The 53,541-nt window shown below is 35.0% G+C and overlaps 4 protein-coding genes across 5 annotated transcripts; 2 read left to right on the top strand and 2 right to left on the bottom strand.

Moving 5' to 3' along the window:
- Positions 1 to 7,590: 7,590 nt before the first annotated feature.
- LOC144361151 (uncharacterized) lies at positions 7,591 to 8,884 on the top strand. The gene is made up of 4 exons (XM_085495191.1): positions 7,591 to 7,631; positions 7,729 to 7,848; positions 8,101 to 8,217; positions 8,566 to 8,884. The coding sequence occupies exons 1-4, from the start codon at positions 7,599 to 7,601 to the stop codon at positions 8,638 to 8,640; spliced, it is 345 nt and encodes a 114-aa protein (XP_085351317.1). The 5' UTR covers positions 7,591 to 7,598; the 3' UTR covers positions 8,641 to 8,884.
- LOC100376044 (uncharacterized) lies at positions 8,746 to 14,827 on the bottom strand. Its single transcript, XM_002730455.4, has 5 exons — positions 14,575 to 14,827; positions 13,769 to 14,115; positions 12,642 to 12,757; positions 11,712 to 11,905; positions 8,746 to 10,199 (listed from the first exon to the last, which is right to left on the bottom strand). The coding sequence occupies exons 1-5, from the start codon at positions 14,647 to 14,649 to the stop codon at positions 9,999 to 10,001; spliced, it is 933 nt and encodes a 310-aa protein (XP_002730501.3). The 5' UTR covers positions 14,650 to 14,827; the 3' UTR covers positions 8,746 to 9,998.
- A 3,578-nt stretch (positions 14,828 to 18,405) lies between these two features.
- On the bottom strand, positions 18,406 to 27,559 carry LOC100376195 (uncharacterized). Of its 2 annotated transcripts, none has more exons than XM_085495170.1 (11): positions 27,378 to 27,559; positions 26,604 to 27,054; positions 25,241 to 25,428; positions 24,774 to 24,804; positions 23,149 to 23,235; positions 21,656 to 21,782; positions 20,637 to 20,667; positions 20,115 to 20,223; positions 19,841 to 19,937; positions 19,500 to 19,600; positions 18,406 to 19,316 (listed from the first exon to the last, which is right to left on the bottom strand). In XM_085495170.1, exons 2-11 carry the CDS (start codon positions 27,031 to 27,033, stop codon positions 19,108 to 19,110), a joined length of 1,410 nt encoding a protein of 469 aa, XP_085351296.1. In that variant the 5' UTR covers positions 27,034 to 27,054; positions 27,378 to 27,559; the 3' UTR covers positions 18,406 to 19,107. The 2 variants fall into 2 exon arrangements, with proteins under 2 accessions (XP_085351296.1, XP_085351300.1); XM_085495174.1 differs by having other exon boundaries at positions 21,656 to 21,779.
- A 4,392-nt stretch (positions 27,560 to 31,951) lies between these two features.
- LOC102808261 (uncharacterized) lies at positions 31,952 to 52,062 on the top strand. The gene is made up of 30 exons (XM_085505808.1): positions 31,952 to 32,381; positions 32,543 to 32,662; positions 32,747 to 32,869; positions 34,040 to 34,159; positions 34,968 to 35,081; positions 35,355 to 35,471; positions 35,822 to 35,944; positions 36,540 to 36,620; positions 39,365 to 39,637; positions 41,085 to 41,333; positions 41,499 to 41,747; positions 42,503 to 42,736; positions 42,830 to 42,949; positions 43,161 to 43,286; positions 43,551 to 43,661; positions 44,256 to 44,369; positions 44,545 to 44,814; positions 45,060 to 45,179; positions 47,007 to 47,141; positions 47,322 to 47,469; positions 47,671 to 47,949; positions 48,598 to 48,704; positions 49,107 to 49,270; positions 49,373 to 49,459; positions 49,615 to 49,723; positions 50,366 to 50,438; positions 50,783 to 50,840; positions 51,111 to 51,181; positions 51,278 to 51,353; positions 51,916 to 52,062. Exons 1-30 carry the CDS (start codon positions 31,952 to 31,954, stop codon positions 52,060 to 52,062), a joined length of 4,548 nt encoding a protein of 1,515 aa, XP_085361934.1.
- The last annotated feature ends 1,479 nt before the right edge of the window (positions 52,063 to 53,541 follow it).

Genomic DNA, 53,541 nt, shown 5'->3' with positions numbered 1-53,541 from the left:
TTACTTATTTTGTAAGTGCAAATTTTGCCAGGAATAACAGTACCATTTGTCCTGGTGTCAACACAAGCATGTGTTACTCTTTGCTGGAACTCGTCTAGTGGCGTAGCTGACATATTAAATCGACAGAAACTAGATATGATTCAAACATTGGACCTACTGATTATTGCACACAACACTATCAGTGCTCCGGTCAGTAGATTTTTATACCTTCATGGTCATAGATAATACATGTATTACATTATGAATTGTTTATAACCAAGAAATTAATCATTCAATCAGATACTTTTGACATGCACACTCATGAATAATAGAATTACCCTCAGGTTTAAAGAAAATAGGATTTCTGAACAGATAAATTAAAACACTGACTGTATTTGTGTTTTTAAATGTCAATTCAGCCAAATGCAAACAGGCACTAAATCATTGACAATCAATTGTACATGACTAAATTGCTTTGAACAATCTGGTAACTCTCTATAAAGATTAGAATGTGAACATTGCCATTTTGAGCTCATGCATAGAATGCATTAAACTGCCTGGAACTTTATTTTGTTTGATTTGTAGCAAAGTCGCATTGATTATATGTTGATTTTGCTACATGTACTAGAATCAACTCTGATAGTGAAATAAATTTATGATCAATAAAAATCGCAAGGTACACATCAGTCTTCGATTTGTCATGTTAAAAGTCAGAACATCCCTTTCTACATGGTTCTGAAGTCACTTGCACTTTGCGTTCATGTGACTTCAAAACCATGTAGAATGGGCGCTTCACGTTCTAACCTTCATTTCTATAAATCCATAATTTCATTGTACTGAATAGAGAAAGTACTGCTGATCACTTACTTTTTGTAATGTCTATAACCTAATCCAATAAACAATGGTATAATAATAAGGGCAGCCACACCTCCTCCACCTATTAGCTTCAGATCCAATTTTCCTGATACTGGTTATATAGGAACAAAAAAAATAATTGGAATGATAATGAGAAACATGTTACTTTTCCTTTTCACCACCAGACTTTCTTGTCCAAATTTTTCTGCACTTTTTTCTTATATTCTTCAATAATTCTGGAAATGAACCCTAATTTTGGAGCCAATCAACAGTTTTCACTCAAAGTTTTTTTTGTCCCAATCTTATGAAAGTGCATACTATAAACAGGACTATTTTGTGAATTTGGAATAAAAAGAGGGAACTGGTGGTGAAAAGGTTAAGAAAAATGTCATTTTATTCATATATTTTCCCAAAAAAAGTACATTACTTCAAAATAATCTTACATGTCAAAAAGATATACAAAAAGATAATAAACAACATAAAATGAAGAAATATTAGAAAAGAGAAGGGGGAAAAGTGGGGGGGAAAAATGGTTGGGGGGGACGCTGTTGTTAGTGTGTGTATGTGGGAGGGGTTCATTTCTTTTTTTTTATAAAATGTTGAATGTCATTAATTTACAATGACTACATGGTAAGTAAACTTATAAAATTAACTTACAAATATCCTTCAATCACTTGCAGTACTTTGCTCCATTTCGTTTCAAACTTTTTTCAGTTAAAACATATTTTTCAATGTTAATTTGGTTACATGCACATGGTCATTAGATTTCAAAAGATTTTTCCATTTTGAATTGAAAAATGTCATTAGTTAACTCACAAATACAGACTGTTCCAACAAAGTGAGGTCGTTGCCATGGCACTGATATTGAATGATGTCAAATACACACAAAGTGAATATGAAACTTACTTCCCTTGCAACTGATTTAAAACTAAATATCATGTTGCGTTTTACAGTTATGATTATTACTCAGTAGTGATTATAATACTGTACAAAAAATAAATTAATTGAATTGTTATGAAATGCAAGTAAAATTCAACTTAGTTTTATCGTAACACTTGATGTGATACGATATTCGCCATGTTTTTTCCTGACCTAAAATGGTGTTCTTTGACCAATCAAAATGCTGGATGATGCCAACGTGTTAAATTACCATAGCTCATTCAAATACTGTATGTTAATGTTGTAGCACAATTCTGGGAAAACGGCATGATTTTTTTATTTTCAAAGGTTAAACTGAGCATTTGAGCAATAAGTTAACATTGTTTACAGTGATAACAGCTCATTTGAAACGAAACATTTTCACATAGTTTTAATTTCTCGTTATTGGACTAACCACAAAATTAAAACCACACGAATATTTTCTACTTCTACAGTAGGCAACAGAGACATGTTTCAAGAGAATTTAGACCAATTTCTTAAAATTTGTTAGAAACAAAACTAAATTTTTTGCATAAAAGCTCATCGTACAGTGGTAGTGAGGGACTTCCGTAATCACGTCTAATGCTACCTCAGACTTTTACTAGTCTGAGATGCTACTAACTGGTAACCAGTAATCAATATGCCGGCGCCTAATTCGCGATCATTATGTGCCAAAATTTCTGTTTGTCGCCTAATTGGGATGTAAAATACGACGTTTCCGTGGCACTGGCGCTCAATTGAAGATTAATACGGTGGGTGTGCATATAATTCCAAAGCAGATATGTGGCCAAATTTTATTGCAATCTGACAAATTGTTCTGTATTTAGTGGTGGAACAGACTTGATTGCAGAATAAACTTCAAAACTCCTAACAAACAAATTTGTGTACTTACTTTGAAAATGCCATACTGTATCAGAAGCAATAGCTCCATTGATTGTTAAAGTGCATTTAAAAGAGCCCTGGTCGTGTATAGATATTTTCTTGATGATTAGATTACCCATCCTGTCTGGATATAATTTTCCTCGTTGAAAGGTGACCATATCCCATGTATTCATTGCTGTATTGTATTTGAACCATGATGCCTGCCCATCACCTATCTCAAACTGAGTGCATGGCATTGAAATGTCGGAATTTTCTTTAAATATCTTGGTTGTTCCTGAAATGCAGAAAGAGAAAACGACAACTTTGTAATTACAAATTTATCTTACTGACAATATTAGATCAGTATAACCAAAATGTACACATGTGGACTATCTCGTACACAAATAGAAGATCATATTCTCGTGGAATATTCATCATAAAATCACATATTATGCATTGTTAAAAACGGTACATACCCTTCCCTCTTCACCTTTGAGCAATTGATGTTAGTCCCAAATGTTTGTTTTTTTATTTTATTATAAATGTGAACATCCAAGTTTTTTTAAAGTTTTTTTGTCATGAAAGACCATGTTGTTTTACTACAATAAAGATTATTTTGATATATTTGAACTGTCCTTGGATGGAATGTTTTATGCTAACACAGAGAAAAGGGTTGGTGTGCCGAAATCATAAATAATATATGCAATAAATTCACAATATTGGCAATATTGAATGTGGTGCTGGCAGTCCCTCGGAATGCATGAAGAGTACTGACAACGTATTACAGCACATCGAATTATACAAGAAGACCAAGCCAAGTATATATTTGAAAAAGATTAGAAGGAAGTTGATTGCCAAAAATGTGTGTACTATTGAGCTGAAAGAAATTAACCAGCGTTGCTGCCGTGTCTTAAGACATAACATAACAAAAGTGTCACCAATTAGGATATTCAACAACTTCATTGGTTTGATGAATCATCAGACATTTAAACAACTGGTAATCGTGTGTATGGTCACGCAGTTCAACATGCATGTATGTGAACACTGTTTTCATTATTTAAAGGTGTGTCTGAAAGATAACGAGGAGTACATGTACAATTTCACTGAACCTGCCATTGCAGATGCTCTGGTTAACATTGGACTGGTGCATGCCGGCAATTTATTTTCGCCTGTGACTATATCTAAACTGCGGATGTCATTTTTAACTATTGCTTGTCTCTAAGACACAAATCAAACAACCCTTTTCAAGGCCACAACATTCTTCAAAAGAGAACTACCATACCAAATGTGTGTGAATATATCTGTGTATTAATGTGCATGTATTCAATACTGTACCACAGTCACTCTGGAGACAAAACGAAACGCAAACAAAATATTGGGTGAACCGCATGTTTATGCATTTCTTTTGCCCTTCAGGAAAATGGAAAATAACTGTCATGTAAGTATGACATTCCCAAGTATTTTAGCCAGTTTTATTCCTAATTATAAATAAATAAAATCACTCAAATAAAAATAAATAACTCAAAATGATCATCTAAAAGTTTTCACTACTAATAATAACTGAATGTGTTGTCGGCTGCTCCGAAGTTAGCGACATGAAGTGTGGATGTCAACCTTTATTGTACATGTAGTACATTCAGAGTAATCCTGTACATTATTAGCAATGTTAATAACTTACTGTAGGGTATCAACCTTTACATCAACATTATCATTCAAATAATGATTGAAACGATAGTAATGATTGTCTGTGTACATTTTTCACATTTTCGTTGACTTCTTGAAAAGTACCTCAGGTGGACCTTTCTCAGATTTGTTTATTTGGTGATGATATATTTAATTTCGGTAAAAAGCACTATTTTCAGCTTGAATTGTTTGCCCAAGTACTATTAAATATCTAATACTAGGCACCTTGGATGGGCCGCCGCCAAATTTTTTGATGGTACTTACCACACGTAGGTGCCATACATGCTTCCTTTTCTACACAAATAGTCAGAGGGCATGGTTGATATGATCTGGTTCTATAAACACCACTACCACATGTTGCTGAACAACCAGACCATGGTTGATATACACTATTAATGTTCCCTGAATGAATTACAAAAAGAAGAAATAACATCACAGATTTGTTGTACATTGCATATTATTAGTCCCCTTCAGGCTTAGGGGTCAGCCATTTGAAATCAATGGGTGGTCGCATGACTGGAAGATTTGTTAAAAAAATAATGGCAAGCTAAACACTGAGAAATTTATTGCATAGAAGTTGTTATAGGAACGAAGTGATGGCACATTCAATAAAAATTAAAATGCACTGCTGACACTTTCATTCATCCCCCCCCAATGATTTCAAATGTTCGACCCCTTATAGTTTCAACTCCCATCATCCACACATGTATATTAGACATGTCTGGGCTGATTACATTCAGGGTTACCAGGGTTGCTTCTCTGCTATGCCTTGCCCGATCACATTAGACAAAAATAAACACAAAAACAGATGCAAATAAACTGGGTCCAAGTTTGTATTATGTCTATCGTTTGAGTGTCGGTTATAATAGATGATAAAGACATGAATGTCTTATATCTGCTCACATATGTGACCAGCAAAATGTGTAAGACCACTCTATAAATGCAATCTACTATCGTACTAAACCATGAAATCTTCAATTGACAGATTTCAATCTTTATAAACGCTTGACTTCCCCAGAGGAAGAGAAATTAGAAGGAACAGAACATTGAAAGAAATTACTAAACAGAGACAAAACTGTAAAAATACAAGAGGATTTGCTGTCTTGTTTCCCATCTACTACATATAAAAAAAGATTTAGAAAAGATACGAGAATTTACATATACGGTATATTTTGAACGTCCTTAGATATTCTAAACCACACTATGTTTCATTTTTATCCAACCTGTACAATGTGTAAATAAATTTCTCTTACAGTCTAATCTAGTATCTTGTTTGATTTGTATTGCCTCATAATGTCATCGATTGGGTGAAGTCGGTTCGAATGATGCAGTGGAACCTATAACCAAGGTAAATAACAACGTTTCGCCAGTTGACATGTAAAAATACGTTACCTGCAATGTGATGCGCCAACGATGCTATCAGCAGCACGGTTATGCTATGTTTTGAAAATCCTGAAATTATTGACAGGCTGAAATGTGGCATATCTGGTTGATTTATATCAAATCACCCACGGCGAGTACTGAAAGTTCTCAACGGCGTTCGCTTGAGTGCACGTGCTAATGTTTGCGGAAGTAACTAAATTCATTTTCTGCGCATCGTGATTGCGCAGCAGACGCCAACTTACAGCTTGTGGTCAGGGAAATTCGTGCGTTTGTGTAGAGTTTTGTGCAACATGGAATATAAAGTTGGTGAAATAATGCCACAAAATTCAAGATTATAGTGTCGCGTTGCATTTTGCACGAATGTCAGGTTAGGTCAACACATTAATTGTGGGGATTTTTAAGGCAGTGCAGCAGACGACAATTTGTCGAGTTTGCATAAACTGCGGGCCGGGAAACCACTGTCAGGGAAACCCACAGTCGCAATTAATCGAGAAATGGAACATATGCCGAAAATGTATATATGTCACCCCAAGGTTAGGATTGTGGGGAAACCACAAGGGTTTGTAGCGTCCACAGAACAACGGTTAACATTTTTATTTTTAGGTAATAGATGGGCTAAATATGTAGTCAGTGTGCAACTTGCTATGGAATATATCAAGGACTGCCATAGCAAGTTAAAAATATCATCATATACATGATTTACTATCAGGTAGGGGTAAATAAAACGTGGTAATTCCATGATTTGTTTTTTATATAATTCGTTTTTATTTCCTGGTGTCATGTGCCATTTTATATTAATGTAATGTAAACATGACATTACATTTACAAAATACAGAGCAAGACAAACCAAGTGGTAACTTCTCTGAAAGAAAACAACGTTTATTGGAGAAGGCAATACCAAGAATTAGCAATGCTATTAGTGTAATGCTAAGCCACAGTACACACAACGAATTCCGAAAGGAATGCTTCGAAAAGATGAAGGTTTGTTGATAATAGTTTTCTCTTTCCAACTTTCCAACTCCAGTGGAGTCTTGGTGGTTAAACTGTCTGTGTATATGTCTGTTTCACCATTATCTTAAAAAACTAATAACATTTCAAACTTGGTACATAGATGCTCTGGGACAACTTAATCCATGCATAATTACCTAATTTGCACATTTCCACTGATATCTCAAGAACCAATCATTGCATTTCAATGAAACTTACTACATAGGTGCCCAGGAACAACGCACAGACCTTATTAGTTTAAGATCAAAATCCATGCACAATAATATTAACCAATTTTCAGCTTTTCCATTGATATCTCGAGAACAAACTACTAGTACAAAATATATTTTATTACAATAAAACTTGAAACATAAGTGCTTTTGGATATTGCACAAGCCAGTTCAGTTTACACTGTGCCTTTCAAAAAACAAACTTGTATAGTTGCCTGGTCTTAAATTAAAAACTAATTTTAAATATTCTCAGTTTTTACTTCATATGCGTCTAATGCTCATTGCACATGGGAGGTCTTTCTATGCTATCTTTGATTTCAACATTATCAAACTCAGAAGAGGGATTTAAACTTTAATATATTAGACCTATCTAAATTTAACATTTATTTTGAGATTTTTTCTTATACAGGAAAAAAACATAATTGCATATTGTTGAAATCTGAAGATTCAAAATGACGAATATTTTGTATTTACCGGTAACAAGTTTTAATCCCACCCAATTTTCACTGTTTTTTCTTTCAAATGATATTATCAGCATGCAATTATTGTTAGACATTATATTTTTCAAGAACAAATAAAATGTTTGCTATCTCTCTGGTACATTGAAAACAATTATTTTATGTTGATATTTTTCAGGTTAGTGGGGTTCCTGATTTATCAGATACAGTAACCTCCAAATTATGGCGAATAGCTAGCAAGAAAATGAATGTATTAATGCCAGAATTGCACTCAATGGTATGTTGTTCATTCACAGTTTCAACTACTTACTTATATTTTCTCTTCAAATGAAAAATGTTTAGAGAGATGTTTTGTCTATTGTTCTTTCCTGCAGGTCGTTAACAGTAATAGTACAGTTGATTCTCAGTCAGAGTCAGAAAATCTTGTAGTAGCTACTGATACAAGCAGTTGTACAGACACTTTGACTCAAATTGGAGAAGAATTCCCTTCTGAGGTAAGCAATCTATTTTGGAGAGCCAGACAATGGAATAATTGTGATTTTATGTTTTTAGCTTAATTGCACACTTTTTTAAAAATAGGTTTTCATATATTTGATTTCATATTTGATTTCAGTTGGTTTCATATAATATTAGATAATGAATATTATATTTACCCTCAGTCAGTATGAATTCAAAATAAAACTGCTTAATGATTTGCCAAATTATTTTTTTTTTGCTGTATACAATAATTTGCATGTTGTTGCCAGGTTACACCAGATGATGAATCAATGGTATTCACACAAGAGGACTTTAAAGAAATGGAAAACATACTACACCGGGCATCACCATCAGACATTTGTCAAATAAATACATCAGAACAGAAGGTATATACCGTAGTATACATCATAACCTAGTGCACATACAAAAACTACCACACTCATAGAACAACCACGCACATTTAACCTAAGAACAAGAAACATTTTAGTGACTGGGAACTAAAAAGTCGCTAACCAAATTTGAGATATAAAATTTGAGTAAAATCATGGATTCTGGATGCACGCAAGGATGGGGCTCAATATCAGACTTCATCTGAACACAGAGTGACTAGCAATTGTCTTTGTGATTAACTAGCAGTTGTCATGACTAACTAGTAATTGCCACTGTAACTACAACTAGCAATTGTCATGACTAACTAGGAATTGTCTTTGTAACTGATTGTCTTCTTTTTACAGCAGACAAAATACAATAGCGAGGATGAATGGTTTGCCAATGTATTAGAGGACTGTGATTGGTCAGTTTCAGAGTAGAAGTCAAGTGCAGACCTTACACCATACAATGATTTATAGATATGTAACAAAGGTTTGGGTCATAGCTATTTCATACAATAAAGCCTCTGCCAAAGAAAAGCACAATGATTTTTTCAGCATTTTAATTTTACACAACCGTGTTAAATGGGAATATTGAAAAGTCGTGAGTTTACATACTTCCACAGAATTAAGAAATGCAGCAGAACTGTACATAGCAAATAAATGTTCTGTGTAATAATTTCAACACTTGAATTAATGTTTATTCACCTTAACAAAACATTCTGATGCTGTATGCTATTTAAAATACATTTACAAATTTAAAAAATATGCAAGATAAAAAAATGTGAAAAATATAAAAATGACTACTTGATTCATATTGCACCATAATCCATGAGGTATGTGACCTTGCATCACAACATGCAATAACCAACCCAAAACATCATTTATGTAGCAACAAGGGAAAACAAGTTAAAAACTGATCTGTGGCTCAGATATTTTCCAAGTATGTTACTATAACAACCTACACATCTGAATGCTTAGATGTAGGCAAATATGATAGGGCATATGGCGTACAATGATTAGAAACTTTTAAAGATTTTGTATTGATCATCTGATAGTAAATTACACAAATGCATACTATCCATGTATAAATATTACTTTAACTTAATATTGGCTTTCTCAATTCAAGATCACAATATACAGTTACCAAGTAGTAGTAGATGATACTATTTATACAATCTAATATCAATATAATAATGGCAATTTATTTATTTATTTAAATTTTTACTGCTTTGAACATATTGCTTTTTTACATTTATTTGATAAGACTTACAATAACTAATATTGCACTGTAGTTACGATAGATATAAATAGAGTTAAATATGTGCAGTGTTTCTTTCCATTTTACAGTAAGTACATATTGCTAGGAAATGATACCATATAAGTAAACAAGTAGCTAATCAATTAATTAGGAGTGATTTACAATATCTACCCTCCAAACAAATTGCCTTATCAATTACTGAATGTAATCATATTTAAAGTTGTACACAGTCTCAGACTAACTCAAAGCATAATTGGGACTATTATGTGAACATTTTTGATAGCCTGAATTTGCATGAATTGAAGAAATAAGAACATCCTAATGCTGGCAATCATTTCAGCTTCCCATTGGATGGTTTATTCAAATTTCATTTGATTTAAAAAGAATTCACTTCTGTTATTACTAGTTATTACTGTTAATATAAGGGTTAATCCGGGCAATCCACAAAAGCATATTCATGCAATTACATATTTCATATAATAGTCCCAATAAAGCCAATGATCTTGAAGTGCAACTTTAATTTATCTGCTAAGCAGAGTTAATAATTTGGTGATATTCCAGCAGCTTGACATGCCAACCCAATGATCCCTCCAATAAAACAACCCCACAACACAACCCAACCAAGATGCTGTTTGATAACATGCCGTGTAATGTCAGTAAGTTTCTTCTCAGTTAGGACTTCCATTCTGCTTTCAATGATGTCTGTCATCATGTGCTGCAGCTGACCAATGTTAGACTCCTATACAAAGACAGGTAAACAATGTTAAACCAAAGACACATGAGTTATTGGTGTTACACATACATTGTTTACACTAATAGAAACAATAATAGCATGCATATATAATGTTAGCAGTGGCTACTCCACTAAATTAATAAGCTACTTATATTTTTCATGTCTTATGTTATGACCATAAAAACAAATCTGCACATCCAAGATCCCTCAATCAAAGTTCATAGAACTATTTTAAAGATACACTAGCTGTAACGACCTAGTTTTTTGTATTGCAAACGTGTTCTACTTGAATTATTTCCGTTCTATTAGCTGAAACTAGTTCAAGTATTTGGTACCGGGCCCTTCTGTATGCTTTATAAGCTCGCTAAAAGCACTGAATCAACATCGTGAAGTGTTTATTGTAGGTACCCTAAGCTCAGTTTGTTAAACCATCATACGTCATTACTGATTGTTTGCCCGTGCGCAATTGCAAGTACTTCGTTGTGTCGTCACCGGAAGCGCTGTCCCAGCACAAACCTGTGTCATATGACGCCTTACTAGCCGATTTTGGCTAATATTCCGCTCCGCCGCCTCTTTACAACAGTGTTTATACGCGGAACTTGATATTGCTTTTACAATTTGGGTTGCCTTTGAATCACATATTTTAGTGAAATATTGTTTATAGAGTGAAACATTATTGTCGTACATAATTCAATCTTTGAAACAACAGAAACTAACACATAATAACGATAATCAAATTTGTGTTTGAAGTTCGAAAGTAGTTGCGTTATTTCCGGTTTCAACTAGTTCGAAAATAGAACGTCCTTGAGCGCAATAAAATCACGCGTAGAACTCCATCCGAACCAGCGTAAACTTATTGCAATTTGCGCGATTTGGGCCCAGTTTGTTCTTACAAGCTTTCTAAGTTTCATTTATCATTATTTAGTAAACAGGTCTCTAAAACGATTTAATATATCCGTAAATTACGTGGCAATCGACAACTAACTTCGAAATGTTCAAAATTTCGAACAAACTCCCGGCACACCAAGCGCGATATGCGTCAGATCGGTGTAGAAGACGCCGAACTGCAGCGTCAATGATTGTTGGAGTTCTTCATCTCGTGATCAGTCAGACCACCTAGAAATACGGCGTTGAGTTCGATCGTGAGCATTTTCTCTGCATTCGTATCCGCACAGAGATCGATGTAAATTTTATTATAACAGGAGATAAGCAATTTCAAAGATAAATGCAACAAGTTTTCAACCCAAAATAGTTATTTAGAACGCCGTTAGAGACGTTTTCATTACAGCTACTGGGCCTTTAAAAGGAATGCACCTTAACATAAACTAACATGAATATACATCAAACAACTGGTTCCTTCCTATGTTAAATAATTGTCTAATTTGCTGATCAAATGCACAGAATGGCCTAAGGATTCATGTTGTATGCATAGAGAACAAACGAACACACTTATCAGGAATGTATTGCATGTATTCAAAACATTTATAAACAAGACCAGTTTCACTGCATTATATTTACCTTTGATATTTCCGGATATGATAATTTGATATTGGTTATCATTTCATCTCTACATCCATAAATTAACATTTTCAGTAACAATTTGGTGGTTGGTTTGTCCAATCCAGCAGTATTTAGCCATTTATCATATTTCTCATCCAATTCTAATAATTTTTCATCCAACATGGCATTTGTCTTCTCTAATTCAGTAGATCCTATGATATACGGTATAAAGATATACATGCATCTCCTATTATTCTCAGCTGAAAAGTGCTTACATTAATGCCAAATGTGTTTCTTTGGACAAAACAAGTTATATTTCAATAATCCAGTTTAAATTAAATAAAAATTGGTTTATATGCAATTCTATTGGAGATATGCTTCTAATCAAGCCAATACAGGTTTTTGGGGTGGCAATAGACAAGTGTGCCCACCATATGACCTCTTTTTAGAACACTGGTCAATTGACTTAAATTTCACAGGAATTATGATCAAAATACATCCTGAAAATGCCTTTAGAGTTAAACTGGTTTAAGCAAATGACTGAGATATTCTGTAAACTGAACAATTTTTCTTTACTTTTGCGATATGATTTTATGGCATTCTTGAAGGCAGCCAATATTTTCATTGCTACAAAATTTCACAATTTTATCTGACTTCCGAAATTCATGAAAACTTGTCTCACAAAATTAAAGTGGTTCAACCTTTTGACCACCAGACTTTCTCCCCAAATTTGTTGGCACTTTTTTCTTATATTTTTCAATATTTCTGGAAATAAACCCTAATTTTGGAGACAATAGACAAAATTTATTTTACTCAAAAGATTTGAAGATATTTCAGTTCCAGTCTTCTGAAAAAGAAAGGAAAGTGTACTACAGTACTATTTTGTGATGTAAAGCGGGAACTGGTGGTGAAAAGGTTGAGGTAGTTTGAAATTAAAAGAATTATTACCTGAGAAGCCTTGCACTACATCAGCAAGACTAATAAGAACAGATTCACTTGCAAATGCATCCATCAATAATTTCTTAATTTGATACTTTGTTTCTTTATACTGGCTTGGAATCACCCTGTCAAGTATAAAAGTTTATTACTGTATTTTACTTTTACCACTGTTATTCTAACTCAACCCATGGATGTGACGAATATTCAAATAATATTTACAAGCTAAAATTGCAGTTGAAAACCGTTCCACCTATCCCAGATTTTGATCCCTGGTGCTGGTGAATGTAATTTTGAAATAACCTTAGCATCGTCTATTCAGCAATCATACATAGAGGGCGGTACAATAGAGAGTCATTAAAAATTGTAATCTACTTTTATAAATAATTATAAAAATTTACAATTAAGGTAAATCATACATGGGGTAATCTAAAATGAGTGTACTGATATGCACTCTGACTGCAATTCCTGTTTCAAATAAAACTAACGAGATTTGGCAGTTCTATGTTTGTACATGAATCAATACATTACCTAACAACCAATGGTTTGTTCCACTGTACATATAAGCTGAATGCCTGCTCTCAGGGACTTGTACTAGTATTATGTATAATAATGTTATTACAAGGATACTGCTAAGTATGCACTCAGACAGGACGTGGTCACATCAACCTCTGCTGCATGTCAAGTCGATACTCTCGCTGTACTGTCTTCATGAATACTTAGCAGCATCCTCATAATAACCTCATAGTATTATACATTTGAACAATAGAACTCATCCTCTAAAAGCCTGTACAGACGTGTTCTGAAGTGTTACAGATGCATTTAAATGTCTTCTTTATTTGGAAAATGTGCATTATATTTCTGCCACATTCCAACACTTTCTTTTGTTAGCATCAGACACAGAAGCACTGTAGCGTGTTGTGGAAATAGAATTCTGTCAGTAAACATTTGCATAGCGTGAAACATTGTTTTCTGCTATTTTGGGCCGTTATCTCTCATTAAACTATTATCACAAGCAGGAAAAAGGTGTATACCGGTAATAATAAAGTTATCACAAGAATACTGCAAAGTATGCACAAAGACACAATTGCCATACTGCCTTCTTGCATACTTCAAGATATTCTCATAGTATTACTCACCCACTACCATACAGGAAAGGTATTTTTATAAATAACATCTGAATGGCCAGAGAGTTTGTAAATCCAGCAGAAAATCCAAATATACCACATGATAGAAAGAACTTGCCAGCCTCTCTTAATGCACCATCAGATGGTATGACAATTATAATCCCAATAACCAGAATTGATAGGGTTGTTAAGAGGCTAAAGTTGCCTTTATCAGTGAAAAGTTGCGAGAGCAAGATCTTCAATTTCACCCATATTGATTGGTGTTCCTGCACAGGTTGTGAAGTAGTGACATGATGTTTGGATGTATTGATGTAGTCTATGCGATGATTACTGTAGACAAAATCTGATGTACCCATATTCTGAAAATAATAAACAGAGAAGCTTATAAATTCACTTACACTTTTACAACTGTTGTATAGTAAAACATAATCATACTGGTATACTCTCATTCCCAACAGGGAACACAAGATTATTTTTAGAGTGAAACTTGAGAAACAAAAATGAAATGAAATCAAATTTTGGCATCATTATATTGAACACCCTGTGACCTTGAATGGCTGCAGTTTGTTCAAAATTAATAATATTATATTTCGTAAGCAGTTTTGTGAGCTAATTTGCTGTACTGGTGTCTTAATACCTGTCTCAGCTGTAACTGTTAATACTATCCACACCCAGCTTCAGGCTATGAATACTACACAAACTATATCATTTTTTTACAACAGAGGGTTTTTATCAAAAAAAATGGTCAATATTCCCGTATTTTGCGACTCGGGACATAATGGCACGCAAATGAGCAATATAAAGTTCATTTACTTTACCTTTAACTGACTCATCTTAGTCGTACAGTATACAATACATTTGTGTTTTTTAGCTAGAACGTCGTCGTTCGTCATATGATGCAGTTGCGAATTTGTCAAGGCACATTCATCTTAAAATAACGTTCCAGGCTGTAAAATATTCCCCAGCCGTAATCATCACTTTTAGACAGACCCAGCCTACATAATAATCCCAAACGAAAACGGACAACCTTATTCCCAATCACGAAAATGAAATTCTGGTTCATTCGAGGTCAAAGCCTGTCCCAATTAAACCGCTGAGGGCGTAATCACGGTGAAAGTGGTTTTCCAACAATGTGGAGTCTTTTACACGTATCACTAGTAAAATTTCTTGGCTCAACAAAGGATTAGGTATGAAGCATAAATTTCTTATTCTCAATGATATTACATGAGACTTAGAGAAAGTTTTTCTTATACACTATAACCCATTTAATCGCAAATTTACAGAAGCTCATTACATCATTGATAAATATGAATAAACCAAAATATAAACTCGTATCACCGAGGTACTAACCGAGTCACTGAACTTGCAATAATACAATACAAGATACGAACTCATACTGTGAGACACAAAATCGCAATAACGAGACACGAACTCTGAATAACTCGCAATAACAAGATGCTAACCGTGTATCACCGAGTCGTATTACAACGAGTTACTAACGAAAATATTAATAAAGATGTGAACAGGGGTGTGCATTAAGCCCAACATTGTTTAACTTGTATATTAATGATCTAATTACGTTGTTAGATTCTAGAAAAGAAGCACTAAATCAACCGTTTTAGACAATCAATCAATTAATTCTTTACTATATTGTCTAAAACGGAAGTGGAACTATTGCAATAAAAACATTAATTGTGTTACAAGCTACACCTTTCTTGGAATAGTGATGACATCGTCATGAAATGTTACAACAGCAAAACAGACACTATCCGAATAAAAGCATTTAAAGCTCTGTTTGCACTCAACAGAGCACTATCAGATATCACCATCTTTATCAAGTTATTTAGTTCCAATATCAAACCAATATTGTTATACGGTGCAGAAATTTGGGGATCGGAGATTATTGATTTTACATAAATCTTAAATACCGTGAAATATGCTAGTAATGTGTCTTATAGAAGTGGGACTGATTTGTAGTTATCCATTACATATACAAATTTATATTCTGTAATCTGTGACATCATATAATATAAAGCAATGAATGACACTCCGGTTGACACAAACAAGTTTCGACTCAACGACTCTAACATTACATTACATTGCGTTACGTTACATTACGTTACATTACATTCAACTAGTTTTCATTCCATTCGGACGGGTGCAAACAGTTAGCATAACATACTGTGAACTGTTTAATTCTCATTGCTAAAGTTTTCGCCATTTTAGCGTTCGTGAAATCAAAATTTCACACAAGTCACTGATACTGCATATCGCAAAACTCCAGATGAATCTTTTTTTGCGATTTTTCCCGACTTTTACGTCATGATAACCTCTTAGCCCTTGCTAAGGAGCCATGCATGAACGTTACTTACTAGTATATGGCCAATAGGAGACCCACTGAATCCCAGACTTCAAGTTGCAGGCAAGGCTATTGAAAACAGACAGAAATCAAATATTTGATTAGCAATAACGATGCCAATGGTAAATATGTTTAAAGATTAAATGCTTAACACTATTTACAGGAACAACATAATTACACTGTACATAGGAATACAGGCTACAACCTTAGCTGGTGTACATGGCAAATCAGATATGTCACACAAGTAAACATGAGCATGACTCAAATAAGGCTTATTGTAATTGAAGAAACGAAACGAAACAAAACAGGATAACACACATAATGAAAATTCAGGGATTTTTTTAAACTAGGGAACAAGGGTGCAGCGCCCTCATGTCATGGTCATGTACCCCCCTCACCCAGGGGAGCAGATCCTCCGACAACCGTAACATTCTTTTGGCCCCATAAAAGCCATAGAATGCTCCATTTTAACTTAGAATTATCAAAAACTCTGGTAGGGAGAGCCTTATCCTACCCTACTTGGTGGTGCCACTGAATTGCAGTGCTCCCTCTTGCATTTTTTTCTAGAAAAAAACCCGAAAATTAAACTGTGATCAGTGAGAGTGGGGGTTTTATACGCACAATATTTACAAAATATTTACCGAAAATAACAATATTTAATACATATATGGTTTGTTTCGCTAATTACAGATAATCAAACATCTGTAATCAGCGAAACAAGGGTCTTACATGTACAATATTCACAGCTGTCGGTCAAAACTTGACCAGTATATTCACCTTTCAGTCATGTATATAACTAGATAAAACATTTGCCAAAAATATCGAGACTTTAGTATGGTATATGGTTCATTTCGCTAATTACAGATAATCAAAATTCTGTAATCAGTGAAACAAGGGTCAAATACTGTGCGTATAAAACCAATTTTCACTGATTGCAGTTTAATTTTCACTATGCGTGTTATCCAGTTTTGTTTTGTTTCTTCGATTACAATAAGCCCACCACCAGGATCTCCACCTCCAGGTTTCCTTCTGAGAGAAGGTGACCATATCCCTCTCTCCTTGTTGAGGTAGGTGATGCTATGGAATTTAGCTTTAACACTTAACTGCCTAAAATTGATGAACCGCCTTTTTCAAATTCATGTGCTGTCCCAGAGTCCCTGTGTTTGTAGATCCATTATTTGTCATTTTCCATTCCTAGGTAAACCAGACGCTTGGGTTATCTCCAAATGAGACTTTTATGACAATGCACAAGAGACAGAGTTACCTCACCTGAAAACTGAGCAGACACAGTGCTGATAAACAGCTCAAAAGGAAACAAGTCATTGTCAAAGATATAGTCCCTGTCATGTTTTTAGTGACTTTGTCAAACAATGAAAAGCATAGTCAAATTACGTTTAAATATTGGGATAGTATTTAGCATATTACCTACAAATATGCATGAAACGGGTATAAAGACTAAGTTTGAATAATTGGTAATAAATTGGTCAAGGCATGCCCCAGAAACTGTTGATCACATGTCCAAATGTTGATTTTTGGGGCTATTAATGGCTGTCAGTTGAAGGTCAACAAAATAAAACAAAGTAATATTCACATGTATCATGACTTGTGAATCGCACAAGAAATGACAAACAGAAGGATGCAAAACTGATTTGCAGCAGTCACGCATCAGATGTGATGTTCATATGCTCAGTAGATGAGCTCGAACTGTTTGGAAGACAAAATTGGTTAAAACTTGGCCAAAGGGCATTGAAAACAAATGACAGAAATGGTCGCCATTTGGCAATGTTTTGATGAAAACAAAAAATAACTGAAAACAAGATTTAACCCATTATATCTTGCCCTTGTACCAAATATAACCCAAACAATCTTCTTTGTAAAATGAGCAGAACACCACCAGTCCGTCATTTTGAAACGAATCACCAAAAAAAATGTGCATCAGTAACCCACCATGACTGATGCCAATGCCAAGTTTGAATGAAATCAGTCAAGGCATGTCCAAGAAACGGTTGACAACATGTCCAAATGATGATTTTAGGGACAAAAATGGCAGCCAGTTGCTCAAAGGTCAACCAAATCAAAAATAAATCGATGTGCACTTCTCTCCCATTATGACTTGTGGTTGTACCAGCTTTGAAGAAAATTTGTCCAGGCGTCTCTGAGATATGACGATGGGTGTACGCACAGGTGTATAACCAGAATCCAAAACATACAAACTATGTCACTACAGTAATACATGTTTTTGTGAGTTATTCTTCTTCTTCATTCTCCGTACAAATTACAAAGAAATCTCTTTTTGAGTAAGAAAAACAGTTTTAATGCAAAGGTTTTATAGATACAAGCAAAAAGAGTAGAAAAGTGCACTAAACCTGCATAACTCACAATACAAAACAACTCTGTATATAAATATTGTCAGTGTGTGATAAGTACAGAATACAGTTGAAGGTGATATCCATTATGTGCTCACATGGTCTACTGAGGCACTTGTTTCAGCTAGTATATAAATTAACTACTATCGTTCAAATTGAATTCTCAGATAATTACATTATTGCAATAAGGCCACCAGTCCATCAAAACATAGTTGGCCAAATGCTAAAAATTCTCAGTGACACATGTGATTTGGCTGTCAGTCCATTAAAATGAGAGTCTTCTAATTTAAATATTTCTCAGTCAACTTCAAAGGGTACAATTCTCAACTAACTATATGGTATTTGTGACAGAATACTAGATTACAATATACATATTTTTAATTTTAGTACAAACCAAACCACAAAAATAGTAGCATTTATTATTTGTATAAAACATTTGCAAATATATGAAAATGTCAAAAATAGGAGTGTGCATTAAAATTCCCTCTGAACAATTATACAATTTATTTGTATTGGTCATACACAGATTGTAATAATCTGATCTAATATATACATACCAAAGCTGCAAGTTGCAAATTTACAAAACACAAGAAAAATTCCCAAATGCTAATGAACAGCAGCAAGTTTCACATATAGGTACTGCCTTTATTGGATTTAAAATAATAGTAGTAGTGGTATTTAAGTCGCATATAAAAGTAATTGACTTCAGATCGAATACTGGCACACATCTCAGACTTGGGTGCATAATGACAATACATATATGTCATAACTAAGGCAAAAAATACTGTGATCAGGAAAAACACCATCATCATTAATAAGGTCATCACAAAGTCATCTGGAAAAAAAAATCAAAAGCTTGTTTTAAGCAAGAATATATCAGTATATTACAATATCATTCCTGGTATTGACTATATGTAGTTCAGACAGTTTTCTAATGAATCCAGTGCAGTAACATTAGTCTGTGTTTAGTAGATAAAAGATGGCTGTGTTTAAGATCAGTTACAATTCAAAAAGGTACCTGCACGTTCTTGTTCAGGACTGGTTGGTTCATATTCTTCTTGAGGAACACTATCATTATCCTGCCTTACTTCAGAGTCTTCAGTTTTATGTTGAGAACCCCTGCTTACAAATTACACATATCAATTAATATAACTAGGAAGAGTAATAAAGCTGTGCATGCAACAAGACATATTTAGCACAAGTAAAATATATTTAACAACACTGCTGTTGGTCTTATTATAGTAGAAATGAATAATAAGAAAAGTAAATTTAATTACTTTGTTCACTTTACAGAATAGTTCTACTCAAGTATCTACTTGAACAACAGACAATTTATCTTAATATACTGATATAACTTACCTGTATCTTAATCCACTTTCCTCACTGCCTTTATTTCCAGTCACATTACTGTCCTCCTTGTCTTCAGATTCTCCAATGCCAAACTTTTTCATTGCATCTAAATAAATGTCATAATTATAGTAGATATTTATCAGATTGAAAATATATATAATTTATCCTTGTTCTGAAATATTTCTTGCAATTCCCACTTTGGCAACACGATTCAGTAGAAGTCAGTGATGACCATGTTGGAATTCTGATATATTATTGACATATTACTTATGCAGTAGATTACCTGCATATTGTTTCTTTCCTACATCTGCATAGATAACAGTAAATAAATCTAAACTCTTTATTGTCTCTGGATGGTTTTCACCGTACACGGCTTGACGTATCTTAGTTGCCTGCAAACAAACATATCATATCATATCATCCCAATGCAGTAAGCTTAGGCACAATTAAAAGTATTCAAGTTGTAACAAAAAACTACTGGCAATGTTCCCAGGAATATTCTAATGTTGCAAGAGAAACTGACATGTTTTAATGATAATTTTTTTGCATTGGAATGCAAGTCAATTATTTGGTCTGATTCCTCAAATAGAGAGAAATAAAAATTCCTAACAAGGTCAGAAAGCATAGGAGTGGATGTCTATTATTATAACATACATCTACTGTATTGTACAAACATTCCAGAGTACCGTAAGTACTTTGTGATAATGCAGTATGTGATAATTATCTATTCTCTTTCTACTATTTTAATAGCAGTGAGTGATTTTTCAATAAATATTGTCGATAAAATAATGATTATCGTGTTTACCTTTCCGCAATATTCCAGAGCAAGTTGGGTGCTATGCAAAAAAAACATAAAAAATATATTTTAAATTACTGCAAATATCACTGACATTTGTGTATGATTGGTTTCTATTCCATCGCATCATTTGTTTATTCAACAAATGACACTTGCTGTTGTAATCAGTGCAATTTGATGATTTCAGAACATCAATCAACAAATCCAGTGAAAGTCAGTGCGACTCCCTGGGAACCCAGAGAAAGTCACTGCGACTCATTTGAACAACAGAAATAGTCACTGTGACTCCCTGGGATCCCAGAGAAAGTCAGTGTGACTCCCTGGGACCCCAGAGAAAGTCACTGTGACTCCCTTGGACCCCAGAAAAAGTCGCTGTGACTCCCTAGGACCCCAGAAAAAGTCATTGTGACTCCCTGGAACCCCAGAGAAAGTCACTGTGACTCCCTGCGACCCCAGTGAAAGATACTGTGACTCCCTAGAACCGCAATGAAAGTCACCGTCTTAAAATCTCCAGTGAAAGTTGCTGTGACTTCCTGTCCTAGGAACTTTTATCAACTTTTAGCAGAAAAAAATATTTATTTTCAACATATTCGATTACTGCACTATATGAGTAACAGATCTTGGTGCATATATTACCAAAATCTGGATCTCATAATGTCTTCATTCTATTATAGTCCAATTTTCATACATATCTTGAAAATTATACTTGCTATTTATTCAAAAATAGAACTTGGTTGACATTTTATAGTGATAGAAGTTTGAAAATTATCAAAACAATTTTTGAACACAACCACAAGATTATGACAATTTTAAGTAACATTTGAAAAATATACATATACCCGTACATATATACAAGCCAAAATCAAACATGGTCGCGATCCCAACTAATAAATAACATATCCAAGATTGAAAAAGATTGTAATCACAAGAAATGAAGTTTATGATGTAGACGACAACAAAGACAGACATTCTTTGCCTCAGACCTTTCTCTGCATGCATCTAATAACAAAGGTGATAAATTCACTTACTTCCCTTGCTGAAGACACATTCTTGATAAATTGTCAAATTCTTTGGCTTTTAGAATTTCAGGTTTATTGGCATGTGGATCCGGCTGAGAGTCAGCATCTCCTCCCCCCATCTCATCTTGTCTTTCTTCTAGAAAGAAACAAATATATAACGTATGCATAGAAATTCCATAGGACTCAAGAAAACAATGTATATATCAGACAAATTGTTGTGTTTCCAAAATTGTAGTGTCACGGTTTTTGCAACTATTTGAGTGAAAGCTATCATGATACAGTGTTAAGTTTGTCAATGTCTGTACTTGTACTACAATGCAAATGGTGTCAAACAATTGAGAAACTGCTGAGTAGTATTGATTATAACCAAATTCAAGTGAGATGCTTTCAACAACGACAAAGTTTACAAGAAATTAGATAAATTATTTGAAAAACAGTCTTAAAATGATATCCATAATGACAATAGAAAGCAAATTGGTTCCTCTAATAAGTTAAGGACATACAGCATGTTTAAAAACAAGTTTAAACCTATAAGCTATCTTGTTGATACCACTAATGTTAAGCTACTTATGACCTTAACTAGATTTAGAGTTAAATTCGAAATTGGCAGACACAAACAGATTGCAGTTAATTCTAGAATATGTGACAAATCTACAAATACTTATATAGGGCACATAGACTGGATTTATTTAACAAAGCAGAAATTCATATTAATAATTTTATAACCAGTAGTGAGAGTGATAAATTTATTTCTATTATGAGTAATAAACATGTGTCACTTCCCATAGCTCAGTCCATTAAGACCAGTCTTAATACCAGACAGTAACCGTGAGTTTGTTGCTTTGTTTTATTTGTTTTGTTATGTATGGCCATTTTATCTTCTCTGGGAGATATTACGAATTATCAAATATTCTTATTGAATCAATGTCTATTTCATTGACTATTGTGTCTTTTTTTCTCATTTAATTTGAATAGTTACAATCACATAACTGCGCATCTGATTCTTTGATGAATATACAGTCATCTTTATACAAAGCTTTTAAAGTAATTTTCAATTTTCTAGATTTTTATTGTATGGTCTATAGTCCATTCTGTTTTTGCTTTGATTGGCAAGGTAGACTGAAACCAAGATGGGGAACATATGTTGAATTGTGTTCTGTCACTCAAGCAACCTGATTCACATAGAACATAGGAGGGAGGTAGCCCAAACCATGTGACAGTATGGCTGCATGCCTCAGTTATTTAATGTTATTTAATGTAATTTCTTCACAAAATTGCTTGTGCGTGCCATACAAGGGGTTTTCACATCCAAACACCAATAAGGCCATCTAATATGTTTTGTGCTGAGAGATGTACAGTGTGAATTCTTGCAATACAAACCAACACAGATCTGCATAGCAGTTTGTAGGGGGATGTTTTCATGCCTTATGTCAGTAATTGTACATATTTATTCATCTGATGCACCATGCAAAAATGTTTGACTGCACACTGATATTACATACTTAGCTGTTTTTGCAGCTCAGTGATATCGACTAAGGCTGTTTCATAGTACATTTTCTCAGCTTGTATAAAGTGTACTGCTTTTTCATCTGCAGATTATGTTAAGGTTAAAGCCTGTATCTATAATAAACAATTCATGACATGACATAGTCCCAGTCTCTTGGCTGAGAAAGCTCCGCTGTTAGCAATGTATTTAGATGAGAATGCAACCATGCTACAGCATTATAACTGAAAACAGGACTGGTATGGAGGAATTTTTCATAAATGCAGTTCAAAAAAGAAAACAGTGCATTTTCAGAGATAGAAATAATCCACCTGCCAAAAGTGAAGAAAATATAACACATGGTACCGGTAGTAAAAATATATAAAACTTGTACTGGATCATAATAGACTATAAAATGGTTGTACCCGACCGGCCTCTGTAACGATTTTTGAACAACAAAAAAGTGTTATGATGGATTCAATGATAACAGTAAACAAGGACAGGGACATTTTCCCCTCATATACCAATGATACAGACAAGGTTAAAATGGTCACCAGTTGCACCAGGGTCCCAGTCAACGAATCAGAGCACAGGTTACAAACAACAAACAACCTAAGGCACTCACCAAAAACTCAGCTTGCATTGATTAACGTTAAAACAAGTACATGTACCTTCATACATTGTCTAAACTACCATAAAAGTAATTTTTGTTAAATAATTTCTGCCACAAATAGAGTTGATTTATATTTGACAACATTTTGGATGTCAAGGGATTAAAAATGATTAGTCAACCATTGATTGATCTTATCTGGATCACAGTCTGTGTTCAGTTGTGCGTCTCAATCTATGTTTCGTCATTCGCTATAGAGAAGTTCAACACTGAGAAATTTTATCCTGCCAACATGCTTTGACAAATAAAACTTTTCATGCCAACTCCTAGTTTTTTGAGGTTTTTTTTTTTGCAGGCTTGGGATGAGCGAGACAGCTCAAGAAAGGCAGACACACAATTGCTGTTTCAGTTTTTGCTCATGGTTATCACATTCACGCAATTTGATAACTATATTTCTCTATTGGGAGTGCTTGAAAGGACCAATACCAGGTTTGCCCATGTAAAATTCAACCAAAATAAAAAATTTTTATAAAATAATGATAATACTAGATAAGCAAATTGGGCCAGCCAGAGCATAAATCAATAAGCATCTGTTTATAACAACACACTGTCCATGTACAAAGTCTGAGCAACACATGAATAATAATCGACAGAAAGCCCAATAAATTACGATTTATGACAATGGTTTTGGAAAATGGAATTTTTGCTCACAGTATAAACATTATTAATAACAATTAACATGCCTGGGAAAGTCACCAGGTGTTATATTATTGTGAGTCTGAATAGAAATGCTTAGTGCAACTGGATTATATGCACTTCATAGAAAATGAAACAGTTATATGCATGAACACACAAATCATCAAAGTGCAGTTCTATAGCAATAAGTAAAGTTACTGTCAATGTACACAAAATAACATTCAAAGAAATGATTCTATCTTCTATATATGGACTTGAATAGGACCATCAGTACATAATATTGTCTGTCCAGATATTTCGGGGAGACCACAGTTTATACTGTGTACTTTAAAGGATACATTCTTCCTTCTCAAAATATATATCAGCAATCTGGAAAGAAAGAAAGATATCTAAAATATCTTGTATATGAGTACCAATGATGGCAACTGTGATATCAATGACAGTATCATAAACATACTAGTTATGATTGGAATTCCAGCTACAGTAGGAAATCTACAGCAATGCCTTGTGACGCATTCACTTACTATGAACAAAAACACAACCCAACCAGCAGTATTGCAATATAGCTCACTGTTTTACTACCAAAATGGCAATATTGATAGTTCAAATAAAACAGTTTGTAAAGATAAGCTAATATCAATATAACTACTTTGTTAGCAAAACATTAAAGTTATATTAAAATAGTGCTGGATGGGTTGCTTTTTTGTTCACATACAAACTTTCTGCAAACTTATGCAGAATCTTGTAACTTTATGTATAGTACTGTATTGATCGTGTATGGTATAGGGATAGTATGAGGACATACCTGATGTAAACACTGTGGTAGGTTTGAAAATTGATTGTCTTCATTTAGGCCAGTAAGACACCCTAAGTAACAATTCAAAGCATGGTCCTTCATTGATTTCTGGTCATACTGTCTACCTCTCTCATAAAGCTGACTTCTACCATTGCTGTCAAGTAACTGGGGATTTCGAAAATCACCCTTCATCTCTTCTGCAAACAAAATCAGTGAAACAAATTTATATATAAGAGATGCCTAATATGATACACTACAATATTGAAATTAGTCAGAATGTGTATTTTTTTTTATTCAAATTATCCACCAAATAAACAATAAGAGCAACTCGTTCACAAATGCATCCATGTGCTATTTTTTAAACCATACTGCTGTATCTTTCTGCGTCAATGTTGTGTCAATAAAATATCAGTATTAATTACTAGACCTAAAACATGTTTTGTAAGTGTGTGACTTGTGTGTTATTGCTTTTCTATTCAGGTTTAAAAGCAACCCAGTGAGCAGTATTGCAATATAAGTTACTGTTTTGCTAACAAAGTGGCAATATTGATATGAGCTTACCATTTAAACTATCAATATTGCTATTTTGTTCACAAAACAGTGAGTTATATTGTAATACTGCTGGGTGGGTTTCTTTTTGGTTCACAGTAACCGTTAATCAAACATTGATGATTTCACATTACCGGTACAACATTTGCATTTTTTCAATTAATACTATCATGATAACAAATCACATGAGAGACCTTATTTTCTTTGGAGGTAGAGACACTGTGTCTCTCAGGACTCAAATGTTCAAATGAATGCATGTACATGATTGATGTGTTAAATGTGACATCCGCAATTTTTATTTTAACATCTTTCAGCCATAGTGACCCATTATATATGTACATATATACCCGTATATCAATTATAACATTATCAGCCATCTGTAGGTTGTCTATAAGCCCCAGGGTAGTGAGTGATACAATGGTGACAGCTGGCTAACATTTAACATAGCAATGAATAGAAATATGTCCATACTGATATTTTATTCACCCTACTGATTAATACAAAACAACAATAGGGAGAGTGCCAGAGTACTGGTAATTCACTGATACTGTTTGCTTTTGGCACTGGTTTTAAGTTGGACTAACAATGCAACTACACTCCTAGAGCAAACACCATCTTTAGAATCAGTCCTACAATAGGGACATGGTACAATGCACATTACAATACACTACATTTTATTTTATAAAACACAGATATCTGTATATATGTAATGTAAACATGCATGTAAACAATAATCTATACAGACATATTGGTAATTCCAAACTCAGCGACGTCGTAAACTCTGGACAACCCTTTACAATTTAAAAAAAATATGACGGAATACCTTTAGCAAGACTGTCATCTTCTGTCTTCTCCTGCATTAAATCTTCAGTTTTGACACCTACATTATCAACACCATCACCACCAGCACCATGATCAGGTATTCCATGCATGCTGCCTACTATTTCAATCTCACTTTTATTTTTATCTTCAATGACTTCCTTAATATCTTTCGCTTCACACGTGTCTGTTGATTCAGACTGATTCCTGTCGTTGTCGTTGTCACCGTCATTATGTCCAGCCACAATGCGTTCTTCTTGGTTGTCATCTGCAGTGCTCAAATCGTTGCCGTTTTCTTTATCAACATCTTGATTTGTGTTTTCTTGTGTTTTACTATCACCAATGGTTTCTTCCTGGTTATTTCTCAGAATAACAACTTTATCATTGTCATTTCCAACATCGATGTCCTGCACGTGATCTACATTCTCATCCATGACCGCTCAACATTGCATTATCTAAGAGCGGGTCAAATAAAGGTCAGTCAAATGTTAACTTTAGGCATTCCGATTGAGTTCGCCCAAAAAATCTCGTCAAGGTTACTAGAACCGTGATAACTACCGGATAATCACTATATCACAAGCAAACAACTTAATAATAATCATGACATATATTACATCCACTGCGAAACTTGAATAATATGGGCGGGTCTGATGATCAAGCGAAATATTTACAGTCAACGAGCGAAACAGGAAAAATATGTTTTGAAACGGAATCTCGCCCTCGGACGTAAACGGTGGACAACACAACAGTAGTTCGGTCTAGTGAACGCAATACTTACAGGTCGGACAGCGAGATTGACTTTTGACACAACGTACAGCAACCAATAATCATTCACTTCGTTGTTGTAACACTTTTCCCAGACAATATTATGAGTCCTAGAATAATGTGAACGAACTATGTGTCTGTCAGACGTCCCACAACAAAATGCCGCCCTCACCTTCAACTCACATACGGGACATTCTTGTTTGTTTGTTCGTATATACTAAACAGGAGAAACTAAATACACTGACGCTAGATGGCGCAGTGTGTATAGAATGTTGCCGCGTAAAATATTAACAATGTAGCTTTAATATATGCCTTGTTTTACTGCATACTGGTCAAACTGAGAGAAACCACAATAACATCCGTATGATGTAAATAAGATGCATGGTTTTTAACGAAAGATATTTTTATTATTTTAGGTTTACAGCTGTAGTAGTTAAACAATTTTAGGTCATCGTACTTCATCCACGTGACAAATAAATAATCCGCATATTTTGAATTGTTTTATTTTTGTTCAACTACAATTTGTCATGTGTCAACTTGTATCCACCAGACGACAATCCGATTCAATATTTCCACTTATGTATTAGAAAGAATCATATTGTAATCTTTACTACATGAACACACTCTGATTGTTTTAAATTATTGTTCTAGGTTGTTCTTGTAGTCTCATATCAAGAATAACAATACCTGAGTATGTTTGTAATGCATATACCTCTATATAAAATAGTAATATACTTTTTATGTGTTTGCGCATGCCCGTAACATAACCTATTCCAACCCTCCAATAGTAGTGTATTACAATAAAACCATGCGCCTACACACCGTTGTTCAAGTGCAAACAATGTAAGACTATTGAGGCGAGTTGCTTAAATTATATCTATACCCATATAACGAATAGTACCCCCGTGCTTGTCATCGAAGTGCGTACTAATTTCGAATTCCGAGATGCCTTACGCCACTTGTTCGTTCTTAGTGACCCATATACTACTCGAACCTTGGACTATTTGATATTTATATACAATCGATTTAGGTATTACACTTTTGTGTATATGACTTGATATAACATGACGCGGTAGTAATTATATATACAATTACGGTTAGTACTATCCAAACATATAAGGCAGCTAACAGTCGGATTGGGGGTTGGGGTCATTACATGTTTAAATTGTAGTTTGTGTTTATTTTCTTACTAGTACCAGGTGCAGTATAATTCCAGGTGAGAGGTGTGGCTATTCCTATTTATATGTACAAAAAATAAGCATTTTTTCCACCAGCACGACCACTTTTTTTTATAAAATCTGAAATATAGACGATGACCAATGAAGTCTACTTGAAAATTGAAACCCAAAAATGTTGCTAGTTTACAATGTTTACGTATTTGTAGTACTAGTTTCTGTAAAATTCTTTCCCCAGTGCGTTTACCGGGGATAATGAATATTGATCTTTGTTCTGAACAGAAACCCCATTTTTAACATTTCAGTATATACGTGCTCTGCATGATAGGTTTAGTGTGTTCGGTGTTAATAAATCTATTATTTATATACAATATTTGTAAATATTTCATGAACGATACTTTTTTTATTTCACATTTTGATACAGAAATTGCAAGTTAATGACGCACAGACCCAGAACACAGACGTGAATTGTTGTATTCGTGAGCAACCCGGCTACAACAAAGAATTGTGGTATGTTTTTTGACAGAGTACTATATTGGATGTCATTATTTGTAGGTTGACCTTAGTAATTTACATCCAAATATTGTGACCTTCCCGTAGAAGGTCACTGTATTCAAGTTGAAATATTTGTTCACACTGCTTAGCCAGGAAGTGCTTGTACTGTATATTAGAAAATTTGCCTAAAATTAACGTTTATATTTAGATATAATTCTAACAAAATTGTCAAAATAAATAAACAAAATGTTTTGAAATATTCGTCACAGTTCCAGTTATTTTAAACAACTCACTAAATGCAACACGCAATTCCACTACAATGTCATTGCTTATTATATGTATGTGTTTATTTTGCATATTTAATGACAAATGTTCCATTTACAGTACATATTATATTCAAATTGTTGATTGTTGTTTAACCATCATCAGTATATTATTTAATCTTCATGATAGAATTGAGATTTTGCAAAAACGGAATCGATCCTTGTTATAGTTGGATGGTTGCCATGGTAAAATCTATTTCGAGAAATCACGAACGCTAAAGTATTAGAAAAAAAATAAATGGTCCACAAATGTTTCAAATTATCTAATTTGTTTATTTTTAATTTGTACACTTCGATTTTCATTGACCAGAAAGATTTACATTTGTTCTGGACCATCCTGTGCTATATGTTAATAATTGTAGAGTGGATTGTGTTTATTCAAAAAAAATGTTTACGCAGCATTTACATATTTTTTTCATGATAAATGTTAGATAGTTTCCATGGTGACATTGTTATGAACCATTAAATCCACAGAGGGAATATTTATTATTAACTAGGGTTTTAAAAATAAACTGAAATTTTGCATCGAATGCAACGATAAAATTGTATCTAGTATGATTTCATATTCCCAATTATAGTTTTCCTTATCACGAGAGTCAGTGGCGGCGGCACGGGGTGGGAGGTCTAATCAATCTGAAACCCTTTGTGTCAGCAAAATGTGCCCCTAAAAATGCTCCTGCGTAACGTTTCAGAGAGTATAGATTTCAATTTTGTTGTCGGCCCCACCCCATGCAAAATGTCGTGCCGCCGTCTCTGACAGTATCAGTAGCAGTTTCGTAATTGAATTTATATGTTTGGCGCCAATTAAGCGTTGCTCGCATGACGTAAGACTGCTTCAGCTTCGTCATTGGTTGGTGTTACGTGTAATATACATACGGGTATACGCCACGCTGATGTAGCGTACATACCGACTATATTCGCTATATAACCGTGTCCACTCATTGCGATATACATGTAAAACGTGGGAAAAACTACAACGTTTATTTCATTTACGTTTCATTTATTGTTGTATGCAATATATCGTCGATAGATGGACAGTACTATGATAGGAAATGCTTCTCATAGATCGTCGCGCTTATTTGGACAGTTATCATCAAATGAAAACATAATGGAATCAACAAAGTAAGTCGTCAATCCGTACAGTAATCATGCCCCAAACAGGACAGCGATTCCATAATTTGGCGAATGCACTACCTTAGTTGAATAGTAGTGTTACACTGATCATATTTCCCAGTCGTATACATAAAACCATTCACCAATAGGGTCTATATTGGGGAATACTAGTAATTTGTTTTCGAACTGACCGCTGCTAGGAATACCCTAGGATATCAAATATGAGATATATATTATATATATAATTATATAGTTCACGGTAAACTAATAGTTTGTAGTAGATGTGACTTGCTTATTTTCACACTGTTCGCTTAAACATTCATGTGTCATAATTATGGGTGTTTATTCAATAGACGATAAATCTACTGGCAGTACTGATAACTTAGAATACTTTATTTAGACGTTTTTAATAACGTCACGGTAACGGCGTTACGTAAGCATAATAACTGACTCCACGTATAACAACGAAACAAGGACACGTGACACAATTGCCGCTGGTTGTGCACGAACACGTTCCTGTAAATACATAATTTGATTTGATAACAGAAGCATGCTTGTGTACCATTGTGTATTACTCGTACACGCTGATTTGTATTCCTCGTACCGGATTCCACTATAATAAAAGATGTACACAGGTAGCTCGATACAAAATGTAGGAAAAAGTCACAGGAGAAAAATCATAAGGAAGAATGCCATAGTATAAAGTCACAGGGAGAAAATGTCACAAACATTGTATCGGCTGATTATATTTCAAATTTAACAATGATATTTAAAATGGTATTTATATGTTCTAAACTTGAATGAAAATTACACCCAGCAACTACCAATATGTTTTTGTTCTACTTTAATTCTACTTTTTCTGTGACTTTTATAGATACCTGACCATTTTACTGCAACTTTACTTCACGTTTCGATAATACCACCGGTGCACTTAATTAAAAAAACATTGGTATATGTGGCAGATATATTTATTTGTATGCGATAATTGGTACCAACATAACAGCATAATTATACAATGCGATTATTTACAATAGCTGGTATGATGCACATACTTGAGTACCAATGTATATATTCAGAATTATGTGGTGAGTAAACCGAGAAAAAATAGGATAATATAAATAGGATGAGGTATAAGACAAGGTTCGGTGTCATAAAATTAGGGCAATCAGGGCCAATTAGACACACATCTCTATATCAGATAGATCTTTATTCTTAATTTAATTGCCGAGATAGTTTATTGCTGATTGGGACATATTCCATAATAAGATAAAGTGAAATACACCCACGTATCAGCAATGTGTTATACCAAAGACACTAGAAAAAGATTTAGTGTCTTTGGTTATACTTATAGCTACAATCTTGTGTATTGTTGTACGTATTATGTTCTTGCGTGCGTTTCCCTGTGTACTGTTTATTGGGAATCTATTTTCGTTTCAAGTATTAATAAAACTGAATGTAAAAGTAACGATGAGCATTCTAAGATGCTGGGTCTGGATAACGTCGCATTCAGTTTCATCGAAAATACAAGAAGAGATCTACCACCAACCAACAGAATGGTGAACAATGAGAACAAAGATAACTACTGTGCGTTAATTAATGCCTTTGGACTGGACACCACGGCACATGGCGTACTCCGTATTGCCGGTGCCAAGTCCTTCTTCGGTAAGATATTCTGGTCAGTGATATTTCTAGTGGCGGTAGGTGCGTTTATTAGACAGTTATATTTGCTCCTCGACCAGTACTTCGAATATCCGATTAACGTTAAGAAGGAAGTGATCTCTGAAACCATGTTGGAGTTTCCATCAGTGACGATATGTAATACAAACAAAGTAAGGAAGTCTGCATTGTTGACGAGTGATCACGCACAGCATGTAGAAGCTATGGAAGGAACAGAGATTCTGCCGTATTATGGTAAGCACATAGGCCAAACTCCGGCAACTCTCTATGTCCGTTTATTTGAGACAACCTAATGTTTCGCCCATACATTTGTATAGAAATCCACAGCCCACAAAATCTTTCACAACGAGTAATTTAAACTCATCAAAGCTAATGCCATGTATATTTCTTTTCAGTTCCATGCTTAGAACAAGATTTCATATGTAGTAATGGTGTCACGTGCTTGAAATCATATTTGGTATGTGATGGAGCCAAGCAATGCCCGGATGGTAGTGACGAAGACGGCTGTAATTATGGTAATTTGCTTAATTATTCATTATACGTAAAAACGTGATATACGTGTATATATCCATGTTATATGTTCGATGTTTCGTTATTAGGGACGTGTGGTAAAGATCAGTTAAAATGTATGAAAGGAAGCTCCTTTGGATTGTGTATTGATTTAAATAAGCAGTGTGATGGCAATGCTGACTGTTATGATGGGCAGGATGAACAAAACTGTGGCAAGTACAAAAAAACTAATATAACTTGGCAAAGTGTTCCAGTTATTCAAATATTAAATCATTTTTATTTCAGAATAGAGTCGTGAACACTGTTCAGAACAAGAAAGTCGTTACTCTTGTTGCTGCTATAGCAACAATAGTTATTGAATATGTTAATGACTAGCAGCAACACGTGACATGACGAGAGTTCAATAATATACTAGTATTCACATTAAAATGTTTTCATGTTTGCAGGCAACCATATAGTGATATAATAATATAGATATATAATAACATCAAACTAGTATTATACAATATTTCTTTACTCGACATTTTTCGATAAAAATTGGTAATGATAGGGTCGGGTTGCATATACGTTATACGTATCTTACAACCACAACCCTATCGCCACTAGACTATCTCGCCCAAATTTGTATGCACTTTTTTCTTATATTTTTCAATATTTCTTGAAATGACTTCTAATTTTGGAACCATCAGACAAAATTTGAGTACATTTTCCAACCTTCTTAAGGAAAGTGCAGATTAAAACTATTTTGTGCATTTATGACGAAAAGTGGGAACTGGAGGTGAAAAGGGTAATACTGTTATTATTACATAATTCAGACTTTACAAATATATTTACTCTTGGCGTAACAACAGTATTCCCTTCATCTTTATAAATATTTTAAAATTTCAATGGCAGTTGAATCAAATCAGCCAATCAACGACCACAGTGTGCAACGACTTCATAATAAAATGCTCCAATGTTATTCAATCGGCCAATATGAACCTCTCGTCTCGGTTTTAATTGTGAAATTTATAAATATTTATAAATATGAAAGAAATGCCTTTGTTGCACCGAGAGTATATCAAGTTTTATAATCGACACAATCACTATTTACTAAAACAATAATTGAAAGCTTGTCAAAGGTACAGCCCATACAATATTGTATCAATAACAACCTGTCGTTAAACGTGTGACCTGTGTTTATCTATTCCGGAAGACGACAAATGTGACTTCTTATATTCAGAGTAATGCCACTATGTTTATAATAATCATCGGATGCATTGTCTAACTTTCTTTGAGTCAATCAATATCATGGCTTTATTTTGGCTCATTTATCTAATTTAAAACCGTGTTACTATACAATTGGGGAGTTAGACCGATTTTCGCTGTAAATATTTTCACAGTATGCTCGCCACCACAGTTTGAATGCATATTTCCTGGCGAGAACGGCAAATGCTTAAACACTGAATTAGTGTGTGATGGACACAATCATTGTGCCGATGGCGCAGATGAAATATATTGCGGTAAGTGAGTATCTTAAGGCACATATCCACCATACTAATTATTATTCTATTGCACAGAATAGAGTGGTCAGACAGTTTTACCCTACTGTAAATCTGAGTAATCGCTTCACCAAAAATCAGACTGATAGTGATAAAACAAAGTGCACATATTGTTGACTAATGAACGATTAACTACGGAGTTTGACACGAAACGTTCTGCATGCTATTTGCATGCGCACATGCCAGAAGCTTATGAATTATATTCTACTTTCAAAAGCTACGAAAAATCAGGTCTGTTATCTAGGTAAACTGTACTACATTAGCATGTTTGTTTCTCTAATTGTATGTGAAAAAAAAAATGGGATATTTCTAAATACGATATGCAATTAGCTAAATTACACATGTTATAATACGCAAAATAGCTAATTTGAATAGTAATTTGTTTTGAAATGTTGACATTCATATGGGACCCCCATGGTGTCATTTAGACGAACAAAGGTTCACTGTTGTTTTCAACAAGCTTGACATCTCTGGGTTACATAGTCATGTGATATCAAACTCCATTATTATTTATTTTTATTTCAAGGCTTTTCTATTGACAAAACATGCGCTAAACAATCGTAAAGTTGTTGCCAAATGAATCGAAACACTAATGGGGGACAAAGTGCGATCACTCTTCACATGTGGAAAACAGTACTGACTGTCACACTGGGAAAAAGTTTGTTGCCATGTAGGTGGGGACAAATATTAACTCACAATTTTCTAATTCTCCACCCAATATTACATCATACAAGTATATCAGTCACTGTGATTTGTTTTATGTTCATAGCGTTATCCCATGGAATAATTTGTGATGGAGATCATCACATCTCTTCATCCTGGGTTTGTGATCACGTGGTGGACTGTCATGATTTTCTGGATGAGCATCGGTGTTACCTGAAAGGTAGGTAATTATGGCTATTAGAGACGTTGTTACATGAAAAGTAGATATGAGTTTATGTCACCTGAAACGTAGATATGAGTTCGTGTTACCTGAAAGGTAGATATAGGTTCATGTTACCTGAAACGTAGATATGAGTTCATGTTACATAAAACGTAGATATAAGTTCGTATTTTTGTGTTTATAAACGATGTTTGTATGGTGTCTTTAAATCTGGAAAATCGCGCTGCCAATGTAAACATTATTTTACTATGTTTATTTTGTCTGAACGCACAGCGCCATGTTTTGAAGAAGAATTCACTTGTGACAACAGTGATTGTATCGCGGAAGACAAATGGTGCAATAGAATGAATGACTGCGGTGATTGGAGCGATGAACGCAATTGTACTTACGGTAAAGTATGCTCTATCATGAAATTAAACTAATTATTGCATTGTGTTTGTTTTAAAAAGTGATAAAACAAAGCTACTATGGAATTGTTTTTGAAATATCTATTTTTGAATATTATTTGGTCAATTTTATAAAGCTGTGTCTGTACATAAAAAAGTGCACATTGTTATGCTGACTAAACTGAAAAATTATGAGTACGTTTCCACATTAGGCTATTATTTCACGGTGTGTTCGATACATCGGGGATGTGGTTTGGTCCACAAAATGAGAGGGCGCTCACACTGTGTTCAGATAATGAACCCGGATTAACGTAATTGATTTCGTGAAATCATTTTAACTATTATTATAAACAGAAAACGCCTGCCCAGACGCAATAGTGATGTGTTATGACGCTACCTGTGTTACTAATATAAAACATTGTGGTGTCTACGCGGGATGCGGTGATAAATCGAATGAAAATAGTTGTACAACTGCAGGTAATGGACATTTGTTACCACGTGATACTTGAATTATCCTTTTTGGTCGATACAAGTGCTAAGATGGAAAATGTAAATTAAGCAATTTCATATGCAATAATCTAATCATCGTCCGTAATATCCGAATAAGGACTTTTTTCTTCACTATTCTTTTTAACATACAAGCACACACAGTATATACAGTATATAACCGTCTTAAAAACTATTAATATTAAAGCGAGAGGGTCGTCACCTGCGCACGCGTGGGAATTGAGTCCCAAGCGACGATAACAACATACGCTAAAACGCAAAGGCTCACGGGTAAACGCTTGTTCGCATGCATTCGACATGTGGACAAACACAGCTTTCTTTGCTTATAACCATTGTATAATGTAAAGTGTATTTGAATTCAGCTTATACTTATATATGCAATAAATTACGTAATGCTGTGTCCCGTTATATAATAGTCAACCCTCGTGGTATATGTCGTTCGTCTGTGTAACATCATACAATTGGTGTCAAATCTCGCTGTGTTGAAAATTATAATGCTATATTTCTAGTATCGCATCGTTTGCACTATTGGTGCAGTTACTAACTGGTGCATTTTTATTTTCAGTTCCCTGCCCCGAGACATTTGTTCGATGCGATGATGGATCCTGCCGAGATAGATGGATCGGATGTCCGGATAATATCACGGGTAACTGAAAATATACTATGGGTGTCCAGATAAGGTCACGGGTAACTAGATAGATGGAATGGGTGATTAGATAGGATCACGGGCAACTAGATAGTTAGAATGCGTGAGGATTAGATAGGATCACGGGTGACTAGATAGATGGAATGGGTGATTAGATAGGATCACGGATGACTAGATAGATGGAATGGGTGATTAGATAGGATCACAGGTAACTAGATAGATAGAATGGGTGATTAGATAAGATCACGGGCAACTAGATAGATGGAATGGGTGATTAGATAAGATCACGGGTAACTAGATAGATAGAATAGGTGATTAGATAAGATCACAGGCAACTAGATAGTTAGAATGGGTGAGGATTAGATAGGATCACGGGTGACTAGATAGATGGAATGGGTGATTAGATAGGATCACGGGTGACTAGATAGATGGAATGGGTGATTAGATAGGATCACAGGTAACTAGATAGATAGAATGGGTGATTAGATAAGATCACAGGCAACTAGATAGATGGAATGGGTGATTAGATAAGATCACAGGAAACTAGATAGATGGAACGGGTGATTATATAAGATCATGGGTAACTAGATAGATGGAATGGGTGATTAGATAGGATCACGGGTAACTAGATAGATGGAATGGGTGATTAGATAAGATCACGGGTAACTAGATAGATGGAATGGGTGATTAGATAGGATCACAGGTAACTAGATAGTTAGAATGGGTGATTAGATAAGATCACGGGTAACTAGATAGTTAGAATGGGTGATTAGGTAAGATCACGGGTAACTAGATAGTTAGAATGGGTGAGGATTAGATAGGATCACGGGTGACTAGATAGATGGAATGGGGGATTAGATAAGATCACAGGTAACTAGATAGATGGAATGGGTGATTATATAGGATCACGGGTGACTAGATAGATGGAATGGGTGATTAGATAAGATCACGGGTAACTAGATAGATGGAATGGATGATTAGATAAGATCACAGGTAACTAGATAGATAGAATGGGTGAGGATTAGATAGGATCACGGGTGACTAGATAGTTAGAATGGGTGATTAGATAAGATCACGGGTAACTAGATAGATGGAATGGGTGATTAGATAGGATCACGGGTAACTAGATAGTTAGAATGGGTGATTAGATAAGATCACAGGAAACTAGATAGATGGAATGGGTGATTATATAGGATCACGGGTGACTAGATAGATGGAATGGGTGATTAGATAAGATCACAGGTAACTAGATAGTTAGAATGGGTGATTAGATAAGATCACAGGTAACTAGATAGTTAGAATGGGTGATTAGATAAGATCACGGGTAACTAGATATATGGAATGGGTGATTAGATAGGATCACGGGTAACTAGATAGTTAGAATGGGTGATTAGATACGATCACAGGAAACTAGATAGATGGAATGGGTGATTATATAGGATCACGGGTGACTAGATAGATGGAATGGGTGATTAGATAAGATCACGGGTAACTAGATAGATAGAATGGGTGATTAGATAAGATCACAGGTAACTAGATAGATAGAATGGGTGATTAGATAAGATCACAGGTAACTAGATAGATAGAATGGGTGATTAGATAGGATCACGGGTAACTAGATAGATGGAATGGGTGATTAGATAGGATCACGGGTAACTAGATAGTTAGAATGGGTGATTAGATACGATCACAGGAAACTAGATAGATGGAATGGGTGATTATATAGGATCACGGGTGACTAGATAGATGGAATGGGTGATTAGATAAGATCACGGGTAACTAGATAGATAGAATGGGTGATTAGATAAGATCACAGGTAACTAGATAGATAGAATGGGTGATTAGATAAGATCACAGGTAACTAGATAGATAGAATGGGTGATTAGATAGGATCACGGGTAACTAGATAGTTAGAATGGGTGATTAGATAGGATCACGGGTGACTAGATAAATGGAATGTGTGATTAGATAAGATCACGGGTAACTAGATAGATGGAATGTGTGATTAGATAGGATCACGGGTAACTAGATAGATGGAATGGGTGATTAGATAGGATCACGGGCAACTAGATAGATGGAATGGGTGATTAGGTAGGATCACGGGCAACTAGATAGATGGAATGGGTGATTAGATAAGATCACGGGCAACTAGATAGTTAGAATGGGTGGTTAGATAGGATCACGGGTAACTAGATAGATAGAATGGGTGATTAGATAGAATCACGGGTAACTAGATAGTTAGAATGGGTGATTAGATAGGATCACGGGTAACTAGATAGATGGAATGGGTGATTAGATAAGATCACGGGTAACTAGATAGATGGAATGTGTGATTAGATAGGATCACGGGTGACTAGATAAATGGAATGTGTGATTAGATAAGATCACGGGTAACTAGATAGATGGAATGTGTGATTAGATAGGATCACGGGTAACTAGATAGATGGAATGGGTGATTAGATAGGATCACGGGCAACTAGATAGATGGAATGGGTGATTAGGTAGGATCACGGGCAACTAGATAGATGGAATGGGTGATTAGATAAGATCACGGGCAACTAGATAGTTAGAATGGGTGGTTAGATAGGATCACGGGTAACTAGATAGATAGAATGGGTGATTAGATAGGATCACGGGCAACTAGATAGATGGAATGGGTGATTAGATAGGATCTAGATAGCAAACCATTACGATACTACAAAACTACACTAATTTTACATACATATTTTATATTCATTTTGCAGTCGATTTCTCTTTGTTATCTAATTCACCTCCGGCGTTTCTCGAGTTTCCAGGAAAATACTTCCCGGGGCATTTTTCGCATAATATCACTTCAACTAGTATAGAAGACTGTATGGTTATATGTATACAGGAATTAAATAATTCGTGTTTATCTGTGAATTACTGGAGCAACACTACAACATGTGAACTTAACACTGATAGTCACATTACTACTGAATCTGGTCTTTATAATGTTGATACCACATCACGCTCTACATATTTGTTGAATCTTAAAGGTATGTATGTCAATTCTGATTATACTCCCCGCATTACCTATGCAGAACGCAATGTAAGTGACGTCATATAAAACATGTCTCAGCCCCCAGGTACAATTTGATATATGTTCTGTACTGGAGGAATTTAGGAAAATTTAAATACATAGAAAACAGAGTAGGTAAAGTGAATAACCCACAAGAAATGGGATAGAGACAATAGGGAAATAATAAAGACAGTGTGGGAAACTGTGCGTATTTTGAGCATGTTTATATGTTGTTTCGAGATTGTGTCTTGTTCTTGAATAAAAATATTAGGTTATGGTTTTGTCATGATTTATATTTCAGTCAGTTTGACAGTGGTTGCCATGACATATACTGATAAAGGTTCATGACAAGACCAGATGGCGAGCTGGTCGAAATCAACCAAAAACATCTTATGACTCTGCAGTTTTTAAGATACAATACAGTAGCTGTAATCCTAAACCAACTTTGTTTGCGATTCTAACTAAGGCGGTATCTTTGTGGAATGTTAGTGCAAGACTATTACCCCATAAATATTAGTTGGTGTTGACAATATATAGTAGTGTTTTTCTAGATAGCTTGACGAGTAATTAATTGATTATGATGTGTAAAACTTTCATGTGATTGGTTGTTTGTTGGAAGGCAAGGCCTTGGAGTTTCTTATACTGATTGTAATTGGTTAAGGAGTGACAAGAAATAAAGAGTGATTTAATGCTGTCTCGGGTGAAAACCAGGGACTTGGCAGAGAATCGTTTGGGAACATGAATGAAGCTCGTGTGTGTTTTTTGTCAGCCTAGCGTGGAAACGACCGAATCGCGGTTACCTAAGTGAAAGGTTTTTAACCATCAAAGATACCTATCACAGTTTATCGTAAAATAACGTTTTTAACGTTTTGTTTTGGCAGCAGTGTTCTTTCGAAGAAATGCTGAAAAATATATATGCGTCCAGGATTTCGTGTTTTCAGTATTTCGTTGAACTATGACATTATTAGTAATTTACAACACATCATACGCTAATGTCTTTAACAAAATACAACATCAAACAACATTATTTGAACAAATGCTCCAAGTTTTCCATGTTTCCTGTAAATTTCATTATTTTATTAAATATATAAATAAAAAAATCAGTGCTTCAAGCACACTCATTGAACAGTTCAGCTGTGTTTATATATACCTTACGAGGTATTTATCAAATTAACCAATATCGTAGTTCGGATGATTAATTGCAAATTGTGTTAAATTATTTAGTTAATATGTCTGTAAATGAATTACTGCTCGTAAGTTTAGACTGTAACGAGTGGACATTATTAGTGTAGCTCGCAATTCTGTCCGTAAACCATGTGAATGTTACCAAACTAACTTGACTTATTATAAATGCTTCCACAATTAAGGATATAGACTATGTGCATGTATAATAATTGTAATTAATTGTTATCTTAACCCCATAGCAAACTATCCGTACACGGAGTTTACACGCCATAACGGTAAAGCCTTACTCTACGCATACGAAGTGAAGCTGACAAATGTTGACGAAGCCCAGTGTTTATCGTCATGTTTGACGGAAAGGCGATTCTTGTGTAGATCTGTGGATTATTGGATTACGGGAAGGATATGCTACATTAATTCACAAACAAAGTGGTCAAGCCAAATTGAATTAAAACACAGCAACCACTACGTTCACTTTGAAGTCATTAAAGGTGAGCAGATGTCAAAATCGTGAATTGTGAAAGAAGGATTAGCCAGACGAAAAGTTGATTAACAACATTTGACAGTAGTCCCCGTACGTGGAAATAAATGTCTATCATCCACACGCAAACACCAACAGTAAATATTTGAATTTACTCTATTCTATCGTATTTCAGAAATATTTCCGTACAACCAGTTCAAGACATACAAGGGATACACATCTACAATTCCTCGTGACGTCACCTATTATAGTGTATCGACTTTAGAGGAGTGTTTGTTTTTGTGTCTAAAGAATCCATTATTGGATTGTCAATCAATCGATTACTATTTAATGGGCACTTGTTACCATAATGGTCCAGCCAATACCAACATTACCACAAACATTATTCCCAATAATCAATATATACATGCGCAGTTTGTTCCAGGTAAGTGCTATTAATATTAATATTTAAATAACTACATGTATAAATAGTCAATGCACAATGGTCGCTGATAGATATAACGATTTATTATATATATTGTGGGTTGCAGCATTGAACCAAAATATTGATATTGAATTTGTTTTCATGTTACAGAAGAAAATCGATTGCAACATTACACCGTGCGCTAATGTGAGAAAAAAGAATGTGAAACAAATTTGTAACATAATAAAGTAAAATAAAAATATTACAAGATGAAGATTATTTTTATATATTGTTTTTTTTCAACAATCCCCAGAACCACTCGAAGTATATATCGACCGAATTATATAATTTATATATTATTCAAACATGCTTTTTGGTTGTAATGTACTGATATGTTTAAGCAATAACAACATCTATCTGTACGCCAGATGTTTTGGATTATTTAACTAGTCACCTTGTGATGCATTGCGTATATTATAAGATCTACATCATGTGTATATGCATACAATTTGCATTGCCACTTTGTATAATCTGTAGAAAACCTCTCACTGACCCATGTAATCACCATAAGCCGGAGGGATTTGTAGTGCGTACAGTTCATAAGAAATCTCACCGACAGTATTTTCACATCGTATTCAGTGATTACAATAATTAATGACAGATCACAATATAAACAAAATTGGCTTGCAACTGTAAAATAACTTACATGTACAATATAAATAATTCAACAATGAGAAAATATATTAATACATTTAATTTGTTCAACTATTTTACAGATTTCCCTGTAAACCAGTTCAATCGTACAGTGTCACGTGCTTTGATTGCGTACAACGATATTATACTACGCGGGGAGTGTTTACGGTCTTGTTTGCGTGGACCCCCGTTTATTTGTCATTCGGTGGACCACATCGTACCTGACAACTCTTGTTACATGAGCGTAGAGACATGGGTAACAACGGGAACCGAACTGGGAGTATTCTATAAAACAAACTATTGGCAAAGTATACAAGGTATAATTATGTATGCAGAGGTGTACAACCACGTCCAGTATCGTCACATGATGTTATGTATACAACTAATAACGTTCTTCTCATGTTTCTTAGCGGAATGTTTAGAAGGTGATTTTGCATGTGAGCATGGTTGGACATGCCTGAAAAGTTGGCTCGTTTGTGACGGTAAAATCCACTGTCCCGATGGCAGCGACGAACTTCGTTGCAGTAATGGTGAGTGAATACGTAATTAAAGTATAGAACTTATCAATATACTCACGTGACATGCGTACGTCACATCGTTCATGATAGGACATTGAATTATTGGCCCTGGGTAAGGTCACCATACTTACTGTTATAATTAATAAACGTATGTTATACGTCTGATATATGCTATAAGCCTGACACACATTATACTAACTCAATTGGCTTACGTTTAACACAGACTGTGGTGTAGATGAATTCAGATGCGAGGATGGCGGAATACATGGAATGTGTATCAGTAATGATCTAGTATGTGATGGGTACAACCATTGCCATGCTGGTACTGACGAATCTGAGAAAACATGCAGTAAGTATATATCATAATATAAGTATATATGTGATTGGTCGAATGGTGAATTATCCAATCTGTCGTGTCGTGATTCGAGTTATGTTATTTGTGCTGTTAGTTGCAATGCATTAACTCATTATCGCTCCAAGAAATGTAGTTAAAGTTAACTAGTTTTATATTACTTTCTACCATATATTTCAGCGTCTTCCTCGAACTGAGAAAGAGGTGCAGTCACTGGGTCTGAGTTAAGATGTTATAATATCATGATTTTATTAATTTCAGTTGTTTGTCGTGGTTTCAAATGCGATAGTGGGGAGTGTCTACATGCGTCTCTCCAATGTGATGGTATTATCGACTGTGTCGATAACAGTGATGAACGCGGTTGTCAAATAGGTAAGGTGATAGTAAAACATAATTTGCAATTCTATTTATCTCTAATAGTTTATATCAAGTATTTAGCATACACACGATACATGGATGTCGTTGTAAATATGGATACGGAAAAGCTAAATATTCCCATTGTTTCTATAATTTGAGTAGCTTGAAATCCAGACATTCTGAGTACACTCACAAATGGTCTGGTGAACCGCTATGTAACTACGTAGTCGGCGAACAATTCTGTGTCATCACTGATTGGCTGTCTCTATGACTTAAGTACATTACCATGGGAACTCGCACGCGCATACTATCTCTTACGCAAAGCCCGCCCATAACACGTTACACCGAGTCCATGTTTTGTAGATTTTTTCAAAATCGTACGATTATAGATGCCATCTAGTCTATAATTCGAGACTCGTTATTTACATGATCAAATCGTCCATGAATTTGAAGGTGAGCAAATAATCGTTTTGCCAGGGAACCACCGATTGGAGCTATCAACAGTCCAGAACCTTCAGCAGAACACGTGACTTAAACATAGCTAAGCCTCAACAAAGTTCAAGAATTATCATGACTTAGTTTTATAATGCAATCATTGTGTGTTTTTAGATAAGTGTGAAGACAAATTCCGCTGTGTTAATTTGAAATGCATAAATCTGTATCATCGATGTGATTATGTAAATGACTGTGGTGATTGGAGTGATGAATGGGGCTGTAATTATCGTAAGTAATTAGCGATTACGCGCACATGTGTTACACACGTGGTTCGGCATATGATAGTCATGCTATACATCGAACTTGAATATCACACTGCGAGATTTTCGTCAGTAATTCTTTCAACTTGTAATTAGTTCCATACATACACAATTAAACTGTGATATATACATTCACCATGCAGGCAGAGAATGTTACACGACCAGAAATGGCATTGACTACAGAGGAAACATCTACCGGACTGTAAGTGGTAGGATATGTCAGAAATGGTCTGATCAATTTCCGCACCGACATCAGATGAAGCCTGAAAACCACCGCCCTACTAAAGGATTAGGTGATCATAATTACTGCAGAAACCCAAATGGCGACAAGAAACCTTGGTGCTATACAACTGACCCGGATGTCAGGCGTGAAAGTTGCAATGCTGGTGTATATAGAAACATATGTACAAAAGGTAGCATGTATACAATAATATGCACTTAATTATCATGATGTGATGACACATGGCAAATATCTTGATATAGCTATGTACGCTGGTGAACATATATGAAATGAACTGAACGAAAACACAGCAAAAGACAGATAAGGCAAAATGGCATGTAAAACATTGTAATCACGTTGTGCCAATACTTTTAAATTGAAGTTTGTATACATCCTCTAATGGATCCACACATTTATTTCGAGTCTTATTTGTTTTAGATTACTGTCCTAGTGACTCATTTATATGTGACGATGGTACATGTATCGACCCTTATTATCGATGTAATGCGCGCAATGACTGTCCTGATCGATCTGATGAAGTAAACTGCATTTCACAAGGTAACTTAATATTATGAGTGAAGGGCATGATGTATGTTAAATATGATGCGATAATCGGACATGATACGTGTTGTCCGCAGATCACGGGGATTACATAGTAAATACATGCTTTGATTGTTACGATGTTATATCACACCTTTCTGAATAGCATATTAGTGTATTATTGAAATTAAGTTGTTTACTTCAGAATTTGGCTTAGGATGCTATCGTAAAAAAGGAACTATGTATCATGGGTTTATTTATTACAAATGTCCCATATTCTTTCATAAACACCCCCGAATACTACTGTGACCTATTACAAACTTGGTCCTCAATAACAACAATAAGGAAAGATATGCCAACCACATACAATGAAGTATGTCAAGAACCCCTCCTATATAATAAACTAGTCCTACACCCCATTCAAAATACACCACTTACCTTCACTCACTTCCGTGATGCTGGTATCACCAAAATTGGTGATCTTGTTTCACCCAACTCCTGGTTAGACAGTGATGCGCTACAAAATAAAATAACAATTTATTCAAAAAGACTGCTAAATATAGCGCTAGATATATCTCACAGGGCAATCCCCGCAAAATTCCAAGAAATTCTTGCTAATTACGCTGAAAATGACACCCAAGATGCAGAAATCCGCTACTCGTTGGAACTAATATACAGAGACGATGCAGATGACATTATACTGAACTGCCCACTGTACAAGCTCACCAAGGGGGCCATTTATAAATACTTGATACATGCAAGTCAACTGTCAAAACACCAGAACAACTACAACATTTGGACAGATATTCTTTCATTACAGAACGCACATACACCCATATACAGTGACTTCTATATCACACCGATCACACAAAAAGATGGAGACCTTCAGTGGCGCCTCCTGCACGGCGCTTACCCCACAGGAGGGTTTCTACTAAAATCAAAACTACAAACCACTGACAACTGTGCATTCTGTGGTGAAAAAGGCGACCTGATTCACACATTCTGTGAATGCATCAGACTTAATCCACTTTTTAATACACTCAAAACAATTATGCACAGGCTGACTGGTCATAACAGCATTTCTTTGGCACACTACATTCTCGGGTCACCAAGAAATAAAACAATCACAGATATACATCGTCTGTCTTGTTATTTATTTACCTCTGTGAAAGCAGCTATACACATCACCCGCTTTAACAAAATCAGAAATTCACCACAGAATAATGCAGTGCAGTGCTTCAAATCCCGTCTGAGACGCAGAGTCAAAGATGAGTACAATTACCACCTACTGGTGAAATCCATGGACCTATTCCAAACAAAATGGTGTGTAAATGATGCTTTGTCTACACTGAATGGACTGGAATTACAGTTCCCTGACTATATTGAAGATGGCTGAACTAGATGGAAACTATTGGCAAAGGGACGAGCACACGCGTTATCATTAATTTTCGTACTCAATAATTCCAATTTTTAATTTATCACTACTATTTGTACTTTTGATTCTCGTTATATTACTTTAAACATTTCGCACTTACTCGCTTATATTAAGTCATTTTTTGTTTCAATCCATATTATTCTAATTATAGTTTCATTCAATATAATTTCACTCGTTCCTTTCCCATCGCTATGCGAGTTTTTAACATGTATATAGAACTGTAAATATTTTTAATACTCGAGTAATAAAAAACAGAAATGTTAAATGTAATGCGATAATCGGACATGATATGTGTTGCCGCAGATCACGAGGATTACATAGTAAATACATGCTTTGATTGTTACGATGTTATATCACACCTTTCTGAATAGCATATTAGTGTATTATTCAAATTAAGTTGTTTACTTCAGAATTTGGCTTAGGATGCTATCGTAAAAAGGGAACTCTGTATCGTGGGTTTGCTGCTAATGTCACGTCTGGTTTACCGTGTATTCCTTGGGAGAATTCCATGTCTAAATATACACCTCAGAAGAAACCAAATTCAGGTGAAGTTGCATTTAATTAATTACTATTGATTAATGATTAACTATTGTTGCCAAGACAGAAATATTCAGCTTAGTGCCATACTAAGATGTAGTTTATCTTATTGTGAAATTACACTGAATCTCAGACAACTAATAAATATAATTGTCTGAGACTGACTGTATACGTGTCTAATTCACCAGGTTTGGAAGGCGCTTACTGTCGCAATCCCGACAAAGAGTATATTCGACCATGGTGTTTCCATGTTGACGATTCACAAGATAAGATTGGATGGTCATACTGTGATATTCCCCATTGCAGTGATGGTAATTATTTACAGTCGCATTGGCCGTGAACTCGTAATGTGTACTGACAATAGAGACGGTTCAAGATGCGCACGACTGATTTATTGCTGTTAACGCTGTCTTTAAGTTGCAGTAATATAATTGGGAGTTTTAAGTAAAGCACACGATACTTCTTGTTACAACCAATGTCTTAAATTGATATTACAATATTCTGTTATGCAGTTCGTGGTGTTCGGAAGAATGACAGTTTACCACTCAATTGGTCTCACCCTTACTTCAATTTAATAAACGACACAGAGTTGTTCAATACATTTGAGACCAGGTTCTACGCATCGCCTGGTTTTGAACGTGTCAAGGGTGAAACATCGCCGGATTGGTACGGGTTTATGACGTTCAGTTCCAATCCTGATTACAGTGATTTGGAGCAAGTGTTCAAGATAAAACCAGACGAGACTGTGATGTATGGACACCAAGCGCAGGATTTTATACTCCATTGCTCATTCAATCAAAGACAATGTTATTATACGTAAGTCTGTTGATTACCTTTGCATTCACACTATGTAAAATATCACTTTTAAGAACAAGGTAAAACATAAAATCTGTAAACATTATTTTGTATTTTGCTTTTTCTTGACTATTCCACGCATTTCATTTTGAGAGTATTTATGGTTCTTATCACTTGAGCAAACATACCAACACTATAACTAACAATCCAAGAACAAACACAATATTCTAATTCAGTGATTGTATATTGATTACAAATCTAACTTAATTTAGTTAATTTGACATTACCTACCCATAATCTGAACATAGTCGTATGAAAGTGTCAGAGGATTTTAACTCACACATTTCCAATGTGTGAATGCAACTTTATCGAAAAACTTTTTTTTTCATTGAAGTCAACGTTTTCTTTGGTATTCGATTTCCCCGTTTAAAAGTGGGAATTAATATTAATTTTGGGTTGAAAATTGCGTTTTTCAAATTTATTTCATAATTGATGGAATAGGCATTTAAAATTCACATTTTATTGCAAGAGATAGATTGGATGTGCATACAACCTATGTACAACATATGTCACTTTACAATGTTGATTCATGGCATATGATAGTAGTTCTTTCATTGTTACATTTTGCTATACGCATTTTTAACCAATTTTGAATATTGTTTACTTCAGTGACTTCCGTATATTCACTAATGACAAGTATGGTAACTGCTTTACCTTCAACCACGGTACAAATAATACAGAGATATTGAATTCAACACAGGCAGGATCGTCTTACGGTAATTATACTATTTTAAAGGGCGGTGGTCGTCGCGTCGCGCATGTGCGAAATTTGTGTTGATAAACATTGATTTCCCCACAGTCCAATGCGCTCTTCTAATAAAAATCGCGAGTAAGATGTTTGACCTGGGTGCAACGTGCAATAATTACCGCCGACGAATCCTTCCACACCTTCCAATCACCAAAGAATTTACCTAATTAAAACTTGGTAACGTCTCGGTTTGTACTCGATAGTCTTTGTTCATACGAATCCCATACCATGCGCGTACGTGGCGCAACGACCACCGCCCTTTAATACATTCGCTACTTCGTAGTTATCTTTCATTTGCCATCTATAAGACGTATCTCAAGCTGTTTTTCATAACTAATTCAAGCGTGCTTTTTAAAAATTATTTTGTCAGGTTTGCGTCTAACCCTATTTACTGAGCAGAATGAATATATAAGCATATTTGGACAGGATTCCGGTGTACGAGTGTCCATACATGACCATAGGGTGGAACCATTCCCAGAGGAAGATGGTTTGACAGTTAGACCAGGATCTGTAACTTCTGTTTCCATGAAGCAGGTCAGTTAAGATTAAATAAAACCATAAGAAATGCGACGAATTGATAACTTCAAATATATTTTATGACGGATATCTGAGTGATTTTAATTGTTTTACTGGCAGGGTAAAATACAGCGACTAGGACATCCTTACGGCAACTGTAGTGATGGACATGACTGGTCAGATAACGGATATATGTACACTTTGAAGGTATTAGTTATAACAATGGTTTATATTTCTAAGTCATATAACATATACAGCGTATTTAACGTGCAATATGAGTGGCACTGTGTCAGCGACATTCGTTGTACATATTCAATAACGTTACTATGTTTACGTTATAACAATGTTTTGTTTTTTCTAAGTCGTGTCAACACAGGTGTATACAACATGCCTTGTTAACTGAATGTGGATGCGTGGATAGATCAACGAATGATGATCGACCTCGGTGTATGGTGTTAAACCAAACTCAAGGTAATAAATCCTAACAGAGGCAATAGTATTCATTTGTTTTGTTTTCTTCATAAACATTAACAATGTCAACCATTGGTGTAGCGGTCATATACTAGAGGTAATATGCGATAGATTGTTGTAAATGTAAGTATACAGCACCTCGCCACACTTGCAATGCAGACTTTTACTTCTGTTATAAAATCTTTTTGGCATAGAACCACCAAGAAAGCTTTAAGAACACTAGCTGCGTGATTTTGTTTGGAAAGTTTCCTATATCGAATTATTTATTTGACAAGGAAATAAGGATAACTTTGAGTATTGGGTATTCAAAATGTGCGTGTTAGATATTCAGTATCAAATGATAATATTATTATAATGGTGGAAATTTATTCTACCACTTCTTAGAATACCGTAGCTTTACTTGAGACGACAGGAAATGCTCCTGCAATACATTTTATTGTACGATACTGTGATTTGAAGTTATGTGTATTTTCTTAGATCTGAAATAACTATCTGAGCCCAGGCGTAGTGTCCGTAATCAATGAACCCATACAATACATGCAATATGGTTCACCAAAAGACGTGGACACAAATACAGTCATTATTCAGCCATGTATCCAATGAATTCTGAGACGTCACTGTGTTTGTGTGCTTTGTTTACAGAGATATGCCGGCAATTCATTTATTTCCTATATCAACATGCACTATTGGACTGTGAGTGTCTGAAGTCATGTTCGTAAGTTCGTAAACATTTATACACTATAATACTAAGGACGAATGAATACACGTTTATCTTTCACAATACCATGTATTAAACTTGATTACATTAATGTAGAAACGGAATAAATATTGTCAAACAGCTGAATATACTAACGATTATGCATAATATAATCCACCGTATCTATATTTGATTGCTGCTTTTGTGTCCTACGATTATAACATTATTTCGAGATGTGGGAATCGTCAAACAAATTATTTGCATCCCTGCTTGCACTGTGCATGCCATTTGTATACATATTTTGTTCCAAATCTTCCGCACTGAGATATGTACTAATCTATTAATTTGTGTTCGTATTACAGTGAGTCTTGGTACGATAAAACAATATCCCAGTCATTTTGGCCGTCAGAAAGCTATCTCGTAAGTAAGCACATTGTCTGTAGAAACGAATCTGATAATAATGGCTATTTCATTTCATTACTGTCAGTTTTACCGAGCATTCTTGAAGAGTATCACACAACTTAGTGATTTGCATACCTAAGCATAGAGCAGCTAAATTTGAATAGTCACGTAAACATTTTCCCGGTGGACAAACACAAATATCTTACGACATACCTTACATACATGTCCTGTATTTTCAATCTACGACCACTATCATAGAAATTGATTATACAGCACTTTCTTTTACAGAAGCGTTTACTCAAAAGTCTGCATTCTGTGAATCGGAAAACGTCATTTATTAGAGACAGTGTTGACGCACAGTAAGTAACACGTGATACATAATGCATTTGATTGTACTATATAATATTGTGATTCGATCTTATTTTAATTTATTTATCTATTTTGTTTTATTTCAGACGAAACTTAGTTGGATTATCGATTTATTATGACGAGCTAAATTATGAGAAATTCACTGAAAACCCCAATTACATGGTAGGATAATTTTAGGATGATTCGTAATTGGTTAATTTGAATATGGATACATTTGCTGTAAAAATACGCGTTTTTAATTATAATCATTACAATTTTGTATTATGAGGTCATATTTACGTAGTGCAGTTTTGTTTTGTCTTGATATATTTATCATCTACGATCTTCCGCGATCCACACATCACGTGTTCTTTTTTTTCAAATTCACGAACATTTTTCTTTTGAAAGTGGAGTGGTGCATTGTCGTCATACACATTTACCCTATCATCGACTTGTACATGCGACATTAATTGAAGCAGTCAGTTTATCCTAGTGTCAATGTGTTTTACAAACGTCTATGGGAGTACATAATGTAATTGTCCACCATATAAACTTCCGGCCAAATTTCTCGACTTAGCATATGGTTTTATTTATGATTTTTTTCTCAGTATAAATCAACAATTATGTTAAACTTTTGAAACAAAAAACGTAATAATAAAACTCTTCCCTGGATCTCCATTCAGTCAGAAACAAATGAATATACTTTCTGGTACAAACTAACTTACATTTTATTCATTTATTTCAGATTGAAAAGTTATTTGGTGACATAGGAGGTTCCCTTGGCTTATATATCGGTCTATCACTTCTTACTGTCGTCGAATTTCTTGAACTGTTGTACCACGTGTTGCGTTATCTGTTGACAATTACGTTGAGAGCTATTTACCGTCGATGAATGCACTCCAGTGGTGTATGTAATCATCATTACTGTTCCAAAGATTTAATATATATAGCATTTTATGAATTATGTATTTATTTTAATTTGTAGTAAAACATTCTATTTTACAACAACATTTCTTCCTACAACACGTGTGTGTATGCGACTGATTGTACAACACGTGTGTGTCTGCGACTGATTGTACAACACGTGTGTGTATACGACTGATTGTACAACACGTGTGTGTATGCGACTGATTGTACAACACGTGTGTGTATGCGACTGATTGTACAACACGTGTGTGTATACGACTGATTGTACAACACGTGTGTGTATACGACTGATTGTACAACACGTGTGTGTATGCACTGATTGTACAACACGTGTGTGTATACGACTGATTGTACAACACGTGTGTGTATACGACTGATTGTACAACACGTGTGTGTATACGACTGATTGTACAACACGTGTGTGTATGCGACTGATTGTACAACACGTGTGTGTATACGACTGATTGTACAACACGTGTGTGTATACGACTGATTGTACAACACGTGTGTGTATGCACTGATTGTACAACACGTGTGTGTATACGACTGATTGTACAACACGTGTGTGTATACGACTGATTGTACAACACGTGTGTGTATACGACTGATTGTACAACACGTGTGTGTATACGACTGATTGTACAACACGTGTGTGTATACGACTGATTGTACAACACGTGTGTGTATACGACTGATTGTACAACACGTGTGTGTATACGACTGATTGTACAACACGTGTGTGTATACGACTGATTGTACAACACGTGTGTGTATACGACTGATTGTACAACACGTGTGTGTATACGACTGATTGTACAACACGTGTGTGTATACGACTGATTGTACAACACGTGTGTGTATACGACTGATTGTACAACACGTGTGTGTATACGACTGATTGTACAACACGTGTGTGTATGCGACTGATTGTACAACACGTGTGTGTATGAGACTGATTGTACAACACGTGTGTGTATACGACTGATTGTACAACACGTGTGTGTATACGACTGATTGTACAACACGTGTGTGTATACGACTGATTGTACAACACGTGTGTGTATACGACTGATTGTACAACACGTGTGTGTATGCGACTGATTGTACAACACGTGTGTGTATACGACTGATTGTACAACACGTGTGTGTATGCGACTGATTGTACAACACGTGTGTGTATGCGACTGATTGTACAACACGTGTGTGTATACGACTGATTGTACAACACGTGTGTGTATACGACTGATTGTACAACACGTGTGTGTATACGACTGATTGTACAACACGTGTGTGTATGCGACTGATTGTACAACACGTGTGTGTATACGACTGATTGTACAACACGTGTGTGTATACGACTGATTGTACAACACGTGTGTGTATGAGACTGATTGTACAACACGTGTGTGAATGCGACTGATTGTACAACACGTGTGTGTATGCG

Source organism: Saccoglossus kowalevskii, chromosome 2, assembly GCF_978046115.1.
Source record: "Saccoglossus kowalevskii chromosome 2, keSacKowa6.1, whole genome shotgun sequence".
NCBI classification, from domain to species: domain Eukaryota; kingdom Metazoa; phylum Hemichordata; class Enteropneusta; family Harrimaniidae; genus Saccoglossus; species Saccoglossus kowalevskii.
Note: the sequence above shows the minus strand (reverse complement) of the source record. Positions and strands in the feature narration are given on the sequence as shown.

Coding starts and splice junctions, on each gene's coding strand:
- LOC144361151 (XM_085495191.1), top strand. CDS start 7,599: ATGAATGTATTAATGCCAGAATTGCACTCAATG. Junction 7,849..8,100: donor GAGAAGAATTCCCTTCTGAG/GTAAGCAATCTA, acceptor TGTTGTTGCCAG/GTTACACCAGATGATGAATC. Junction 8,218..8,565: donor TAAATACATCAGAACAGAAG/GTATATACCGTA, acceptor TTCTTTTTACAG/CAGACAAAATACAATAGCGA.
- LOC100376044 (XM_002730455.4), bottom strand. CDS start 14,649: ATGACGAACGACGACGTTCTAGCTAAAAAACACAAATGTATTGTATAC. Junction 14,116..14,574: donor CTAAGATGAGTCAGTTAAAG/GTAAAGTAAATG, acceptor TATTATTTTCAG/AATATGGGTACATCAGATTT. Junction 12,758..13,768: donor CCTTTCCTGTATGGTAGTGG/GTGAGTAATACT, acceptor TATACTTGACAG/GGTGATTCCAAGCCAGTATA.
- LOC100376195 (XM_085495170.1), bottom strand. CDS start 27,033: ATGGATGAGAATGTAGATCACGTGCAGGACATCGATGTTGGAAATGAC. Junction 25,429..26,603: donor AGATGACAGTCTTGCTAAAG/GTATTCCGTCAT, acceptor TTTTGTTTGCAG/AAGAGATGAAGGGTGATTTT. Junction 21,783..23,148: donor TGAGCTGCAAAAACAGCTAA/GTATGTAATATC, acceptor GTTTCTTTCTAG/AAGAAAGACAAGATGAGATG.
- LOC102808261 (XM_085505808.1), top strand. CDS start 31,952: ATGCTGGGTCTGGATAACGTCGCATTCAGTTTCATCGAAAATACAAGA. Junction 43,287..43,550: donor CGAATCTGAGAAAACATGCA/GTAAGTATATAT, acceptor TATTAATTTCAG/TTGTTTGTCGTGGTTTCAAA. Junction 45,180..47,006: donor AGTAAACTGCATTTCACAAG/GTAACTTAATAT, acceptor TGTTTACTTCAG/AATTTGGCTTAGGATGCTAT.